Source organism: Lissotriton vulgaris, chromosome 10, assembly GCF_964263255.1.
Source record: "Lissotriton vulgaris chromosome 10, aLisVul1.2, whole genome shotgun sequence".
In the NCBI taxonomy this organism is placed as follows: domain Eukaryota; kingdom Metazoa; phylum Chordata; class Amphibia; order Caudata; family Salamandridae; genus Lissotriton; species Lissotriton vulgaris.
The window spans coordinates 520231087-520303175 of record NC_141698.1 but is presented as its reverse complement, the minus strand read 5'-3'; the positions used below and the strand labels follow the sequence as shown (position 1 = coordinate 520303175).

Here is a 72089-nt window from a genome sequence, read left to right as displayed (position 1 = left end):
AGAGAAAGAACTAACCTGCAGGGGATTGTGGTCATTGGAATCTCAAGAAATGCAGGGGATGCCAAAGCCAGTGCAAACGGGGAGCCCATCACTGCATTGTCTGCCTGACATGGGGACTTCATCCCCCAGCCAACCACATGGCAGGAGCTGCGCCACTGTTCCACCGCACCAGGAGGTGCTTTAAAAGTTGCTTAGGGCTGGGGCGGAACCGTCCACGCCCGTATGAGCCGGGAAGAGGCTCGGCCTGAGACACTTGGAGGCACGCTGCACCTCGTTGCGGAGTCCCTAATCCCTGCCAAGTAAGTTTGACTGTGTCCTTGGCCTAAGTTAAACTTTACACCTTGTAGGGCTGTGATTGCTCATTAAATGGCCAAGCGAAAGCAAACAGGTGACAGGGAGGGTACACCCAAGAATCTCCTAAACTCCACCCTTGATTTTTTTCTGACTAAACAGCCAAAGTATTGGATAAATAAATCCTAGTCGTTGAACGTCGGTTTTCCATGGAGGGTGGCTCACTTACTTCTCTGAACCCAGATCATACTCCTAATAGGGTGCCTGGGGATTTAGAGTCTGGAAATCCTTCCGGCATACAAACAATAGCAGAATTAACCACCCCTGTAAAGTCATCATCTCCACCCTGTAGTATGAAATCCATGACAATTGAATTACCAGCTAAAGGGAAGCAGAAAAGGAAACCTCAGGAACTTCCACTGGGAACAAGTACTAGATTAAAAAACAAAACCAAGGTGTTATCACATGAGGGGATTAAGAGCACCCCAAGTACATTAACAGCACCTCCAAGATCTCACCCTAGGCCACCAGCCTCTACAGTTCTATCCATGCATTACAGATACTCTAATAAATCGTTTTGACAATATACTTCTAAATAATCTCTCACCAATTATGGATAGACTTGATACATATGAGGCTAATGTGGGTGATATCCAAAAAATGTTTAATAAACTCATGGTTGGGGCAGGGAAAAGTGGATTCAGAGGACCAGATTGGTTGAGCACTGCTGTTGATGAATTCCCCCCCCTTGACACTTAAGAACTCCTCGCTTCATCGACCTCCCGCACCCTGGTTTTCTGACGATTTAAAGCGTACGAGTTCCAACTGTAAGACCTTTGAAAGGAAATGGAGACATTCTTACTCCGCTTCCTGTAAATTGGCCTACAAGGAAGTCCTCAGAGACTATCATAACCAATGCAAAATGGCCAGAGCCGCCTATGTTGCTAATACGGTCACAAACTCCCAAAATTGTCCTCGTACTCTTTTCTCTGTTGTGAAAAAACTAACAGGAGCGGACTTGGTACCGGCTCCCCCTGCCCTAGACGCGGCTCAATGTAATTAAATTGCAGAATTTTTTATAGCAAAAGTTGCACGGACCTACGACTCATCGTGTCCCTCTAAATCTGATGATGCGTTGCTGCCAGAGCCAGCATTGACCCCAGATTATCTGCCTTCTCTGACGGCTAAACTTACAAATTGGTCAGCTTTCTTTTTTTCCTGCCTGAATAGCATCAAATCTGGCTCCCCACGCGGCCCGGTACCGGACAAAATTTTAAAACAACTTGATCTTGGTTCACGCCGCGTGCTAAAGCAACTTCTCAATTCCTCACTATCTGAGTCACATGTACCACAGGAGCGGAAGCATGCTATGGTTGTTCCATTACTGAAAAAGGCTGGAGCTGATGTTGCCAATTTATCTAACTTCAGGTCAATCTCATAGCTTCCCGTTCATTCAAAGATCCTGGAAAGACATATTAATACTCAACTAACCCATCTTGTTGAGAGCTCGGGATTTTTACATCCGTCTCAGTCAGGCTTTAGAGCACATCATTCCACTGAAACCACACTTCTAGGAGTTACTGAGAGTCTGCGACACAGTGTCAATCACGGAGAAACATCCGCTCACATTCTTCTTGATATGAGCGTGGCGTTCGACACGGTCTCATTCCATCCTTCTTGCGACTCTTCGGTCCCTTTGAGTTGAGGGCGCTGCTCTAGCCTGGATAGCCTCTTTTTTAACCCTTTCGCTGCTGATGACGAGCTCAGCTCGTCATCACCCACGGGTGTCGTGTGCGGATGACGAGCTGAGCTCGTCATGAATATATGGCATCAGTCATTTTCCAGCACAGGGCAAAAATCCCCGCAGCAGCCATGTGGTTAAGTGGCCGTACTGTTCAGGTCTTCTCTGTCTCTGCCTCCTCTATAATTTGTCCATCGGCATACGGCGTTCCCCAGGGGTCTATACTTAGTCCTTTACTATTTAATATTTATGTGAGACCCTTCGCCACCATTGTGGAGGAAGCCGGTCTCACTTTATACTCCTACGCCGACGACACACAAATTATCTTTTTTCTTTCTAACAAGGAGTGCAATGAAACCTCTGCTTTGAAAGGTCTGACCCGAGTCTCCAATTGTATGAAGAGCAATTTCTTGAAATTAAACAGTGACAAGACTGAGGGTGTGATACTGGGCAAGGGTAAGTATCTTTGGGGCCCCCACCATTGGCCCAAGGATATGGGATCTACCTCTCAGCCCGCCACTGTAGTACGCAATCTCTGGTTCCTCATTGATGATAAACTCACAATGAGGCAGCAGGCTGTGAAGGTGGCCTCTATTTGTTTTACCACTTTGAGATGGCTTCAAAAAATCTTGTGGATGTTGCCCCCCTCCACACAAAGAACCGAAGTCCAGGCGTTGGTTGTTTCACGCCTGGATTATGGTAACGTCCTCTATCTTGGAGCCGATCTGACAACTATAAAGAAACTCCAGGTTGTTCAGAATGCAGCTGCCCGGCTCCTTCGCAATGTCCCTAGGAGAACATCCGCCTCTCTTGCACTTCGTGACCTTCACTGGCTCAAAATCCCGAGCCGAATTAAATTCAAAGCCCTTTGTCTTGTTTTTAAAATCAAACAAGGCTCAGCCCCCAAATATCTTCAGGGCCTAGTTCAAGCCTACAAGCCAAGTCAAACCCTGCGATCCTCAGGGAATGGTGATTTTTCCGTTCCCAGATTTAGGCTAGCAAAAATGGGAGGCCGCTCTTTTTCCCATCTGGGTCCTAAATTCTGGAATGCTCTTTCTGTGACCCTGAAAACGGAAACCAATCTTCTTCATTTCCGCAAGGGACTCAAAACTTGGCTTTTTCAGCAGTGATTAGAAGCTACTTATCAGTAAAATCAGCATGTTAGTTCTTCTTCTTTAGTCTGTCCCCGAGCGCTGGGAAACCCACTGCGGGTAGCTGTGCGCATTATAAGTTTAAATAAATAAAATAAATAAAAAGATTACTCTGCCTGTGGGGGGGAAGAAATAGTAAGTAAGTCGAAGGTGGCAGGAAGACATTGTTGTCAAACCACACAATCTCCTCTTGCAGTTACCACTCAAAAATATTTAATCATGTATAAGGCACATCCAAAAATATAGTCCCAATACAAATTGATTATTCAACTGGGGGAGTACACATAGGGAGTAGTTCAAGAGCACGCCATGCTGTACAAAGTGTTAATGATACTGTACGTATTAGACAGCTAAACTCAAATACAGATGACACCCCTAACATGCATCTTTCCCCTTGTGGTACAAATCTGGATCTTCCACAAGAATGCTACCCTTGCCACATGGTAAAACTGAAGAAACCACAAGCCAACTGAAAAATAAAGTTTGCCACTGGTTGTCTCTTAACTCTGACTACACAAACTTTAGTTATGGTCACATCCGGTTTTTTGGAAGAGTAAGCTGGATTGCTGCTTTACATGTCTATCTATGAAGACTGCGTCGTGATTAACTACAAGTCTCCAGCTCTAGCAGGAAAACTGGTTAGAGGCAGGAGGGGACAAACTGGATGGGGTCTTGACCAAGGGATTGGCATTATGCCACTTTTTTTTCCTTTTTATAGACATCTTAAGCCCAATGATCCGGCCATTGCAACTAATCCTCGCACAGCCTACTATCCCCATGTACGAAAGGAACAATTCTCACTTGCACCTACTAATGGATACAAAGCTCTCTCCGAGTTGGATATCCCTGACTGACTAAAGTTGTGCCATGCTAAAACGATGTCGCACGATATGGCTTTATCCAGCCAACCATGGAGGGATTCTACCAATAACATCCCGAGAGAAACAGAGATTTGAAATCTGGTTAACCCCACTAGCTTTCATGTATCTTCCCCAGGCTGTGAGGGAGTAAATTCAATAGCAGGACTCAAGTTTCCAATAAGCATTGACGAGGTCCAGCAATTCAATATCCCATGAATATTGTGGGGATACAGTCTAAATTAAGTAACCTGGAGTGGGGCAAGCTAGTGGACAGCAGTCATATGTCTACTTCAAGAGACCTGGGCCACCAAGCAGTATTTTAGGGCGGGGTACACTCAGCAGCTGGTAGACCTGCTGAATGTCTGCTAATTTGGATTAAGACAACCATGCATTGTAAAATTAAGCTGCTAAAGATAGGTTCACAGGAGATCCTTGGCCTAGATTTATCATCACTAGAAGGGAACATTCATGTTAGGATAATTGAGCTATATAAAATCGGTTCAGCAGTCCCCACACGGACTCTGAAAGTATATCAACACTCACCAATTTCCTTGATAGTACCATCTTATTGTAGCCAGTGACTTCAACACGACCTATGAACCTATAGACTTTGTGCTGGAACTAGTTAGAGGTATAAAAAGGCTCCAGATACCCGCCTTGAAAACAAGTACTAAGGTCGGACAGCAAGTTCTGTCATTTACCCTTGCTTATGGGGTTCGCGCTTGCAATGGGCAGACACCCTCAGATGTTAAAGCCAGATTTACATTGAAAAGGGGGAGTTTTAAGAGCAGGATTGATTTTATTATGGTAGACCTTGACCTTTGGTCACAAATGAAAGTTATGATTATTTTAGATCGAGAGGATAGTGATCACAATGCATGGTTTCTTAAACTATCTGGCATTATCATTCTGCCGACCCAGAAAAATTTTGTGGCGGCCCCTGTTATTACAACCAATAATAATAGGAGAATAAAATTCCCTCAGGTAATTGTTGATGAGAAGCTGCACCAAACCTTCACAAAGAAGTAGCAGAGACTTTACATATATTAGGTAATCCAGACCTAAAGGTTAACATCATTAGGTCTATTTTTCAACACTTATCTAAGAGCATTAAGCCCTACTTTAGCTGACAGTGCAGCCCAAATATAGTCATTCGCAATGCTGCCCCCATGGTACAATGAAGATTGTAGGCATGCCAGAATTTATCTATCTTTGGCAGTAAAAAAAGGAATAAGGACTGACATAACCCTGTTCTATGCCCTCATTGCCAGTTGTGCATTGTGTAATTGTTTAGAAAGGGTAGTGCAAACAGTCACCAGAGGACTCAAATATAAGATTTATGAATAATTTAGATTGGTTAGATACATCCCAGGATGGAGGATGATCAGGAAAATCTTGTAGCAGAACTTTTTGCTCAAAGTAAACAGGGAGCATCAGATAGTAGAAATTAGAAAAACTCAAAAGAGTTATCCAAATGGTGGGATGGCATTACTCTGAAAAATTATTTTGACCAAAAGTGTGCCAATGGGCTTAAAAATATACATTTTTCCAACGTTTGGTGAGTACCTACTTCAGGAGTGGGAGAAGAATTTACATTCATCATCATTTTGCATCATGCATTTTCAGATTAAAAATTGTGAAAGAAAGGTTGAGAAATTAAATCATCAGATAGCGGAGTTGGAAAAAGAAATAAGGGACATGAAAAAAATTATGCGATCTTAAAGGAAGTTATCAATAGACACCGGTTGCAGATTAAAGAGAAAAAATTAGGTAAGATCCGAAGGGACGAACGGGACTTCAACCAAGGGCGAGAGTCCACCTTTAGTAAAGGTTTCGATGATATACAAAAGCCGAAACTCAGTGGGGGACCTCAAGCTCAGGATGATTTAAGCTCAGTAAATTACACTAGCTCGGACATTTCGTCCCGGGAGAAAGTGGGTGTAGAGAGCACTACAGGTCCTAAACCTAATAAAGGCTCTTCTTTTTCCAAGGAAATAGAGAGTAAGAAGTGGCAAGAAAAAAATGGCACCAGTACCAGGCGGTGCTATCGGAAGCACAGACAATACAAGGATAGGTACCAGCAGCCAGGACAAATTCAGAAAATAAGTACAGTTTCTATGGATAATGAATCAGTTGTTGCAGTGGGGGATTTGAAAGTGAAACATTTATCAGAATGGGAATTGAATGATAATGAGCTCGCAGTTCTACAAAGAGGTTTATCATTTTGTCCGATAAATTATTGTAATTTCACTGATGTAGAGATTGATTTATTCAAATTTGCAAGAAAATTGAAATTACAAAGTTTATTTTTAACCATCAATAGATCTGTGGAGTCTACTGTGAGGTTGGGTGCTTCAGAATTTTTATTGAACATCTTAGGAATGTACATACCTTGGTTTCTTTGATTGATGGGGATAAATTTACAATAAGAGATGTGGCAACAATCCTAGAAATACTTTGGGCAAAAGGGAGGGGTGCAGCCTTATATGGGGCCGGATTGTAGGGGCTGGAGCACCTAAACCAGTTAAAAGTAGCAGTAAATACATTTTAACATGCAATTTTAAACCTCCCAAGGAACATGCCATTAATACCACTCGGCATTGATCTCAGTCTAAGGTCTATTACCCATTCAGCTGTTTTAAAGGTGCTTATGATCTGTATAAGACATTGGACCAGTAATACTCAGATTCCAGATTAAGGAGAGTGTGCAGGAATTATTAATGCTCCAAAGGCAAACAGGGTGACTGGTCTGGTTTAAAAAAAACTAAGGCAATGGTTTTATAAATTAGGGTGTGGGTATGTGGGATGACCCACAGTCTATTATTAAAATAAAGGGTTCCCAGCTTAAAAAAAAAAAATACTGGGATTTTATTGATTCATCTTGCACTGAAACTAGGACACATAGCACTTAACAACCCGATTTTTAGACATTAAAATTTGTTTAAAGCTCAATCCCTATGTGGATGATGTTGAACCCCCTCAGGCATGAGCACTTTCTGTACAGTTTAGAACTGGGGTTCTCCTACTAAATGCTATGAAAATCAGTTGGACGAACAAAACTAACTTCACTGTACCTCTTGTTTAGCACTAGCCCTGAAACTTTAGAACACTTTATATTCCTCAGCCCGTTCTATGCCAATCTGAGGAAAACTTGGATTATCCAGGCCTGCCGGGTGCTGTCTTCTTCATGCCTCACAGATATGCGTTTTTAGATTAGACGAGACAAGTTGGCTTGTGTTTACTTTATTAAGATACTTGCTTTATGTCTTGTGGCAGAGGTCTAAGTCTAAACCTGGAATCAGACTTTGATGTAAAAGTATGGATATTACTGGGCAAGCAAGAATCAAGGCCTCTCAGAAGGACTGTAGTGTCAAACTATAGTTGTTGATTACCCTGACAGTACTGATGCTTTCTTCTTTTAACTCATTTTAAAGTACCTATTTTAGTTTTTAACTCCACTTCCATCTAGAATGATGTAAATGAGTATGAAGTTGATGTTTTCCTCTTAACGTTTGTTCCATGTTTTACATGAAATATGCATGTTTGTGATACATTTATATGTATATGATCATGCTTTTGATCGAATGAACATTTTACAACTGTGTGCAAACTCGGTCCACCAGGCCTAAAACAAACAGGCAAATATGGCTTATTAGGGATATAATACCATCAGAACCAGGAAAAATATAGGAAAGCACTCAAACTGCAGGTGGATTTCCACAATAGATGAATCTATCAAAGGCTGCAATTATATTAGAATACAAATGGGTAAAATGAGCTTTTGTTGAGTGGGGGAACAATTTGGGATTACATAAAACAGAACTTGAGGGAGGCAGGGATCCACTGAAGCAAAGTGAACTTGTGTGAAGTCTTACCTTGTAGGTGCCCTTACCTCAGGGTCCTTACTCTACAGTAGCTAGAAATTGAGATAAAGTTGATGTGCTCGGGAAGCCTGGGCATCTGGTGCTTGGTTTGCATCACCCAATGCTTCATACGTCGTGTAGAGATAAACACTTCCCTTCAGATATGAGATCCTCTGTACAATGGCTTATGACTATGCAGTACTGCAAAATGGGTGATCAAGAAAAAGCGTCCATGGACCAGAATGTTGATTAATGGTAGAAGGATGATCATCTCTGTAGGGCTGGTGTGAAGGCTTCATGTGCTGCTGGTACAGCTGCTGTCCTGATACGGCGTACAAGAGGTTGTCAAGGCATTGGCCACATGAGAATTCAAGAGCATCTGGAATTATATAGTCTCCATCCTCAGCATCGACAGACCCTGCTGGAAAATATGTGCGAGGAAGTGAAAAGCCAGTTTATCAACACAGCCACTACTCTGTCTTCACTGTCACAGCTTTTCATATCACCCACAGACACCCATTTTCCCCTCCAGCCCCCCAAACTCCCAGAAAATACTTACCCCCACTCCGATGTAAAGTGAACTATTAATAGCATAAGGTCCTTAAGAAAAAGATCTTAGGACTCTGACCAATTTCCTCTTTTCCCTCTACCATGGAAAACTTTTGCAATGAACTATAAACACTCCACAAAACCTTGGCGCAATTGCCATGATATATTCAATTCTGAGCATCCCTGTAATTAAAAACGGAATCACGATATGCAGACACGCACATGGTCAGATTCAGTTCCTAATTTCATAGGAAAATTAAGCAGACGTGCCTGTTTGCAGCAAATTGCAATTTGTGCAATAACGGTAATTTAAGCCACACCCCACAATGCCTATTAATGCCAACTCCATAGGTGTATGCAATTTAAGTTGAGAAAAAACTGCTTAAGGAGTTGTTCAGTGCATGGGCAAGGAGTTTAATGTTCACCAGCAGGTGTAGGCTGGAACATAAGATCTGGCCCTTCTGATTGGCTGTGTCCTGGTGCAAGAGCCTTATTGCTAATGGAACAGTAATAAGTCCTCAATCAAACTGCCAAGAAACCCTTGTCTAACGGGGCATTCCCCACATCATCTTTAACCCAGAGAATGGCTTGCCCTGGTGTATTGCTTCTGCCCACTGCTAGCTCAAATATAAACTTGGGCATATGAGCTGCTCAGAAGTGAGAGAATATATATATATATATATATATATATATATATATATACACACATATATAATTGAGATATAGGTACTTCATAATTAGGAAATAGAAATTTAATAAATGGTACACATTCACTGAATAACCAAAAGGTTAAAAGGAAGTTCTAGTTAAGTTCAGATTTCATACACAAAACCATAGAAATTCAGCAGTTATAGTTGCTTGAGATAACTATAACTTACGCCCCCTGCAATGCACTGCTTATGACCTTACATATTGCATCAATCATGACATGGTCGGTGATATTACTAATGACATCATCCAGCGAGCATATATTTGAACTATAATTGAGCCTTCACTCTTCAATGATGACTGAGTATAGTTGTGGTTTACCACATACTAATCACTTTGCTTAGACCTCTCTCCTTTGTGATGAAAAAGTGTAGTAGTAATTTGCAATAAAATAATCTGTTTTCCAAGACCGCTCTCTAGGGTGATGGCTCCATATAGTAATGGTTTGTAACAGACTGACCTCTACCATACCTTTTTTAAGGATGAAGAAACATTTTACTAGTAGTTTGGAGACAGTGGGCTGTTCACTAGGACCTCTCTACTGGATGTGTGTTGTTGTGGTTTGCGTAAATCTGACATCTGCACTAAAATCTCTTTCCAGGTTGATGAATGGTGGTGTGGTTTGCAATAGATTAACCTGTATGGTTAAACGTCTTACTTTGGTCATTAATGTGAAGAGTAGTGGTTTAGAAGAGACAGCACTATATGCGGAGAACCCTCTCCTGGGTGATAACAGAGAGCAGTAGTTAAGGTTACATAGACCGCTCTGCTGTAGGTCTCTCATCTGTCTCATTTCTTATTTAAAATATTGTTTTACAGTATATTGAAGTTTGCTTTGTTGGATGAGACGATCAGTGATGTCACGTACCATGTCATAGGTGATTTAATGTGAGAGGTCATAAGCAGTTCATCACGGGGTGTAAGTTATAGCTAGCTCAGGAAACTAACTGCTGAATTACTATAATTTTTGTGTGTATAAAATCTGAACACAACTAGAACGTCCCTGTAACCTTTGTTTTTTTTCCAGAGAATTAAAATAACCTTAGAAATTCGATTTCCCAACTTAATCCCTACAACCTTTGCTTTTTCAGTGAATTTCCATAGCTTTATTAGTGTTGTTTCCTAACATCCCTGTAACCTTTGGCTTTTTACTAAATTTCACAGTATTTTTATCATAAATTGTACTACAATTTAGTCTGTAAATTCAATTAACTAATAAACATGTTCATAAGTTTATAAATACAGTTATTCACACATTCATTCTTCTGTATTCTAAAACAAAAAAAATAAATGATGGCATGGTAACTATAGTTGTCTTCTATAAACACAAAATACCCAAGTCTTTTTTTTTTTAATGCATTTTATGGCTCTGTCAAATCTTTGGACAAATGAGGGGTCTGTCAGCTATACTGCACACATTCAATGCTACAAATAACACATTTAAAACACACATATGCTATTACAATTTATTTGGATGTATCACTGCATGTGTGAGTGGCTATATCGGTGTATAAGTGTGTCTGAGGTGTTGTGAGCGTAAGGTGTGCAGATGTGAGCGTAAGGTGTGCAGATGTGAGCGTAAGGTGTATGCTTTTTTTAATTGGAGTCTGGATCCTCGTGTACTCGAAAAAAGCATTGAGCAATATCATGCCCATGAGGAGACCCTAAAAGACACCTCCATCAGTCCCACAGGGTCAGGGTACCTCTACCCTAACTCCTATCACTTTGAAATTGTATTTCCCCCACCACGCCACCAAGGAACAAAGTCCCAATGTACAAAACGGCAGCCACAACTCCCCCCTCAGGTTGCAACAAGCTAATCACTGCATTGCTGTTGGTTCATGGATCCAGGTCTTTTGAGATCCATAAATCCTTTTACTTGAATAACTCCAAAACTAACTACTGAACAGATTAGCAATCTAGCTTTGAAATTTGTGAAAATTTGGCAAACAACCCCAAAGTTATTTGCAAAATAAAATATTTCCTCTGGAAACTAGGTCCTAACTATAGCTAGTTACTGCCGATAGCTGGTTAGGACCAAAGTTTACATAAGAAAAGTGTTTGTTTTGCCAATAACTTTGGCGCCGCTTGACGAATCTTCACGTGAAAAAAAAAAAAACTTCCCCTTTATGTACAGCTGCTGTGTTTAAAGTTTCAGGGTGGTAAACTGGGGGCGGGGAAAAAAGGAGGGGTCCCAAAACACATTTTCCCCATGTTACGTTGATGAGGATTTTTCATTTTGTTAACACAACTACAACTAGAACTGCTGAACGAAATTACAGGAAATTTGGCAGAATGCTTGATGTTGGTCCAGCAAGCCTGCTTTTTGTAATTTGGTGTAAACCCATTCAGTAGTTTAAGAGATATTTAAATTTAAAACATATAGATATCTGGGAGCCCAAAATCCGACTGAAATGTAAATTGCTGTGAACACTTCAACTCGAAGTGTTGGCAGCAATCCTGGGACTCTGTTGAACCAAGTCCCACAAAAAATGTTTAATAAAAATTTTTTTTTTTTTTAAAAAGAGGCAGGGTAGAAACGCCTGACCACCCAAACGTCTTGGTGGGGGGTGTCGCACCAGGACCCGCCTATTTTTTACATTTTCAGCAGGATCCACTGATCCAGCCGCACATTTTTTTTTTAAATCTCCAAAAAAGAAAAAAAACGAATACAACGGGTACTAAATATTACAATTTGTGCTGATAGTGCTATATCACCGATTGACGACACAAAACCAACGAAATTTGGTATTCTAGAGCAATAATTGACTATGGAGTAATCGAAAGAAGCCCAGCATTAGGGCACCCAGCTCTCGGTTTTACACAAGCCCAGGTGCCCAAGTAAGCACTAATTTATTGATAAATATTTATAGGTCCGACATCTTTTCTAGCAGAAACGGTGACGTGTTTATTTGATTTCTGTTTGCAGATAGAGTGTGCGAGTGATCAAGGTTCTAATAAGGTAAGGAGGTTAGAGCTGTAGGCCTATTCCATGGAGTTGACAGATGGAATAGTCTTTTAGTAAGAACTTGTTTATTCTATTCTTTCAGATAAATCGGTCCCGAGGAGAATCCCTTTGAGAAGGGGACTCGAAACGTGTCGACCAAGGCATTCTAGGCCAAATCAAATTTAAAATCTTGCTTTCAAAGTTTTTACTTTGATGAATTATGGATGGCCTGGTGTGATTTTTTCAAAATTTGAAATTAGGAATGTATTTGTTTATTGATATTTTTCAAAAAATTGAATATGGTTTTGTATTGCCCAAAGGTGGGCTTTGGTGTGAAAGACGAAAGAATGTGTGTGTGAATGTGGGAATGAGTCAAACACAAGTATGGATGCAAACATGACACGTGAGCTTGAGAGGGAGAGTGTAGAAGAAAGTTTGCATTGAATCGAATGTGCATATTAAAAAAAATAATAATGAATTTATGGCGAAAGTTTTTTTGTTTGTGACAATTTAAGAATTTTGTAAAGAATGTTTGAAAAAATGTCATAAAATTGAAAAATTAAAAAGATTGATTCTAAACTAGAAAGGTGGTTTAAGAGGAACTTGTTTGAGTCAGGTCCCTTCTTGAAAGGTATAAGACAGTGGCAGCATTGGCGCCTGCATTTGTTTATTCAAGGATAGGAAAGGCTTCAACCACCTTGAATCCAGCACCTATACTGCCTGTTAGGAGTCCTATCCCCCTAGTGGTGCCACTACAGTCCTGGACCCTTGGAAGTGAGCCTGAAGGTGTTCTGCCAATCCAGCTGTGCTCCAGGAAAAATTACGCAATGCATTTCTTCACATCCACATTACAGTCTCCTCTGAGGTGCTTCTGAGTGGGATATCCTCAGTTACTGAGGCACTTATGGCATCAAATTGCATTCCAAAGCAAAGTTAACAGCCATCTTGGAATGGTACACTATATTTGTATGTAATCGACGAAACTGAATTTCAAGATGGCTATCACATTGCATGATGTCCCCCTTTTTTTTTAACCAAATCTGATGCCATTCTCGGTTTGTGTTTAGTTTAAATATACAATAGTTGTCCCTGTTGCAGCCAGACTCCCATTTTGGGACGCATTTAACTAAGAACAATACAAGAAAATAGATTTATATAACAGCGGCCAATGAAGTCATGTTGTGCAGTGTCACTGCTCTGTGAAATACGCCAGCCATCTTGTATTTCTATTATGTAACATTATTTATTAGAGTTAGCGTTTCAAGATAGCAGTGACGTTGCACCTAAATTCAGTGTTAATGACATCTTAAAACTAGATTACAGAATACAACAAAATAGAATTCCGAGAAGGCCACCATTATCAGTTCTGGTTTTATATTTCTTTTTAAAAGTACCAACAGTGACTTCAGTGTGCTGATGTTTACATTGTCCAGGCTACAAAAAAAAAAAAAAACGTGGTCCAGAAAAGAAAAAGAAAATCCCAGATAAGGTAACAACCAAAACATGAAGAGAAAATGTTCCTACGAAGGGGTCGCAGAAACAGAACAAATAAAACAAGCATTGGCATAGCCAATAGCTTTCTCCCTTGGGACATTATACGTTTTTAGCCATGCAACAGTGGAGGTTGTTGCACCAAGGATATTAGGATATTGTGCTGGTAAACTAAAAACTTATAAAGGTCACAAAACGAGACCTATTAGCTATGCCAATGCTTGTTATCCTCGGGGTGGGGTAAACAAAAAAATGAACTCTGCAATAGTAGCACCCGTCGCTGCTTTTGATGTCACTTCAATCACTTTGAGGTGACATCAACAGCAGGTTTTATATAATGCAAACAATAGCACCAGTTGCAAATGTACGTGTAATGTTAATTGTTGTATTACATATCTAGATGAATGAACAGAAACAGCAAAATACCTGTCGGTCCCCTATGATCAGCACAGATTTTTAGCGTGTGTTTTAAGCCTCGCCCTTCATTACATAGGCCACGTCCCTATGGGAGAGCCTCTTTCCCTTATGGTGAAATTAGATATTTTGGAGAGTCGGCGGTAATGAGGATGATTTGTCAACCTACCACGCCCAGGAGAGTGTTTATTGGGCTACACTCGCTTCAGTTACATTCAGGTCTCCACATATTTCCAGCAATTGAACACTCCTGCAGAAAAAAGCTGTAGAAAGCTCATACATCACCAGAGTGCAGCGGGTTCAGGAATCTCCAAGCAAGCTGTAGAAGGCTTCTCTAGCTCTAGCCTGCACATGTCTTCTGTACCCACAGTCTTGAGCAGGCAGATGTGCCATTCTGCAGTCGTTTCTTGTACTTTCATGCTGTTGAAGATTAATGTAGCTCTACCAACCACTCGAAGAACGGTCGCTTTTTTTTCTTTGAGCTTTTAAATCCTCGCACAGCACCCTGACCAAAGCAAATAGTGGAGGGCATCTTGTGCTTATAGAGGAGTGCTGTGCCACTGCTAACACTTGGAATGCATGGGCCATCGACTGTAGTTTCTGGGGGGCAGACATCTACCCTATCTGCTGACTCTTCCGGGGTTCTATCCATGGAGATAACCAGGTCCTTCTGCTGAGGGCTCCGACTTAATTTGCCTGGACTCTTATCCTTCTTTGGTTTATCAAATCTAAAATCGGAAGGGTACAGGTGAGCCTACATCAAATGCTCTTATCGATCTCTGCTGGTTTTGAACTTCTGCTGGCAGCCTTCAACTAAGCACTGGTACATATCTTGCTTCTGCGACAGTATCTGGAAAAGAGAGTCATGCCACTCAAGGATGTGAACATCCAGCAGGTGTCCAGATGGGAATGACCGCTTGCAGAAGGAGCAGACCTTCTGGTGAAGCGCATTGTAGTGGTGTTCAAACCCTTCCAGGGTGTCGAAGAGCTGACAGCAGCCAGCCACATGGCAACCCAACTCGGGCACCTTGGGCCTTTCTACCACTCTGTGACACCCATTAGAACTTCTTGGAGGTATAAGTGTTGTTGAATATCTCCATCCTGACTTTGGCTGTGCTGTCTTCGGGCTGTTAAGGGACTGGCGGTTAAAAGTTGAACCCTGACGATTTGAGGTAGAACACACACGTCTTTCTCCAGCACCGGAGATCCCTTCCTTCCTCTCAGTGCAATAAACAATGACACTGCCTGTAATTCCCCATTTACTGACTGAAACTAAAAAATGAGGCGTTTACCATAGCCACTAAATAGTACTGAATGGTAGAGTTTTGAAACCTATTGTGTGTGGTGAATACTGCATCGCTTACCAGCGTGCAGTAAATACTGCATTGTGTACCAGTGTGCGGTAAATACTAACGCGCCAAAGCATGATGAGCTACATTGTGGTGTAAGGATGAGCGAGATAACACACCAAGGCATGATGAGTGACCCTGTGGTGTAAGGATGAGTGAGATATCGCACCAAGTCATGATGAGTGACCCTGTGGTAAGGATGAGCGAGATAGTGCACCGAGAAGTGGGACTCCCACCAGATGAGTGACACTGTGGTGTAAGAATAGATGAGATTGTGTTCCACGACATAAGACCCAGGCTCAGTGACTGCCACTGTGCTCCAAGAAGTGGGACTTTTGATCAGTGAGAGACAATGTGTACCAGCGTATGAGTGTACGACCTAGTGAGTGTGTCAGAACCCCTTTAACTATTGGGTGTGGGATTTGCACCAAATGAGTGAGACAGTGGTGTCAACACGAGTGAGATAATGCACCAAGGCGTGGGACTCGCACCAAATGAGAGACATTGTGGAAAAAGAATGAGTGACACTATGTTCAAAGACATATGTCTCAACCCTGTGACATCCTCGGAGCTTCAAGACGCGTGACTTGTGCACAGTAAGAGAGACGAGTACCTGGGTATGAGTAGCCGACCTAGTGAGCGTCAGAACCCCTTTAACTTTTAGGTGTGGGATTCTGGCCAAAAGAGTGAGCCAATGGCATAAGAATGATTTTGGCTATGATTGATGGCGTGGGACTGCACCAACTGACTAAGGTCGCAGTTCATAAATTGAGACTGACAATCTGTGCACTCAGAGCAGCCATGCCAATAAGTACACTGCGCCGGTGTGCTTCACTCCCACCGACGCGCTGCTTGGAGGCGCTATAAATAGCAGGACCGGAAAGACATGGCAATCAAATAAAGTACGTAAACAACAAAGGTTCCCTTAGGGTGTAGTTACTATTCAAATACTGAAATGCTCAACACTTTCCTCACACATACTTCACACGACACCAGTGGTAACAACTATAATGAAACTTTTGCAAAAGTAAACATAAGCTCAACAACATAAAATTACATAAAAAGCGACTGTTTTATTATTGAAAAAGAACAAAATCACACTAATTTAGTGCATGATGTACATCACATATATATAAAAAAACAGTTAAGAAACCCCTGTGCATAAAATTTGTGAACAAAGGTATGGGAGAAATATATAAACAAAGACATCTCCCTATGTCTTTTGAATAGTCAATTCATAAACATTTGGATCAACTGGGAGTTAGAGTATCCTATTTCTCTAAAGGGGTTGACCAATCAGAATTTGACTTGACGAAAAGAGCGTCTTTCGTCAAGTCAAATTTCGATTGGTGTTGTGTGAAGTATGTGTGAGGAAAGTGTTGAGCATTTCAGTATTTGAATAGTAAGTACACCCTAAGGGAACCTTTGTTGTTTACGTGTAGTATTTGAGCTCTATTCCCTTTGGGTCTATAAGGCGCCACTCTCTTTAATTTGGTAATCAAATAAAGTAAACATTGAATATGTATGGAAAACAAACAAAGACACCAGTCATTATGTACATGCTGTGACCAATCCCAACAATTAAAAGTGAAAAAGTTTCACTTGCGAGAGTGAGCAGCGCCAGGAGTGATAAGTGCTATCATATGGCGATGCGCGCTCCCGCTAGTGAATCGCCACACGTGCATGCATTGCCATTGAAGGCAATGGAACGTGTGCACGTTTGCAAAAGGTTTTTTTGCCTATGCAGCGCGCATCCGCTGCAAAGGCGAGACCTAAAAGGGGGGGGGACATATCTTTACTGAAGGGAGTGGGGATTGACAAGCTTTTACATCATGAATATGATCCAGACTCAAAGCCACCTTAGGCTTGTTAATTTATTCAAAACAGATCTGCAGAGAGGGAGAGCAGGCTAGCAGAACAAAAAGTTAGGACAATTTTATTTATTTATTTTATTTATTTATTTATTTATGTATTTAATTTGTATAGCGCGTTATAACCACCGGGGTCTCTAAGCGCTGTTTGTCCAGATTACGTAGTGGGGGTTTGGCATTTACTTGATCTTAACAGTACGCCTAGAGGCTGCTCCATGCTTGCTTTAACAGTACAGTTTTTAACTTTTTTCTAAAGGATAACAGATTGCATTCCTTCCTTAGTTCTGGGGACAGTTTGTTCCACAAAGCTGGGAGTGTGTTGGAGAAAGCGCGTCCCCCCACCGTAGCCAGTTTGAAGCGGGATTGGGACAAGAGGGTAGCGTCCGACGAGCGCAAAGTCCTGCTCGGTGTATATGGGGATAGGCGGGATTTCAAGTATCTTGGTGCATTACCATACAGCGCCTTATGTACGATACACAATCCTTTAAATACAACCCTCTGCCGAATCGGGAGCCAATGTAGCTCCTACATCAGAGGGAAAGAGTGGGCAGTCCTGGGTCACAACTGGGTAAAGAAGACCAGGCCAGAGGTACAATACAATACTCAGAGATCAAGTGAAGCTACGGAAATACCACCACAATTTACATCTCATGTATAAAGTCCGAATATTGAAGGGCGCCGCTGTGCTGTGGATTACGGTATCTTAGTTGAAGCATCCTTCACATGAATCTACGCTGGACCACATGGTCACAGATCAAAGTCAAGTCAACCTTTCCCAGGGTCAATGCAATAAGGGCTATTGATCCTGATAACACCCACTATTCAGTGCCAAGACTTCCCCTGGAGTCAGTGTGGGCGCTATATACATACAGATGTCAGTTTAAGTTCTCTCAGTGGAGTGGGGTAGTTGTGCTTCTTGCCAGGCAAAGGTGATGCACGTGCCGAGGTGAAGTGGTTTCTGGGAAGGCGAGGATGCTTCACATAGCAAGGCACTGTGGATTACGTCACAGCGAAGCTGTTTTGACATAGTACCGCCCTGTGACAGTTCGGCCAATCATTCTCTGCGAGAGGGGCGCGAGAGACGACGACAGTGAGAGCTACTCAGAGGGGCGCGAGCGCCTTTTGTCTTTGTGAAGGCTGCGGCTGCGAGTGCAGGCCGCGTGTGCGTGTTGTCTGCAACTTCTCACCTCAACGACCTTCTCTGTATTTTCCTTTTTGCCATCGCGTGATTTTTTTCAAGAGAAAGTGAAGCATAACCAGACAAAAAAAAAAAACAGGTAGAATGTACAGCAAAACAGTTCCACAAATACTGTGTGCTTTTCTAGAAACAAAGACAAGTAGTTTGAATACGAGAAGAATAAATGCTGTCCAGGGTGTGTTGCGGGCGGGCAACTAGAGCCAAATTGGGAAGGGGGGGGGGGAGGAGGAGTGGCTATAAGAAGGGGTGAGCACACAACAAAAGCCTCATTTACACGCAAATGGTCTTTTAAAGACCTGTTAAGTACTCGTCGGAGGGGAGGGGGGCTGAAGCCCCGTGCGCCCAATGGGTGTTGCGCGCCTGGTATCCACCCACAAGTTCCCAATGAATGGGGCGGCGGTGCAATGCTTGGGAGACAGGGGACTTTTGAAAAGGATGCCTTAGGACGTCACTTCTCACCGCCCGGGCCCCTCGGTGCGCGCGCGCGGAGAGATGCCCGCCCCGCACATCAATTAGCAAGGAGACATTTTCATCAAACGCTGGCGAAGTTCTAACCGTTCATTGCAAAAATCTAGATAGTTCTTGTAGGAGGTGCTTAGCACCCAAAATATGGGCATAGTAAGGAGGGCCATGGTGCAAACAAGAAGACAGTTTCTGGCTCATTTTGGGTAGTACAATACAAGAATGGCCACGGTTCAGAGGGCCCCGGTGTCACTGCACAGGCTGCACCATTGGAAGGTTCGAGCCTATGGTCTGAATCAGGGTCCCAGAGGGCCACTGTGTGCGCGACGCCATCCTTAGCTTTGGTAAACAGCACTTTGAGCCAGTGGCTCTACAATTACGTGAACCAGAGGCCGTTGAAATATACCTAGAGGCCGGATGGCCGCCGAGCCACTCTGCTCTCTTTAAAACGCGGCTTGTAGGTCCCTTTTTATTAAACACCGCAGTGCAAACAGCTTTTAACCTCTGGTTTGATTTATTTTGCAACTCGTACGGTCACACCGGACAAAGGCCGGTATGAAGTTGCTTTAAAACCAGGTGCTGTGGCTTTATTCAAGGGCAGTGCGTTAAACGGACAGGGGTTGCTCGGTGCCGAGTTACTGCACTTCTTAGACTTGACAGAGGGTGTACCGGCACTTCTCAGCTGGGTCCCTTGCGAGAGAAGTGGCGGTGACATGGGGAAACTAAGGGGCTTATTTGCAAGCCCCTTGCGCCACAAGTGCGTTACTTTTAATATGGGGAAAAGTGACGCAGCAGCGGCGAAAGGGGCTTGTAAATAAGCCCCTTCGTTTTTACCCACTGTCTACAGCAAACACCCTTAACCGTACTCCGAGAATTGGCAACAAATGGAAATTAATTACCCAAAGTTTGCTCCTTCGCCGCTTTCGAGTCACGGTCGCCTCAGCTCCGGCTTCTACATGAGGGCGCGGGAGTCCGCCCGCGTGCCCAGCTCGGCTGATTGCACTCCCCGACAACCTCTCACCCAATCAGAGCCCACAATCAGCCGATGATCCGCACCTGCCCAACCACCAGCCAATCGGGAGCCTTGGTCAGCTCGCGAGCCTCTGCACAGCTCCACGCGCTACTGCAGGTGCAAGGTAATTTAGTTCAATGCAAGCGAGGCTAGGGTCGACCTCGACGCAAAATGCATTCCGGGAAGCGCAGTCCAATTAGAGAGTTGAGCTGAATTACCTACAAGACACTATGTAATGCTGGCAATGCGCCCAAATCACCCCTGTAAAGTCTCTTATAAGGTCAGTCCCCACCCGGCTCTGCCGACGCACATCAGTCAGACTTGCAGCTCTGAGCTCTGAGCTCACAAGTGACCTCACGCTTCACCCGAGGTAACGTCCGCTAATTGGGGCAAGAGAATAACCAGCGGGTCTTCTCACACGTTCCTTTTCGCCCCCGCTTTCTTTTTGGTCACCGTTTCCCTATATTTCTCTCCCTCTGTTTACTGTCTTCTTTTCTTTTCTCTGAGCTGAAGGCCGAAGATGAGGAAATATGCCCTGGATCAAAAAAGAGTGCCAGCGCTAAGCGCCCACCACCACTGGTACAAATTAGGCGCTATAGATCACCCATTCTAGTTTGAGCTGTGCTGTCTCGTAACTACTTTTTATGCGGTAGGTTCAGGACCTGTGAGCTGCTAAATGACGACGTCACGCGAGGCGCCTTCCTACTTAGTAAACCACCCCAGGTACTTCAGTACTTGTACTGACGGCTCCATCAATGCACCTCCGTCCTGTCCCGCAGAGCCCCTTCCATTGCAGCCCCGGGGCCCGTAAAGAGCCCGGCACGCCAGTCTCGTCCCATTACAGTGCTTGAAGCCGCAGTGTGGTCTACCAGAGTCTCTGCTCCTTCATGCAGCACTGACGGATATCCGAGCACTGTGTACCTCAGCCCTTTGGCCTACACCTCCCATGCAGCGTATCTGCCCCTACTCACAGCAATCCCGACACCCCTTGAATCTGACCTGTAGCACCCTCTGACACCCGAGAACTGGACGCCCCATCTCTACCCCTGCACCTGTCTGGCCTGCAGCCCCTATGGCACCGGGGCCAAGAGGCCCACACCCAGGATAGGCTCGTAGCCAGAAGTATATTTTTAGGGGGAAGAGGCCCTAAGCTATGACTTAACATTAAAGCTGCACTCTATGACTGCATTTTCCCCCAACTATTGATTGTATACTAAACAAAGACCCCCAGAATATCATTATACTGTTCCTGCCGCTCTGCCCTCTGATAGAGCGCGCAGGGCACCCAGCTGGGATATTTTACTCATACTCACCTGGGCCCATAATCTCAAACTTCACACCTTAACATCAATCCAGTTAACCTACACACTACTATCAGTATATCTTGTGATTCATATACTTCTAATTCCTATAACTACAGATTGGCCTCCTTAACTGCCGCTCCCTCCCTAAGCATGCGCACGAAATCAACTTGTTGATACAGGATCATGGCCTGGACGCGCTGTTTCTCACAGAAACTTGGCTCTCTGCTAGTACGGACTCGGATATTGTCGTTGCCCTTCCCCCAGGCTACCTCATTCAAACTTTACATAGACCCAAAGGGAGAGGAGGGGGGCTGGCAATTATCCACAGAGAACATCTCGCCTGTAGGACTAGCAACGCCAACATTGCAGACTGCGAAAGCTGCCATTTCGCCCTTCAAATCTCCCCGACACACTCCATCTCAGGACTGTTGATTTATCGCCCTCCGGGGACAACAGGGAATTTCCTCAACGCCCTCATTGACATGGTATCACAATCAGCCTCCTCTGCCTCGAACTTCCTCCTCGTGGGCGATCTCAACCTTCACCTTAACGACCCCACCGATCCCTTAGCTTTGGATCTCCTGCAGGACCTTAGGTCATTTAACATCCGACTTGTCAACAACGAACCCACCCACGACAAAGGACACCTTCTGGACCCCGTCCTGACCAATATTGGGGATATCACCTCAGATCCCCCCATCCCCCTTCCGTGGTCAGACCACTTTCTTGTTCCCTTCTCCTGGGACCTTGCCACAGCACTCCCCCAACCCACCAAAATCCGAGTGACGGACCGACGTTGGCACAAGCTTGAACCGGCAGAGTGGGCCAGCTTACTCTCAGATTCGACACCTGCCCTCTCCATGGATCCGGTCACGGCCGACAAACAATTCAATTCCTGGCTCACATCTTCACTAGACCAACTCCTCCCGAAAACCACCACTCTTAAACACATAAAAAGAGTGGCTCCCGCTCCCTGGTATACTCCGGCGCTCAAATTCTTGAGACAGGAATGCAAGAGATCAGAACGCTTTTGGAGGAAGGACAAATCTAACAAAAATAAGGAAGCCTATCACACCGCCTCACAAATTTACAAAACCGCCCTCCGCAAAACCAAAAGTCTATTCTTCCAAGAGAGAATAGAACACTCCGCTAGCTCCAGTAAAGAATCTTTTACCATTTTAAAAGAACTCCTCAAAGTCCCTGACTCGGGACCGAGAGACCCACCAGACCCCAAAGCTGATGAGGAAAAGTGCCACAAGCTGGCTAATTTCTTCAAGGAGAAAATCCAAAAAATCCTCGACTCTATTCCACCTACTAGTTCGAGCGAGGAGAGAGAAGCCAGCAACTCTCCTATCCTCCCATGCATCACTTCCTGGGGACAAGTGACAGTAGAAGAAGTCGAAGATACGCTGCAAGTTATTAAAAGCGGATCTCCCAGGGAACCTGCCCCTTTACGTATTCTCAAAAAGGTAGCACCCTCGATCGCCCCTTCTCTCACCCACCTCATCAACGCCTCCCTTCAACAAGGAGTCGTCCCCCCTAGCTGGAAGGCGGCAGTCGTCAAGGCACTTCTAAAAAAACCCTCCCTTGACCCTGTCGACCTGGCAAACTATAGACCAATCTCCCTCCTCCCGGGAACCAGCAAGATCGCGGAAAAAATGGTGAACAGAAAGCTGTCACAATTTTTGGAGAACAACAACCGTCTAAAAAACTCGCAGACGGGTTTCCGCCCCGGGCAGGGCACCGACATTGCCCTTCTCATGGCGGTGGAGGAGGCCAGAGCACTCTTAGACGAAGGAGGATCAGTGGCAGTGATCCTCCTCGACCTCAGTGCGGCCTTCGACACCGTCAACCATCAGCTCCTCATCCAACGACTCATGAGCGTCGGTGTGGAAGGAACTGCTCTGTCCTGGATATCGTCCTTTTTGAGTCAACGCTCCTTTCAAATCTGGGAGAACAACACCTGCTCCTCCGACACTCCCCTCCAATGTGGCGTGCCTCAGGGCTCCTCCCTGAGCCCCACATTATTTAACATCTACATGTCCCCATTGGAGGAGGTTGTTATCCCATTCGGAGTGAGCATCGTCAGCTATGCCGACGACACTCAGTTAGTGGTGTCCCTTTCTCATCCGAAACAACAAGCTGCGGACCTTTACAACTGTCTGACGCAGATACAAGGATGGCTGAATAGATCGTCTCTGAAACTCAACGGCTCAAAGACTGACATTCTCCTCCTTGGCCAGAAGGGACCCACTTCACTTCATAACATCTGGCCACCCTGTTTAGGCCCGATCCCAGATCCGAAACCAGAGGTAAAAAGCCTGGGTGTCTGGCTCGATAAGGAATTATCTTTTGCAACACAGGCAAAAAAGGTAGCCGGTACGTGTTTTGGACTGCTCAGGTCAATTCGAAAGATCCGGCCCCTACTCCCCCACAACTCTCAAAAACTGCTGATCCAAGGACTGATTCTTTCTAGGCTCGACTTTAGTAATTCCATCTACTTAGGGGCCCCAGAGGCAACCCTGAATAAACTACAAAGGGTCCAAAATGCAGCTGCCCGGATCCTTACTAACACCCCGGCCAGAGCCTCAGCCAAACCAGCGCTGAAGTGTCTCCATTGGCTTCCGGTTAGAGAACGTGTGATGTTCAAGGCCCTCTGCCTAGCACACAGACTGCTCCAAAACAATGGTCCCCCAAGCCTAAAAAAATTTATCAAACCATACAAAGCCCCTAGATCCCTCCGCTCCGACCAGGAACACCTCATTGTCACCCCCAGAATTAAGAAGGCCCGAACAGGAGGAATACGTTTCTCGGTTCACACCGCACGTCTCTGGAACGCCTTACCGCACTACCTGAGAACCGAATCCAACTACCTACGGTTCAGGAAGCAATTGAAAACCCACCTCTTCCCTTAAACTGTCTCTCCCCTTCCCTTGCTGACTCCTAGTTGTACTGATTTTAGCGCTGGGATACTTAAGGGTGACTACGCGCTCTATAAAATTAAATAATAATAATAATAATATAACCTAGCAATGTAGATACTAGGAACTTTAAACACATTGGATCAGGGAGTTGAGTTTGAAGTTAGGTGCTCAAGAACATTTTATAACATTTGTAAAATATGAAATAACCACAGACTCTGGGTAGGTTCAAAGTTTTATCTAATCATCTTCATCATCATATGTCATGAGCATAAGGTTAAAACAAATAAGACTATCTATAATCAAAATTATAAACAGCGTATCGCTATGCAAGAGATAGAGTATGCTAAGCATTTAAGAACTTTAAACTAAAGGGAAGGTAAGAACAAGGAACATGCCATATTTAGATAACACCTTTCGCAACTTGATTAAAGGAAGGTAAAGAAAAGGAACATGCTAAACCCAAGACTTTTGCAATGTACTAACAGTCAAAAGAGAAATGCAACCATATAGTTTAAGAATTTGGTTTCAGCACAGTTAAACTATAGGGAAGGTAAGATTTGGAACATACTATGAATTCAATTTATTTCCTAAAGGGAGGGTGAGATAAGGAACATATACTATATAGAAATGATTTAGCATTTACTATAGGTAGGGGAAAAATTAGGACATGCTAATAGTCAATAATGCATGAAAAATCGCATTTACCAAGGGACGGGAAAGAGAAGGAACATATGCAATTAAGTAAGCTTTGAAATAATTGAGAATTTAAGAAAAAGGAAAATGATAAATATTTTATATTCACCCAAACAGACTTATATTTACCTAGGATAAAGTGAAGACCAACCCTGGCCACGGGTCAGTTGGAAAAGACAGGAAAAAACTCCAACGACTTAGGTGCCAGTAAGCGAGCAGATGCAGCTCATGGACAATCAGGACAGGATAACCCCAGAATTTGGATCAAGACCGGGTTCACCAAAGGTTACGACCAGCACCTGCAGCTTCGGTGCAAAAGCCTGCGCTACTCCCTCTCTGCAAGGAATCTGCCAATAACTCCGACTGGGTTATGAATTCTATCAACAAAATGCTTCGCCGGCACTTTTACTTCCCAAAACCCCGAATGGGTTTCTCGAACCTACCGACAGAGTGCTCCGCATCTCTCTGTTTCAGTCACCTATAGAGTGCGTTGAGTCAGTGACAGGTCAGCTATTCGGACAAGTCGGACAATTTCTCTAGCTAAACCTATGCTAGTTATACTGTTTTTTGGGTCAGTGTACCACCCCCCAATGTTGCAAGTATAAGGATCCCCAATTTTGATTGGACAAAGGAGGTGGTTAGGTCATCACACCACCTAAAATTTAGACTTTCCCAGACACTGTATGTAAATTCCATATACGCCCATTGAATTTCAGGTTCTCATGACATATGCCTTCGGTTAACAATGGTGAATATATCAGTGAATACAAATGTATCAAATCCTAGCACAGTTCAGCTTCTTCTCGCTAGGTCGCAGGTCAGGTTCCCAGGAGCATCTTGGCTGTGGCTGCCGGCTTGCTGGGTTCCACTGCTGCAGAATTCGTTTCCCTCTGCAACATGTCTTGCGTAGTAAAGACTTGCAAAATGGAGTAGTAAGCACCTCCCAGGCCCAAAGAATACGATACATGAAAAGTAAGAGAAAACAATTTAGAACACAGTACTAAATGATTACACTGTATACCATGAATTTCTATACTACTCCCATTACTTCAATATAAACTATAGCATTAGGATTAAGCAGAACGAACAGCTTAGTGAAAGCAGCAATGCAAGCTTCAGGCATGTGAGAACACAGAGCAGCCATATTAGCTTTATTGCAGATGTGCAAACAGTTTCCCACCAGAACTGCCAGTACGTCACGTCATATGGTTATGACCGACGCATGCGCAGTCTAAATTCTCGCGTAGCAGCGGCCATTTTAGGTTGCAAGCGTATTAATATTAATTGACACATAAGCAAGCTTCACTCGGTTGCCCCGTATAATGGAAAATATGCAAAATTAGTAAAACGAACATGTTGGTTACTTTTTAAATAATTATTCGAGGTTCATGAATAAAAGCAAGTCGCTTAACGTGCGAATCCTTGCTCCATCAATCCCCTCTTTGATGATATTTACTATCATCACTATTAATGGAACCAGATGCCAACTTTTCACATTTCACCCATTTCAATCTCTTCAAACTTTCTCTTTAGCTTTTTCTCAGCACCTTTATTAGGAAGAGAATTTTTCATTTTTTTGTATATCTGATTATTCATTTCTTCTAATTCGAGCTCTTCGACATTTCTTTTTATTCCTCTCCTATTCACAGTATATTTCTTTTTGTGCTTTCGACATTTGCGGCAAATTATTATGATGAACACTAATAATCCTATTCCCACTATTGGCATCAGTATTTTACTCACAAGACTTTTACCTAGATTAGAAAACAAACTACCTACGGAAGAGAGACCATTAGTCAGTCTCTTCCAGGCACTACCAACCTCCAGTGGTTTAAGCTCCAAATTAGTTATATTTTTCACATACTTCTTAATTCCAACACTTTTGTCTTGAATATATGTGCAACAATGTTGTGCTTTCAACATTCTACAGACTCCGCCCTCTTTTGCCAATAGAGTGTCAAGAGTAAGTCGATTTTGTAAAACTATAGATCTGATCGCAACTAATTCGGTATTGACCATCAGGAAACCTCCAGCAGTGTCAGTTGATAACCGATCAACTACTGTTGACAATTTGCAGAATCTGTGTGTATTCAGAGAAACTCCCACTGTAGGTATCAATGCACTGAATATTTCACCTATTATTTCTCCAACACTTTCTCGTTTACTACATATTAATCCATTAGTTTCTTCATTGTTTCCTGCGACTTCATTTACATGGTATATCTTTGGAAAGACAATATCAAAATAACAGCTTCCATACCAATGGTCTGGTAATTTGACATACGCCTTGTTCCAACATATATAATAAATTCCGGAAAACACAGGTTCTGACCCATTTTTGAAACCCCAACCTCCAATTACCTTGTAATTGTGTTCGCATTCACTGGAACCAATGAATATATTATTATAGTAACTTGTCTTCTCTCTGTGAAGACAAAGTTTCCCCTTTTTTTCGAAATCCAGCAACATAGCAGCGTTAGCTCTTCACCTATATCTATTGTACCTATAGTTCGAAAGTATTCACCCATATAACGTGTTACATCACTCTTAATATGTACAGGATTTAGGTTGCCACGTATAGCAAGTTCAGAAAATATCACATCTGAATTGGAATAATAATACTGTAAAGGTACTCTCTTATAAAACAAACTAGCTAAAATACTACAGAAAATTCCATAGGTTAGTGGCAAATGGTGGTATGTCACACCCTGAGCCACTGAAATGGGTAGCTTCATGCAGACATAAGTCTTCAATCTTCATTGCTTCTACATAGTGCACTAAAATATTTGCAAATACATTTAAATGAGTTCTGTTCTTGATTCTATTATAGTGTAGTCCTTCCTCATCTGATGCATCTAAGTCCATTTTAGGTCGTCTAAGACTAAGTGCTTTCTCCTGTGTATCTACTCTTTGTGGTGCATCTTTCATTTGCAGCTTTTCTGTGTCCGTTGTTACTATCTCGGTAGGGTATAGATTAGTATCTTTATTCATCATATAAGGAATAGTTATTGTTTGTCCTAGCCATAGTATAAGTACTAATGCTACACCACATAAACATACTTTGCAGCATGTTTTACAACAATTTTGTCTCGGTCTTCCATTCACAGAGGAATCAGACATTTTGGTCCAAAAGAAGCTTCAACTCCTCTTTGTAACTTCGCACAGGTTGCTTACTCAGGGCAACTTTCAGGTTGGTTTCACTTCTTTGTCAGTCTGGTCAGTAATCACTTCTTCTTCACTTTCGTCACTTATTTCCAAGTTTTCAAAGTCTTCCAACACAAGATAAGTCCACTCAGGACTCTGATACTTGTTATTCAGTCTCTTTATTCGGGCACTTCTTCTCTTGGGTTTTATCACATCCGGATCAGTTTTACTGGAGTCTTGATTTTCTTGCTCAAGTTTCTCGTCGATAGTCTTTAATCTTAGTCTCAGTCTTTTGACAAATCTTGGTACTTTGTCTCCTTTTCTGAGTCTTTTAACTTGTACTTTGCTTTGGTCTTCTTTAATTGCTCTTTTATTTTCATTCAGTTGTGGCACATTTTCAAGATTGTTTTCTATTTCCCTTCCTGTCTGACTAGTTCCAGGTCTTATTTCAATTTCTTCTGCCTGGTTACTATACTGGCCTTGTTCAGGTGTATGCTGGTTCTGGCTTTGGTTTGTTTCAATTTCTTCTTCCTGAACACATTTATCTGGTCCTATCTGATCCTGTTCAAGCACTTCAAACTTTTGATTTTCTTCCGCTCTGATTTCTATCTGTCCCTTTTCAGGCTCAGGAGTTCTTGGAGGAGTGTCAATAATCTGTTCTTTCCCCATCTGGTCTTCCTCATCGTCAGATTTGATTTGGATTTCGATGATCTGATTATCTCCTTCTATTCCTGTCTCATTCTCTCTATCCCACTCTCTATCTCAATAGGTTTGTCTTCTTATCCTTATTGGACCTAGAGTCAGGTTGATTATTGGGACCCAATCATCTGGACTGGAGCTCGGTTGTTCATCTACAGCTACTTCAGGGCCAATTTCTTGAGACCCCTCAGCTGCACAACCTTCAGCCTCAGTTTCTTTCGGTTCTTTCACTTTCGTTGTATGGCTGGCATGTATCCACCGTGGCACACCTGCACACTTCACATCTGTGGTGGTAACCAGAATTACTAGTCGTGGTTTTCCCTACTTCGGTGCAAGGCAACTCTTCCGAGTATGTTTCTTTATTCTGACCCAATCACCTGGGTTCAGGTCATGTGCTGGATTTGTTGGTCTGGCGACAGCATCTTCCCCAATCTGGTGAGAGATAGAACACACTTGGTCAGCCAGTTCTTTGCAGTATTCTAGTACCAAATCATCAGATATGCTTATCAGTTTCTATCCTGGTACCCATGCTTGCCGCATTGCTCCTACCATCAGTATCTCATGTGGACTCAAGCCTGTGTTCCGGTCTGGAATACTTCTGAGTCCCATCAAAACAAGTGGCAACGCATCTGGCCATTCCATTTGAGTAGATTCACACATTTTTCCCAATCTTTACTTGATAGTGCCATTCAGTTGTTCTACCACTCCAGAAGCCTCTGGGCGATATGCACAGTATAGTTTTTGCATAATTTTGAAGGCTTCACAAATTTGTCTTATTACTTCGCTATGGAAATGCCCACCTCTGTCTGACTCAATTGTGACTGGAAACCTGTACCTAGGTATTAGCTCCCTAAGTAACAGTTTGGCTACACTGATGCTATCATTTCTGCGAGCAGGGTAAGCTTCCACCCACTTTGAAAATAAACAGACAATGACAAGGACGTACTTCATTCCTCGACATGGGGGTAACTGAATAAAGTCAAGTTGTAATCGTATGAAAGGGCCTTCTGCCTTTCCAATCTTTCCTGGCAAAACTACAGTTTTCTTTCCGGGATTAAATTGTTGACAAAATAGGCACCTCTGGCAGAGTGCTTCTGCTATGTTTCTGAATCTTGAGTTGAACCATGTCTGCCTAAAGATGCGTATCATAGCATCTCTTACCAAATGTGTGTATCCATGTATCAACCTAGCCATAGGAGCAAGCAGACAGTCTGGCAACACAGGCATGCCATCAAGGTAAACAATTACACCATCTCCATCCCTTCTCCGACAGCCAAACTTTCTCCAAATTTCCCTTTCTTTTAGGTCTGCTGCATCCAGTAGATCTCTCACTTCTTCCCATGTTTTTATTCCTTCAAGCATCAGAAGTTGGCAGCTGTTTCCGTTTACTCCCATCTTTTTATTAATAGCCATTTTGTATTTTGCACAATGTTGGGCCAATTAGTCAGCATATCGATTACCTGCTGTCACTTTGTCATTGCCAGATTTGTGAGCAGCACACTTAACCACAGCCAACTCTTTTGGTAACTGGATTGCTTCCAGTAAGTCTTGCACATAATTTCCATTTCTGATAGGAATACCTGAAGAAGTTAGAAACTCCCTTTGCAACCATAGTTGGCCAAAGTCATGCACAAAACCACAAATATACTGGATATCCGTGTATATGGTTATTTTCATGTTCCTTCTAAATTTACAGGCTTTTGCCAATGCAACCAATTCAGCTATTTGTGCAGACTTGACTCCATGCAAATAAGATGCTTCCACTGGACCGCCTAACGTACTTACTGCATAAGCAGCGCTTAGACCTCCCTCCTCATGTCTCATGCATGAGCCATCTACAAACAGCTCCTAATCTTCGTCAGGTAAGGGCTCTTCTTTTATATCTGGGCATGGTTTTGTACTGTACTCAGTCAGATCTAGGCAGTCATGCTCAACTTCTCCTTTCACCTCTGCTGTGAGTGAATTTGGCAGCAGGGTAGCTGGATTCAAAATATTACATCAGGCAATGGTTACATTTCCTGCACCTACAAGAATTCTCTCACACGTAGTCAGCCGACTAGGTGTGAAATACTGAGTTTTGGTTCTGGTCAATAAAATTACAACTGCATGTGGAACATACACAGTTACAGGATGTCCCATAATAATGGATTCACTCTGTTCAAGACTCATGCAGGTTACAGCTACTGCTTTCAGGCATCCAGGTAATTCAGCAGCCACTGGATCCAAAGTAGAGGAAAAATATGCTACTGGACGTCTAGTTAACCCATGAATTTGGGTCAGGACTGAAAGTGCACAATTGTCTCGTGTGTCACAAAACAGTGCAAACTCCTTTGAGTAGTCAGGCATTCCTAATGCGGGAGCTGTACATAGACATTCCCATAATTTCACAAAAGCTGACATGCTTTCGCTATCCCACTCCACTGGGTCTTTTGCTCCTTTCTTTGTCATTTTTATTAATGGTCTTGCTAGGACTGCAAATCCCATAATCCACTGCCTGCAGTATCCTACAACTCCAAGAAACATTCTGATTTCTTTCTGGGTATTGGGCAGTTCCATGTTTCGAATTATTCTAATCCTTTCTGTGGTAACCTTCCTGATATCTCTATCTATCTGGTGCCCCAGATATTTTACGGAGGAGGTACAGAACTGTAGTTTGTCTGGCAACACTTTATGTCCTCCTTCACCTAAATGGTTCAATAACGCAATGGTGTTAACAACACAGTCTCTTCTGCTTTTAGACGCCACCAAGAGGTCGTCTATATATTGCACTACAACTGATTCTCCAGACAATATCGGAGATTCAAGGCATTTTTTCAGAATTTGATAAAAAATCGAAGGACTCTCTGTGTACCCCTGAGGGACACGATTCCAGACGTAAATATGACTGTCAAATTCAAATGAGAAAATACATTTGCTGTCTGAATGCAATGGGATTGAAAACAATGCATGGCATAAATCAATAACAGTAAACCATCCAGCATTCCATGGTATTTGAAAAAGATCACTGCAGGGTTTGGCACAACAGGACAGCAAGGAACAACGATTTTATTAACCTTGTGCAGGTCCTGTACGACCCTGTACTTACCACTTGGTTTCTTTATCCCAATTATGGGCGATTTACAAGGACTGCTCATTACTTCTTCTAAAATGCCTGCTTCCAGTAACCTTTTTATTTCAATAGCAACACCTGCTTTTACTTCTGCACTCATTTTATACTGGCGAGTATTTGGGTAAACTGCATCTTCTTTTATACTTATTTTGATTGGGTCAACGTTTGCCATTAATCCTACATCTTTTCCAGTAAAATCCCATACCTCTGGTTTCACTGTCTGTTGGAGCTCTTCAGGTAAGTCTTGTATTGTCAAATTTTTAATTTTAATTAGCATCAATTTATATATTCCATCTTCATCTGGGGTCTGAATTTCGACGCCATTTGGAGTGCAAAGGATGGTACAATTCATTTTCATCTCGTCCTAGTAAGTTCACGGGACTTGAATCACAACCAACGAATCTATGCATCTCTTTGAAATTCCCTATTTTAATTTCCATGAGTTCTGTAACTGGGGTACTAATTAATTTATTAGAAACGCCCACTACTTGGAACGCTTCTCCCGAGAGGGTTAGGTTTAGAACATCTGCTGTTCTCACAGTAGAACGGGTTGCACCAGTGTCCAACAGAAAGGTGTAATCCTTTCCTTCAACCTTTCCTTCAATGTATGGCCCTGACTGGTCCACCGGCAAGGAGGCGCCAAGCACGCACTCCTCATCCTCCCCCCCCCCTCAGGCACCGTCAGTAAGGTTCGTCACAGAGGAATGTATCATTTAACAGGAATTGCGAAGTTGCTGCATTTCTGTCCTCCCTTCCTCCCAAAATTTCGGTATCTTCACCCTGTTGTGCTTTGCTCCTATATTTTGGCTTAGGTGCATGAGGCAACTGATTCTATTTTACCTGCTGCTGAGTCTTCTGTGGTACCTCATTCAGCATCTGTGGATTTAAATCATTAATTTGCACATTATCGTTCTGCACAGCCTTACACTCTTCCCTCCAGTGCCCCATCTTTCTGCACCCATGGCAGGGGAACTTTTTCCTGGCCTCTACTCTTCTTATTTTTACCCTTGGCTTTCCCCCGCCCCCAGGGCCCTGATTCTGAGTATTTGTCATTTTACTTAACTGCTGTTCCTGGTGCTCAGCTAATTTTACCTGTGCCCACCTGACTTTTTCTTTTAATTCAATTTTTCTTATTTTCTAACTAATCTTCACAGTATTTAGCATATTTAAGGACTTCATCAATTGGTTTAGCCTGCCAACAGATTTTATTGTCTTTGATCCACTGTGAGATCTCAGGCCTTAACCCTAACACAAAACGAGAAATGAAGTGGGTCATGTCTTTCATTTCGATATTGTCCAGGCCACTATATATTTTGAACACTTGCAACAGACACTCTTAACATGAATGTACAGTTTCATCCCGATTCTGAGTGGTTCTATCTATTCGGGTCCAGTCTGTCTCATTTGCAAGTACCTTTCCTTTCAGGTACAACATCACCTGATTGTACTTCCTCATGACATCTTCGGAAGGAGCCCCTGTCTTTGGGTCTCTAGGGTACTCCTCATTTGGCCAATCAACAGCAATTTTACATTCTGTCCACAGATCTACGGGAACTACAATGTCAAAGAACCCATCTAGATCTTTCAGGAGGCATTTTGAAACATTCACAAATCTCTCAACCTGTCTATACCACTCTACAGGTTTTTCTCGCAATTTTGGGAAGCCATTTGTAAATGATACAATATCTTGTCGGGACCATGGCACATGTACATATCCTCCACTAGGTACTTCTCGCATGGCACATAATTTTTCTACCCTGTCTGCCTCTTTTAAGACATATTCTGAAGTCATTTGCCTTGACCGCACTTCCTCCTTTTTCTTTGCCCATCTTGCTTTCCATTTCTCTAGTTCACCCCATCTTTGCATTAAATTCATCCGCTCTCTAATCTGGACTTTTTTCCCTGACACTTTCATGTTTTCTAAATCTTTGTCAGAAAATTCTACTCAATAAGGTTTCTGTAATACTTTAGATTTACCAATGTCAATTCCCATGCTAGCTGCCAAGTCCATTAATTTTTCATGAAACACCTTTGTATTTCTAGTGATGCTTTTACAGACGAACAGCAGTTTGTCTTTACTAAGAGTATTTAGTCTTTCCAATCCCACATTCCCATTCATCAATTCTTCTATTTTAATTCTTAATTTAGAAATATCTAACAGCTTGGGCTGTGTTTTTGGTCTCTCTATTTCTCAGGTCCATCTATTTATCTCTTCAGGAGTTACTACAGTGGCACTTCTCGTACCTGATGAAGTTTCTATCTGCACTTCCCTTGCAGGTACAGGAGTAGGTTTCCTCATGGAACCACTTTCAGGCTCTCGTATTGGTAAATCCATTAAGGAAATCACGGATTCACATTCACTTGCCTGATCATCTACTATCAGGGGTTCTTTTCTTAGCTGTACTACTGATGTAGTTATAACTGGAGTTTTTGGACTAGCTTGTTTATCTCTGTACAAAGGAACAACTGGGGCAATAGTTACTGGAATTGTCAAAGCCTCAGGACTTCTCTGTTTATTTATCGCTTCTCTTTCTCTTTCTTGTAACACTCTTTCGATGGAGGACTCATGTACCACTTGCGGAATTAAAGGTGGCTTTAAAAACGGGGCAGTCGGATTAAAAATGATTGACCCCTCATGACAGGGTGGCCTAAAGAACGGGATATTTGGATTTAACTATTCTCGTTTCTTCATTATAGGGAGGTGGATTTTTCATTAATAAATACTCCATGTACTCGTCATCGGAATCACCTCTAGTCATTAAATGTCTAGTTTTCTCAGTCCTTTTACCTCCCACCGGCTCCTCTACCGTTAGTACTGGGTAAAGTCCTTCCACTAGCATATTCTGTCTCCGTTCTTTCATTCTTTTTTCTTTGGTTTCTCTTTTAACCTTTGGGTAAAATTTACTTAATCCTTTGTCAATTCTTGGTCTGTCCCACTCAAATGCTTCTATCTCCCATTCCTCTAACGCCTCATACTGCGTCAATCTAGGTCTTGGATGTAAATCATTCATTCGGGTCCTTAGGTTGAACAAAATTCTTCCATTAAAGGTACCATCCAAAGGGAATGCTAAAATTCCATCATCTTTGGTATATTCCACCCAATTCTCTAACCATACACAAGAATGGTAACCTCTGTCAAACATCATAAACGATGCAGGAGTGTTTGGTGGGGGAATAATAACTCCTTCTCTACTTTTAATGGGTTTGTCTTTCTTGAAGTAATTCTTAACTTTGTCTACGAAAGTCATTTTTCTCTTGCTTCCGTACATTTTGCGAGGTCTACCTCGAATCGCCTGTTCCCTAGCAAACCCCTGGTATGTGGGATCAGGTCTAATCTCTGGAAAAGTTGGATACCACATATACTTTCTACGAATTTTTTTTTGTTTACAAAATCACTTCCAATACTAGCACGTCTTATTTTCTTGACAACCAATAAACACTATGGTTGCAAATAATTTTCAACCAATGGATGCGCGGCCTTTCCCGTGAGTCAAGTTTTCACGCTCCTGCGCTCACCCCTCCCACAGAGCTCCCCGGACACAGAAACCTGCCAGCCCCACAAACCTCCCCAAGCACAGAAACTGCAAGCCCCACAGACCTCCCCAAGCACAGAGGCCTGCCAGTCCCACAGACCTCCCCAAGCACTGAAATCTGCCATCCCCACAGACCTCCCCGGGCACAGAAACCTGGCCAGCCCCAGAGACCTACACAGGCACAATATCAGCCATCCCCACAGACCTCTTCAAGAACACAAACCTGACAATGCCACAGACCTCCACAAGCACAGAATCTGCCAGCCCCACAGACCTCCCCAGGCAGAGAAATCTGCCCATCCCACAGACCTCCCCAGGCAGAGAAACCTGCTGGACCCACAGACCTCCTCAGGCAGAGAAACCTGCCAGTCCCACAGACCTCCCTGAGCACAGAAACCTGTCAGTCCTACAGACGTCCCCGGGCACAAAAACCTTCCAGTCCCACAGACCTCACCGCTTGTCTTATGTCTTATGGTACAACGTTGTAGGTCTGTTGTTTTTCTAATAAGATAGCTCCATAACTGAAATAAGTGGCATTTCTAGCATCTTCACAGTGGTGTAAGATAAACCCCACCGCCCCCTCAGTGCAGAGTGGGCCCTCAGGCTCCAGGGGGCCTTCTCTGCAAAAATGGTAGGTGGTGGCCCGGGGAGGGGGCCCCCTCCGTGTACTTTGCAGGGGGCGCCCTCAACTTTCGTTACGCCACTGCCTGGAATATTTCCTCACTGATGATGGGGGAGGCTAAGAATCGTTTCCAGAAACTTCAGCTAAATAGTCCGCTAAAGCCGTCTCAATTTCGTTCATGTGATACGTATTAGGTTGCTTATAATATGCAGTGAACTTAGCAAGTATGGAGGTGTTGTCATTGGCCATGGTGTTGTCTTCCTGCAACAAGCCAATTACATAGGATGCTTGGTATGGTGGATGCAATAATTGCGCCAATGTATATAAACGTACTTGCATGCTCCAGTGTATTTGCCTAAGAAGGACACACAAACATATACACATATACACATATATATATATATATATATATATATATATATATATATATATATATATATATATATAATACCGTCCACAAACACACCAGCGTGGAGCACTCGCCGACGGGTGCTTTCAGATGCGGGGGTGCGCCCGCGTAATCTATTACGCTCCAGTCTCCCTCATATCCTCATTTCATGAACGAAGGAAAGCACTCCAGGGATTAGTTCTGTTGTTTATTCACAGAATAGCACAACTCCAAAAACAGACGCGTTTCGGTATCCAACCTTCGTCAATGTTTACCGAAGCGCCTGACCACCATGTTATTTAACGTACATTTCCAGTGTCAACATAGTGAAAGGACTCATCGCGCTGCAATAATCGCGCGCCATCTTAGACTGCCTAATGGCAAAGCATCGCGCATAGGATATACAGATGTAGAACATTTAACAAATATATCATGCATGATTATTGCACTAGTTCAACCTATCCCGCCCACAGATGGGCAAAATCGATCAGCAGTGATCTCAATCCAGCCCTGTATGGGCATTGTCCTCTCACAAAAAAGTCAATCACTGGAACCAAAATAAACTAAGGTCCGATATACACCCTCAAATTGAGATGATAATGGGTGGCGACAATCTTACCATTATCAACCTGACTGATAAGGAGCTCACTGGCACGGAAGAGTCGGTCCTGAAGCTAGGGCTCACATTTTGTCCGCAGAGAACTATAGAATTTACCCAGACACGTATTGACTTGTTCAAATTTACTCGTAAGCTGAAATTACATAAGTATTTTAAGATGAAACCTGCATCCATGAAGATGAAAGAGAGGGTCAGCAGTCGCTGTGAAACCGACAATTTACAAGACATTGATCTGACTGCCATCATGGTTTTGGAAGAATTGAGAACTGGGGCTCCAGATAATTCTCTCACCACCATTAGCAGATCTCAGCAATTGGAGTTGACGGGGATCAAACAATATGGAAGAAATACACACTTCAAACCTGTCTCACAGTTTCTGCCACAGACAATGCCAGATGCTATTGATACATTCACTGATGCGGTAGTTAAAGACCTGGGCATCTTGAGACGTAAAAAGAAAATCATTGCATTTTAATATGAGTGAGTGAGCATCGCATCCACTTGGATAAAACGAACTACAAACACCATGAGGCATTTGGAGTGTCACGCCCATATGGGCATGTGTTGCAAATTGGAATCTGAACGCGACGCCTTCACTACCGTCCATGCCACTGATGAAGGGAGTGTATTTCCTGAAACGCGTCTGGCAAAGCATTTTACACGGAGAAGCATGTTGCCTTTGTTTGGATTGCTGGCAAGTTTTCGAGTGCAAAATAAATGAACTTTTTATGAAGCTTCCAGAGGCCTTTCTCAATTGTGCTTTCCTGTTTGTTTGGATTTGTGGGGCCTTGCACGCCTAACGAGGAAGGCTCACCGTTCTCATGCGGGTCTGCTCAAGTTGGAATCAGGAGCTTGAAATTATCGGAAGGAAGCATTGTGGGCTGCAATTCAGGACTGGAGCCTACAACGAGTTCGCACTTGAAAACTGTAAAGCAGGGCAGCCCAAGCACGGAACACAGTGCATCTACCCACTGGGGTTTAACATTTGCATTTTAATATGAGCGAGTGAGCATCGCATCCACTTGGATAAAACGAACTACAAACACCATGAGGCATTTGGAGTGTCACGCCCATATGGGCAGGTGTTGTAAATTGGAATCTGAACGCGACGCCTTCACTACCGTCCATGCCACTGATGAAAGGAGTATTTCCTGAAACGCGTCTGGCAAAGCATTTTACACGGAGAAGCCCGTTTCCTTTGTTTGGATTGCTGGCAAGTTTTCGAGTGCAATATAAATCAACTTTTTTGAAGCTTCCAGAGGCCTTTCTCAATTGTGCTTTCCTTTTTGTTTGTATTTGTGGGGCCTTGCACGCCTAGCGAGGAAGGCTCACCGTTCTCATGCGGGTCTGCTCAAGCTGGAATCAGGAGCTTGAAATTATCAGAAGGAAGCATTGTGGGCTGCAATTCAGGACTGGAGCCTGCAACGACTTCGCACTTGAAAACTGTAAAGCAGGGCAGCCCAAGCACGGAACACAGTGCATCTACACACTGGGGTTTAACATTTGCATTTTAATATGAGTGAGTGAGCATCGCATCCACTTGGATAAAACGAACTACAAACACCATGAGGCATTTGGAGTGTCACGCCCATATGGGCAGGTGTTATAAATTGGAATCTGAACGCGACGCCTTCACTACCGTCCATGCCACTGATGAAAGGAGTATTTCCTGAAACGCGTCTGGCAAAGCATTTTACACGGAGAAGCCCGTTGCCTTTGTTTGGATTGCTGGCAAGTTTTCGAGTGCAATATGAATCAACTTTTTTGAAGCTTCCAGAGGCCTTTCTCAATTGTGCTTTCCTTTTTGTTTGTATTTGTGGGGCCTTGCACGCCTAGCGAGGAAGGCTCACCGTTCTCATGCGGGTCTGCTCAAGCTGGAATCAGGAGCTTGAAATTATCAGAAGGAAGCATTGTGGGCTGCAATTCAGGACTGGAGCCTGCAACGAGTTCGCACTTGAAAACTGTAAAGCAGGGCAGCCCAAGCACGGAACACAGTGCATCTACCCACTGGGGTTTAACATTTGCATTTTAATATGAGTGAGTGAGCATCGCATCCACTTGGATAAAACGAACTACAAACACCATGAGGCATTTGGAGTGTCACGCCCATATGGGCAGGTGTTATAAATTGGAATCTGAACGCGACGCCTTCACTACCGTCCATGCCACTGATGAAAGGAGTGTATTTTCTGAAACGTGTCTGGCAAAGCATTTTACACGGAGAAGCCTGTTGCCTTTTTTGGATTGCTGGCAAGTTTTCGAGTGCAAAATAAATGAACTTTTTATGAAGCTTCCAGAGGCCTTTCTCAATTGTGCTTTCCTGTTTGTTTGGATATATATATATATATTTTTTCACAAAAGCATCCTCGATTTAAAAGCTCGCTCAGCACCAGTCAATCCTTCTTGGCAGAGCTGTCTTTATAATGTTCAAGGCAATATTCCTAGCCTTACGCGTTTCGGGGCTCCTGTCCCCTTGTTCACAGGCAGATGGACATGCAAAGGAGCCGATTTCATTTAAATGAGCATTTTGCACACGTGATTTTTCTAAGCTCTTTAATTGGCTGCAGTCATTAGTAGCACAATGCTGCATGCTGGTCAACGATGTGCACAATGTTATAGTAACATCCATTAGTTTATTTCGCTCGCTGTATTCACCTGTAGTAGGCTCAGTTCCTTTGCATCATTCTGTCCCCTCGACATTATTCACAGTCTTTTTCCATCGCCGGCTGGCATTCCATAAGTGGAGACTTCGAAGAAGTTTCTGTGTCTCCAGATGGCCCTCAGTCATCAGAGGCGGCGCGCTTTTGCGGCTGGCAGGCTGCCGCTAGCAAAACATTTTTTCACAAAAGCATCCTCGATTTAAAAGCGCGCTCAGCACCAGTCAATCCTTCTTGGCAGAGCTGTCTTTATAATGTTCAAGGCAATATTCCTAGCCTTACGCGTTTCGGGGCTCCTGTCCCCTTGTTCACAGGCAGATGGACACGCAAAGGAGCCGATTTCATTTAAATGAGCATTTTGCACACGTGACTTTTCTAAGCTCTTTAATTGGCTGCAGTCATTAGTAGCACAATGCTGCATGCTGGTCAACGATGTGCACAATGTTATAGTAACATCCATTAGTTTATTTCGCTCGCTGTATTCACCTGTAGTAGGCTCAGTTCCTTTGCATCATTCTGTCCCCTCGACATTATTCACAGTCTTTTTCCATCGCCGGCTGGCATTCCATAAGTGGAGACTTCGAAGAAGTTTCTGTGTCTCCAGATGGCCCTCAGTCATCAGAGGCGGCGCGCTTTTGCGGCTGGCAGGCTGCCGCTAGCAAAACATTTTTTCACAAAAGCATCCTCGATTTAAAAGCGCGCTCAGCACCAGTCAATCCTTCTTGGCAGAGCTGTCTTTATAATGTTCAAGGCAATATTCCTAGCCTTACGCGTTTCGGGGCTCCTGTCCCCTTGTTCACAGGCAGATGGACATGCAAAGGAGCCGATTTCATTTAAATGAGCATTTTGCACACGTGACTTTTCTAAGCTCTTTAATTGGCTGCAGTCATTAGTAGCACAATGCTGCATGCTGGTCAACGATGTGCACAATGTTATAGTAACATCCATTAGTTTATTTCGCTCGCTGTATTCACCTGTAGTAGGCTCAGTTCCTTTGCATCATTCTGTCCCCTCGACATTATTCACAGTCTTTTTCCATCGCCGGCTGGCATTCCATAAGTGGAGACTTCGAAGAAGTTTCTGTGTCTCCAGATGGCCCTCAGTCATCAGAGGCGGCGCGCTTTTGCGGCTGGCAGGCTGCCGCTAGCAAAACATTTTTTCACAAAAGCATCCTCGATTTAAAAGCGCGCTCAGCACCAGTCAATCCTTCTTGGCAGAGCTGTCTTTATAATGTTCAAGGCAATATTCCTAGCCTTACGCGTTTCGGGGCTCCTGTCCCCTTGTTCACAGGCAGATGGACATGCAAAGGAGCCGATTTCATTTAAATGAGCATTTTGCACACGTGACTTTTCTAAGCTCTTTAATTGGCTGCAGTCATTAGTAGCACAATGCTGCATGCTGGTCAACGATGTGCACAATGTTATAGTAACATCCATTAGTTTATTTCGCTCGCTGTATTCACCTGTAGTAGGCTCAGTTCCTTTGCATCATTCTGTCCCCTCGACATTATTCACAGTCTTTTTCCATCGCCGGCTGGCATTCCATAAGTGGAGACTTCGAAGAAGTTTCTGTGTCTCCAGATGGCCCTCAGTCATCAGAGGCGGCGCGCTTTTGCGGCTGGCAGGCTGCCGCTAGCAAAACATTTTTTCACAAAAGCATCCTCGATTTAAAAGCGCGCTCAGCACCAGTCAATCCTTCTTGGCAGAGCTGTCTTTATAATGTTCAAGGCAATATTCCTAGCCTTACGCGTTTCGGGGCTCCTGTCCCCTTGTTCACAGGCAGATGGACATGCAAAGGAGCCGATTTCATTTAAATGAGCATTTTGCACACGTGACTTTTCTAAGCTCTTTAATTGGCTGCAGTCATTAGTAGCACAATGCTGCATGCTGGTCAACGATGTGCACAATGTTATAGTAACATCCATTAGTTTATTTCGCTCGCTGTATTCACCTGTAGTAGGCTCAGTTCCTTTGCATCATTCTGTCCCCTCGACATTATTCACAGTCTTTTTCCATCGCCGGCTGGCATTCCATAAGTGGAGACTTCGAAGAAGTTTCTGTGTCTCCAGATGGCCCTCAGTCATCAGAGGCGGCGCGCTTTTGCGGCTGGCAGGCTGCCGCTAGCAAAACATTTTTTCACAAAAGCATCCTCGATTTAAAAGCGCGCTCAGCACCAGTCAATCCTTCTTGGCAGAGCTGTCTTTATAATGTTCAAGGCAATATTCCTAGCCTTACGCGTTTCGGGGCTCCTGTCCCCTTGTTCACAGGCAGATGGACATGCAAAGGAGCCGATTTCATTTAAATGAGCATTTTGCACACGTGACTTTTCTAAGCTCTTTAATTGGCTGCAGTCATTAGTAGCACAATGCTGCATGCTGGTCAACGATGTGCACAATGTTATAGTAACATCCATTAGTTTATTTCGCTCGCTGTATTCACCTGTAGTAGGCTCAGTTCCTTTGCATCATTCTGTCCCCTCGACATTATTCACAGTCTTTTTCCATCGCCGGCTGGCATTCCATAAGTGGAGACTTCGAAGAAGTTTCTGTGTCTCCAGATGGCCCTCAGTCATCAGAGGCGGCGCGCTTTTGCGGCTGGCAGGCTGCCGCTAGCAAAACATTTTTTCACAAAAGCATCCTCGATTTAAAAGCGCGCTCAGCACCAGTCAATCCTTCTTGGCAGAGCTGTCTTTATAATGTTCAAGGCAATATTCCTAGCCTTACGCGTTTCGGGGCTCCTGTCCCCTTGTTCACAGGCAGATGGACATGCAAAGGAGCCGATTTCATTTAAATGAGCATTTTGCACACGTGACTTTTCTAAGCTCTTTAATTGGCTGCAGTCATTAGTAGCACAATGCTGCATGCTGGTCAACGATGTGCACAATGTTATAGTAACATCCATTAGTTTATTTCGCTCGCTGTATTCACCTGTAGTAGGCTCAGTTCCTTTGCATCATTCTGTCCCCTCGACATTATTCACAGTCTTTTTCCATCGCCGGCTGGCATTCCATAAGTGGAGACTTCGAAGAAGTTTCTGTGTCTCCAGATGGCCCTCAGTCATCAGCGGCGGCGCGCTTTTGCGGCTGGCAGGCTGCCGCTAGCAAAACATTTTTTCACGAAAGCATCCTCGATTTAAAAGCGCGCTCAGCACCAGTCAATCCTTCTTGGCAGAGCTGTCTTTATAATGTTCAAGGCAATATTCCTAGCCTTACGCGTTTCGGGGCTCCTGTCCAGGAGCCCCGAAACGCGTAAGGCTAGGAATATTGCCTTGAACATTATAAAGACAGCTCTGCCAAGAAGGATTGACTGGTGCTGAGCGCGCTTTTAAATCGAGGATGCTTTCGTGAAAAAATGTTTTGCTAGCGGCAGCCTGCCAGCCGCAAAAGCGCGCCGCCTCTGATGACTGAGGGCCATCTGGAGACACAGAAACTTCTTCGAAGTCTCCACTTATGGAATGCCAGCCGGCGATGGAAAAAGACTGTGAATAATGTCGAGGGGACAGAATGATGCAAAGGAACTGAGCCTACTACAGGTGAATACAGCGAGCGAAATAAACTAATGGATGTTACTATAACATTGTGCACATCGTTGACCAGCATGCAGCATTGTGCTACTAATGACTGCAGCCAATTAAAGAGCTTAGAAAAGTCACGTGTGCAAAATGCTCATTTAAATGAAATCGGCTCCTTTGCATGTCCATCTGCCTGTGAACAAGGGGACAGGAGCCCGGAAACGCGTAAGGCTAGGAATATTGCCTTGAACATTATAAAGACAGCTCTGCCAAGAAGGATTGACTGGTGCTGAGTGCGCTTTTAAATCGAGGATGCTTTTGTGAAAAAAAAAAAATATATATATATATATATATATTCACTGAAAAAACCATAGGTTATAGACCATATATAGTTAGGAATGAGCATTTACAAAACCTTGAAAATTCACTGAAAAAACCATAGGTTATAGACCATATATAGTTAGGAATTCGCATTTACAAAACCTTATTTTACTCACACAAAACCATTGAAATTCCATATATAGTTAGTTGCACTAACTATATATCGCGCACCCGCAATCCACTGCTGATGATGTCACATATTACATCATTCATGACATGGTCAGTGACATCACTGATGACATCACTGATGACATCTCAAATGACATCACTGATGACATCTCAAATGACATCACTGATGACATCTCATTTGACATTACTGATCACATCACTGATGATATCATTCATGTGATAATACGATGAACCTCTTCAGACTCTAATATAACCTTAGATACAATCAGTGTAAACAGACACTCACAGACTGTCACTCATCCATGGATTTACTCACACACCTAGTCAGTCATGCAAAGAATCAATCACACCTCCATTTCCTCAACTATACAGTTATACAAACTTTACTTATTCAAACATATACTAACACATATTTACTCTCTTATACAATCCCTGATACAAGTTCACAATGATCCATACAGCCACTCACACATTCACTGGCTCTTATGCACAGTTATTTATATATGTCAACTCTCACATGTACTGTGTTTTACATATGTACTTACTTTGACATGTAGCACTGAGATATCCATTCACTCACCAATACACTCATGCACACAGTCAACCGCCCATACAGCTGTTTCCACATGCACTTTTGAAACCATACATCTAGTGAATCAACTGCTCACTAGGCATGGGCGGAAAATCCGTTCCGCTCGCGGATTTTGCGGATTTTCGGGAAATCCGCAATCCGCGAGATTTGCGAATTTCCTGAAAAATCCGCAAATCCGCGAGCAGCGGATTTTGCTCGCACTGCTCGCACTGTTCGCGTGAGTTCGCGCCCCGCGAATAAGTGCGAAATTGCAGAAATACGATTTTAGCAAAACTGAAAGTAACTACTTACCAGGTTCAAAAGTTCAGGCTCATCATTAGTAGCCATTTCCTGTAGTGCTTCCTGAGGGGCCCCTCCAGAGTTCAGTTGCCAGTTGCAACTATTATGTGACCCTGCTCTGAACCTCAGAATAGTTACACATATGCCACAAAGGTCCTGAATTACAGCTAAGGGAGACAAGCAGGAGCCAGGCTGGAAGTTAAAATCCATTAATCAGCCCCTAATTCATTATTGTCAGTTGGGGCAGGGCAGGTGTTGTAACTAATTTTGCAACAATGAAAGCACTTAGCAAGTGCAAAAGATCACTAATCAGGGCGCACTAAGGAAGCAGGTGCCAGCTAAAAAAATATTCTGTGACACATTAATCAGCCCCAAATTAATTCAGGTCACTTGAGGCAGGGAAGGTGTGCTTTGCTTTGCCAAAAATAATGTACACTGGACAACCAGAGGGTGTGGTGATGAAACAGAGGGTGGCATGGGTGGGCCAGAGGGTGGCATGAGTAGTCAGAGAGTGGCAGTGGTGACAGAGAGTGGCAGTGATGAAGAAGAGTGTCCCAAACAGGTTGGACACGTAGAAACAACAAGTTCGCAAAACTTGCGACCCGACAGGTAAGTTCGCAAATTGCGAAATTGTAAAAACCCTCGCGAACTGGCAGAAACACGGGCGAACACAAAAAAAAAAAAAAATCCGCAAATTCGCGGGAATTCGCGGATTTTGCGGATTGCGAGTTTGCAAATCCGCAAATTCGCGGATTGCCAATCCGCAAAATCCGCTCATGCTTACTGCTCACACATCTATGCACAGAGTCATACACCTCCCAGCCACCCACACACACACACAGTCTCCCATACAAATACTTGGGCAACCAATCAATAACCCATATAGTTACTCATATAGCTACTTATCAACACATGCAACAGTTTACAGAACAACAGACATAATGATGCACAAATTAAGACAGTTTAGTCACTAACCCATGCACTCAGTGAGACACATTTAATCACTCACTCATACAGTCAGTCATGCACCTACTAAATCCTTCATCCAGACACTTATACATCCACTCATTCTTCAATATGTAAGACATATTTTAACTTTACAGAAACATACAGTCACTGGATGTTGTCATCAGTGATGTCATCAGTGATGTCATCAGTGATGTCACTGACCATGTCATGAATGATGTAATATGTGACATCATCAGCAGTGGATTGCGGGTGCGCGATATATAGTTAGTGCAACTAACTATATATGGAATTTCAATGGTTTTGTGTGAGTAAAATAAGGTTTTGTAAATGTGAATTCCTAACTATATATGGTCTATAACCTATGTTTTTTTCAGTGAATTTTCAAGGTTTTGTAAATGCTAATTCCTAACTATATATGGTCTATTACCTATGGTTTTTGCAGTGAATTTTCAAGGTTTTGTAAATGCTAATTCCTAACTATACATGGTCTATAACCTATGGTTTTTTCAGCGAATATATATATATATATACATACATATATAAACATATATCATCTGTATATCTATATAAATACAAACATAAATGCATGCATACATATACTTATATGCATACAGATGCATGTTATTTACATGAAAGTTGAAAAAACACTAATAAAAGCAAAGCTAAAAAGCCACCTCATTACAAGCAGAATGGCTTTAACTTAAACGAGGGCGAGATCTATTGCATTTTCAATGCTTGTTTACTTTGGTTCCATCAAGAAGGCATTCAGATGTGTCACACATTTGCCATAAATTCTGAATGTTAGCACTCTAGTTGCACATTAGATCACTGTAGTAAAGCTACTGCTCACCAGGGACGTCTGCTGCTGGTATTCAAAGTGCATGTTTCAGTCTGCATGTCAGAATTTTAATGAAATAGAAGAGGATTTGAGAAGTCACTCAAAATGATCCCTAATTTTTCTTTCTGAAGCACTAATCATACTTTCTATGGCAAAATTAACCCCCTCATGTTGTTCCTTTTTAAATTGAGTGTTTTCAGACTTACCACTTCATTCCAATCAAGATGGCTTCTGGTGTGCCATACCTTTGTCATAAGTAAGACTGTTAGCGCTCTAGTTGTTCTTTAGAACACTCTGGGACATTCTGTCATTGGGCTATACTTGGGGTACATCTGGGTGATATTTGGGCTACATTTAGGCTCTTTTGTCTCTGGTGGCCATCTTGGGAGACTGTATGTCAGAATTTCTTAATGAAATTGAAGAGGGTTTGAGAAGTCACTCAAAATGTGCCCTAATTTTTCTTTCTGCAGCACTAATCATAATTCATATGGCAAAATATACCCCCTCATTTTGTTCCTTTTTAAATTAAATGTTTTAAGAGTTACCACTTTATTCCAATCAAGATGGCTTCAGGTGTGCCATACCTTTGTAATAAGTAGGACTGTTAGCGCTCTAGTTGTTCTTTAGAACACTCTGGGACATTCTGTCATTGGGCTATACTTGGGCTACATCTGGGTGATATTTGGGCTACATTTGGGCTCTTTTGTCTCTGGTGGCCATTTTGGGAGACTGCATGTCAGAATTTTTTTAATGAAATAGAAGAGGATTTGAAAAGTCACTCAAAATGTACCCTAATTTTTCTTTCTGCAGCACTAATAATACTTCCTATTGCATAATATACCCCCTCATTTTGTTCCTTTTTAAATTAAATGTTTTAAGAGTTACCACTTTATTCCCATCACGATGGCACCAGGTGTGCTATACCTTTGTAATAAGTAGGACTGTTAGCGCTCTAGTTGTTCTTTAGAACACTCTGGGACATTCTGTCATTGGGCTATACTTGGGCTACATCTGGGTGATATTTGGGCTACATTTGGGCTCTTTTGTCTCTGGTGGCCATTTTGGGAGACTGCATGTCAGAATGTTTTAATGAAATAGAAAAGGATTTGAGAAGTCACTCAAAATGTGCCCTAATTATTCATTCTGCAGCACTAATCATACTTTCTATGGCAAAATATGCCCCCTCATGTTGTTTCTTTTTAAATTAAATGTTTTAAGAGTTACCACTTTATTCCAATCAAGATGGCTTCAGGTGTGCCATACCTTTGTAATAAGTAGGACTGTTAGCGCTCTAGTTGTTCTTTAGAACACTCTGGGACATTCTGTCATTGGGCTATACTTGGGCTACATCTGGGTGATATTTGAGCTACATTTGGGCTCTTTTGTCTCTGGTGGCCATTTTGGGAGACTGCATGTCAGAATATTTTAATGAAATAGAAAAGGATTTGAGAAGTCACTCAAAATGTGCCCTAATTTTTCATTCTGCAGCACTAATCATACTTTCTATGGCAAAATATACCCCCTCATGTTGTTTCTTTTTAAATTAAATGTTTTAAGAGTTACCACTTTATTCCAATCAAGATGGCTTCAGGTGTGCCATACCTTTGTAATAAGTAGGACTGTTAGCGCTCTAGTTGTTCTTTAGAACACTCTAGGAGGCTGCAGTAGAACACAAAGGAATCAACTGACAGTCTCTGTCCTTGTTGGATGTACATGTTTTACTGAGAATGTCAGACTTCATTTTCACATGACTGAGAAAGATAATGTGAATTTACAGAAGATATGCTTTCAGTTTAGCTTATAGATCCCCTTCCAAACCACTGTGGGAAAATCATGAGATATTAGTTTTCTTTCAAACAATATTCATGATATCACAGCAGAAGGTTTTTTCACATGGTAAAATCACCTTAGAACCCACCACAATTCCTAAAACGAGTATGGTACCATCACCAAATGATTTATAATGTAACTAAAGTCCTAAAACCCTCTATTAACTACAATGCTTTTTAATGAGGTGCTATCATGTATATTGGTCCCAAGATGGCTGCCAACACTTCTTGGATGAAGTGCTGACAGCCAATCAGATCAGATGTGTGGTTAGGCTCCGCCCAGATATATATCTTTTTTTTAACCTAAATTACTCAAAATCCACTGGAGCACATATATTGAGACCTAGCAAAGGCACATCGGGCTAACAGTCCCTACAATTTTGCCAAGTTTCGTGCAAATCCATTCAGCCGTTCGAGCTAAAAGTGAGGCCAACCGCCCTATGGAAATTAACATGGGAAAAACGCGTTTTGGGACCCCCCTTTTTTCTCGGCCCCCCCTTGATGAAACCCCCCCCCAAATTGTCAGGGGCTGCTCAGAAACAAAATGTTCCATTTTCCTGAAAATTTCAGCCAATTCCGTCCACAAACGCCAAAGTTATTAGACATAGAATTTTCAAAAATCCCATAGAGAAAAAATCCTAACTATATATACCTACTGGCGACCGCCAGCAGGTAATATATATATATATATACACATATATATATAGGGTTTATACTTACCTGGAAAATTCTTCCATTTCCATTTTAAAGGCATACTTGGTAAAGGCATACTGGTGCCAAACATGTTGTAATGATGCTGTTGTGGTTACAGTGCCATTGTAAAAGCATTCGTGAAAAACGCTGCTGTTCTTCATACATCCTTAAGGAAACGGGAAAGGCACTTCTCTGTACGTTTCATAGGATGGTATAGGAACTTCTGTACATTTAACAGGACAGTACATAGACTTTCCTGTACTTTTGCAGAACAGCACAGGGACTTCTCTGTAGGGTTAATGGTACAGTAAAAACCTCCTCTCTTCATTAGTTGTACCCTTCTAGTGGGACTGGCATGTTCTTAAAGGGACAGCACCAATACTTCTTGGGCAAGATGCTACATTACACAGAGCCCATGTGTTACTCATTTTCTTGATATTGATGGCGAGTCTACACTCAAGGTAAGTACCTAGGAAAATTGCAAATTATTTTCCTAAAATCTTTTTACTTTCATCATATTTAAATATTACCATGAAAATACATGCTACGCATTGACCTGTAAAGCTATCCAGCTACAGCCAGATCTTGTGCATAGAATATATAGCCATCTTTCTATGTGATCAACATGGAAATGAGATGTTGTGGTACATAGGAGAAAAGTTTCAACTTTTTTTCATTTAATTACACACACAAGTGTACAAACCCCTGGTGCTGGACGCCCACTCTTGTATTCCCACATGATGCACAATGAGCGGTACAGTGTCATCCCCTCCTTTTTTTGTGTGATTTATAATCCACAACTTTATTAGTTTGTCAATTACATACCAACCAACACCTTCAATCAGATAGCACTAACATTCAGTAATGGCATATAAAACATGTATAATTATTCTAAAATTCCCCATATATAGGAATGCACACCACACTTCTATAGTTTTTCAATATAAGTAAAGTCACAAAAATGCTGGGATCACACATACACTGGTTTTCTATTGCCACTGAAAATCTCTAAGCTGGGTTATGCTCCAGAGTAGTTGATAATAGATTGTTCTATCTCTGTGACTAACTTACAGTTAAGATAATTCTTAATGTTTTATATTAGGATGTTTTTTCATTATATCAGAAAAGAAAAGATTTATCATGACTACAGCATCCCTTTCAATGTTAACTGAAACTGTTTACAGAGTTTTGAGCAATCTTTCTTCTAAAAGACAAAGTTAAGTTGAGGTCAGCCTTTCAAGCATTCTGTGCATTTCTTTTCATATTTTATTCAAACCACTTCATAGCAAGTTGCTTGAAGCAAGTTTCAAGTGTCATCCCCTCCTAAGGAGGAAAATAGAAGTTGTCTGAAGAGAAAGTCTAGAAGGCAGAGGATGCCTCCTCATGTGAGCAAAAAGAGCAAGAATCACTGGAATCCAGGAATACGTAAAGGGTTTGCGTGGAGCGGTGCGGTCAGAAAGGTAACAGGGAGAGTTGATTCATTATTGTTCCGTTGGGGCAGCGACTTACCAAGAGCTTTTCTCCGCGGGGTCCCAGTCTACCCAGGATTAAGCTGTGACCCAACCGGGGCTTGCCTGGATGGTGCTCGAGAGGACATTGAGCGCCTTCAGGTGCTTGAGAAGATCTTGGGGCATGAACCCCTGCTCACACTTTTGGGCTCCTTCAGCCATACCCGGAGTAGGTGGGTCTGGGTCATTTGAAGAGCATGTTGTTTCTTCTCAAGTTGCCAACATAGGTTGCTCTTCCACTCCCTCATTGGCCGTGACGTGTATCCCTACAGTAGTAGGAAGTATCTGTGCTTTTGCACAGCTAATGCTCAGGTCACCAACTCCTTTCTTGCCCATTGGTCATGACTGTACTCATTTGACAGCATCTCTGCCTTTGCGCCTCTCTCATAGGAATTACTAGGTCTCCTCTGGTGACCCATGTTGTAGGTCTCTGCTCCAGAGGCGGGCCCATTGTTTTCAATACATAAAGTGCATTCAGAGTCCACTTGGATCTGCCCTGTGATCAGGATTGGATGCCTACTGTCTATCGATGACTTTTTTTTCTATTTTGCTTCGAGCACTCGATTTGAGTGCATGCGTTTCTTTACTCACCTTTTTTTCCTCTTCTTTCCTCCTTGATTACTCTCAGCCTCTCACCCCCTTTACCTGTGTACGGATTGTTTCATGTATTTTTTACGAGGACCAGGTGGCTGCAAAGTGATGCTAGGCTGCTCACTTTTATTGTGCTTTACACATACTTTTTCACTTTGTTTCGGTAAATAAAAACACGGGGATGTTCATCACAGACCAGCTGGGATTGGCTTTTCTTTATTATAACATCATTTATTTAATGACTGCCAGCCATGCGGATGCACGTGTCTTGACACATGGGCACCTGTGCCATAGGCAAAAAGAAAACACCGATAGCTCTGCCTTTTAGGGCCTAGACATCGCTCACCTTAATAAATAAAAATATGTTTTTCTAAACGCAAAGACTTTGTTCTGACAGCCTGATGGCACTACAAACTTCAAGATCCTGCTGTGTAAGACGTGATTGGACTTTATCACTTCTATATAATAGGTGAAATACCGGTTTGACAAGGGACTGGACTCCCACAGGGTCACTCTCTCTTCTGCCGGCCTCTGAGGAACTGGGGCATCGCCTCCTTCTTAGAGTTTGGACCGGACTTTGTACAAAGTTCTCATAAATCAGCCTGAATAAGTAGTAGTTTTTCTATAACATGCATTTTCCTACATCTAATTCCTGTTGAAAATTGATTCTAGCTTTTGCAAATATTCACACTTGTATTCCACTGTCATTAACTTGTGAAATGCTGCCCCTGCCGGTGAAAAGCGGTAGCCAATTCACAACTTCCATCACCTGTACACTAAACCCGAGCGACCTGTCTCTGGCCATCTAAATAAAATAATCACAATGCATAGTCTGCCCTTCTATACCCGATGCCTCCCAGCCTCTTATCACTCACCTCTGCCGCTGCTCCAGTCTTCTCGGGTCTCCGGTCCAAGGCTGGGTGACTATTAATAGCTCCACTGGCTCTACCCTCCCCCCCCCCCATTTGTAAAAGAGTAAGTGCCAGGGCCCACATTTTTTCTCCCTAGGCTGCGTCGGGTACTATCGAAGCTTGGGTGGGAATACCAAGAGAACCTCATCTTGATTCCACCTCTTGACTCTTCAATCCACCACCAGACACTCCCCGACTCTGTAGTATCCCACTGAAAGGTTCTTTTTCATCCCAGCTTTCTCCCTTTGTCACTGTTTTCCAGTCTCTCTCGCACTGCTTTCCCCTTTTGTGTTTTTGTCTCTGTATTTAATTCATAAAGAAATACAAAAAGAATTAACATTTTAATGATAAGTTTGGAGGTTTCCAAAATTCCGTTATATTTCTGAAGGACAAAGTTGGATTCTCTTCTAAGGCATGCTCTGTCTCTTATGCCCACATGCATCAAGCATTTTTGGAGTCGCAAACGGTGCGATTCCTTAAAATCGGCCGTTTGCGACTCCAAAAATGCTTTTTCAGATGCATCATTATTTTTTAATGAAATTCGCTGATTTTGCGACTTTCCAGAATGCGATTGCATTTAAGGAATCGCAAATTTGCGATTCCTTAAATGCAATGCATCATTCTGAAATCAAATTGCGAGAACAAGGTTTGGAAGTGCAAATTACCACGAGGTTGAACCTCGTGGTAAATTGCGAATTTTTTTTAAAATGTACTAATTTACATTTTAAACAATGTCATGTTACAGACACACATGTCCTTAGGACATGTGTGTGTGAAACATCCATTTAAAAATACATTTCAGGGGTGCAGGGGGGGGTCCTTTGGACCCTCCCCTGCACCCATGAAATTTTCTAAGTGCCACTCGCAATTTCCATTGATTCCTATGGGCCTTTTGGCCCATAGGAATCAATGGGAATAGCGAATTCGCAATTTTGAAGTCACATAATATTTGCGATTCGGTAAAAATTGCGATTTTTACCGAATCGGAAATATTTTGCACTTTCTATGATGCATCCCGTTTTGCGAATCCATATTTGCGATTCGGTAAAATTCGCAAATTTGGAAACGCAAAACGGGAGTTTGATGCATGTGGGCATTAGTTCTTTCATCAAGGCCACCATTTGCGCATATTAGAAGATCCTGTTTGCTCTACTTGTGCTGCTCCCTCGATTCAAACTAAGGATATTAACTTAATTTTTAGCCTCTTTCACTTTTAGGGAACACATTACATTTTCCAATTTAGCTTTTTATATACATACACTGAAATCATTTTCTAATAATATTTAATTTTCTTAACAGTAGCAAAATGACTATCAATTTCAATATAATTGAAAATCCCCGATATGTCATGGCCATCCACCCTCTAACCAGCGATCTCCAACCCTTTCTGAACTTAGAGCTACTTATGTGTCTTGAGCTCAAATGTCCATGGACTCGATAATTCTCGCTTCGGTGCCTGACCTAATCATGGGTTCACACTCTGCAACTCTGGGCATTAAGCTTGCTTAATCTCCACAACGGACCCCCGCGGCGGGATGCCTGGCTTTCACCTTGGGGATACCCTGTAGGGGCTATCTGACAGGGAAAAGCCAGGACGGGTTCCCAAGGCAAGCGCGGAGATACCCCTTCGGGGGTCGATTCAGGCGCTATATAAGAAACATAATAATAATAATATGTTCATTAAAATGCATATGCAACTAATATTATTAGTGTGGTGTTGGACTTGGCCCTTTTTGCCGGGTCATCCCAGAACGTTTTGCTTCCTCCTATATTTTAACTGACCTGTTGGTGGTTTTATGACTCAGGGCACTTTACCACTGCTGATCAGTGCTAAAGTGCATATGCTCAACCTAATAATTGTGCTTATGGATTGGTGAATTCATGATTGGCTGATTTGATTCAATAGTCAGTCCCAAGTACAGTGGACTGTGCGTGCCCAGCGCCTGTAAATCAAATGCTGCTAGTTGGCTGCAGCACTGATTTTGCCACTCACATAAGCAGCCTGTAAATGTAACTCAGGCCTGCCATTGCTGTGCCTGTGTAAAGTCTAATACTGCCATTTCAACTTGGCAAGTGCACCCACTTGCCAGGCCCTAACCTTCCCTTTTCTTACATGTTTGTAGCCCCTAAGGCAGGCCCAAGGTACCCCTGTGGGCAGGGTGCAATGTATGTGAAAGACAGGACACGTCCTGGTGTGTCTGGCATGTCCGAATAGTAAAATACTGAACATTTCATTTTTCACTATTGCAAGGCTACCTGTTCCCTTAGTTTAGAATGGAGAGTCTCTTTATAACATCTTATAAACATAACTACCCCTGGGAACAATGAAGCAAAAGAAAGTTTGATATCCCTAAACTCAGAATGTTAAAATGCATCTTTTAATGAGGGTGATTTTTACATTGTGTTGAAAATACCACTTTTTAGAAAGTAGGTATTTTCTTGCTTATCCATCCAGTATGCCTCTGCCTGGTTTGTGTATTGCATGCCTCGCTCTTGGATGACAGGGGCTGGCGAGGAGCAGCGACTCCAGAGAACCTAATGAGTCAGGGCTGGGTTGAATAGACAAGGGGGAGGAGATTTCCTTTCACCTGAATGGGCCTAGTCTGCGAAGGAGTTTGTAGTATACATATTGGGGCCCCATCTCAACAACCTGAAACCCCAAGGCCCAAATTCTCTCTCCACAATCTACCTCTCAACCAACGCCACCTAAATCTTTAAGCACAGACTACTCAAACACCACCCGAAACATTTATAGCAGAACTCTACCACAACACCTCCAAAGGACAAAAGAAAACAGATCTAACTTTCTTTAACTACTCACCAGGCTAAATGGAGAAATAGCCTAGAAGCCACTTATGAGTTACTTATGCTCACCCGCCTTCAAATGCGATTCCACAATAACAATATACAAAAATGGCAACGTCATGGTTCAAGCCAACAACATCAACCTGTGCCAATTTGAACACATCTTCTCTAGGCAACACAACTCCATTTCTAGTCCCTCCAACAATCTAACCACTACTCAACCTGCTCATCAGACCACGACCCAAGGAATATCACTCACATAACTTACCAGAACCATGCACTCACTACACACCTCAAACCTACACTCAGCCCTTATGCCATGTTCCCCCAAACCCCTTACCCCTATCCTTCATGACTCCACCTCCTCCCTCAGGCCACCACTCCCCATTTCCCCCCTCACACTGCAAAATACACTAACCCAGAATTACCCACCCTCCAGTAGTCCCGAAATTCGCCTATTCATCACCCAAACTATAGCTAAGAAAGCACAAGGATACAGAGTAAACGCACACCCCGTAGTCCGCTCAATGGAAGATACTTGTGCCACAACTACCAGCAGTCCAACTATCTGAAAACACCCCACCCCCTACCAACACCCACAAGCTATCTGGCTCCTCACCTCCAGCGCTCTGTCTACTCTGAACCTAGTGTCCACGGCCAAATTAACTGAATGACTAAAATGCTTGGATAAACTAGAGTTCTTGCCACAGAACATCACATACCAGCTGGGAATGGCTCTTCTTTAATATACAATCATTTAATGATTACCAGCCATGCAGATGCATGTGTCATGACACATGGGCACGTGTGTCATAGGCAAAACAAACACTGATAGCTTTGCCTTTTAGAGCCTAGACATCACTCATCTTAAGAAAATAAAATATATTTTTGTGAACTCAAAGGCTTCATTCTAACAGTCTGATAAGAGCAGTGACTTAACTTCCAAAACTGAAGGCTAACCAGCCTTCAAAGCCAGCTCAAAATAGTTACTCATAGCATAAACAAAATCCTTATCAACACCAAACCTTCCTCTATCCCCGACCAAAACTCGCAACACCCTTCTAAAAACAAAACATCAATGAACCCTCTCGGCTACCCAAATTCTAACCGAAAAGTTGGTGCACCACCCCTCTCAACAACCAACATCACAGGACAAAAAGAGCGAGCCCTGAACTGTCCATAAGAGAGGAAATGAATCTTGATGAAACATACGACCTTAGGACAGCCCGACCTCCCCATCCAGGGGTAGCCACCGGCATTTGCTCCTGCTTTGCTTGCCTCCGGGGCACTTTGGTCTTACAGAAGGGACAGCAGACCCTTGAGCAGCCCCTTCTCTATTACCAATAGCACCGGCACACATAAAGCGTCAAGGGGGCGTTCCCCCATTGCCTCTGCATCCGTGCCGTATTACTGACACATGGCGCAGAGGCAAAGATGCCCTCAGGAGGTGCCCTGTCATTGCACTTCCCGAGAGCAGCCCTACAGGGGGTCCCATGGACCACCCAGTCATCCCCTTGCACATGCATGCAGGTACTGACTGCACCCGCCTGCGAGGGGATCTCTATTCCCCTTTATAAGTGCAGACGATTTGCCGCCTGCACAGTGAAACCATCGAGCGGCTGTAAAGCAGCCGCTCCTTATTTCACATGAATGCACTGCCCCCAGGGCAGAACGAGTTCAGGGCTGCCCTGGGGGCAATGCATAACGCATAATAATGCTCACTTTTCTTTATTGAACCGGGTGCACCTTTTCAAAGGTGGAGGAAAGTGTTTTGCATGTGCAATGCGGCCCCAAGTGATCACCAGAATTGGCAGGGACATCAACCTACCTTGGACTATAAGACCACCATCAAGATGCACCAAAATACCTTTGCCCCCCCCCCTCCCAACATCTCACAACCAGCTGCGAGGTAAACTGTATGCTAGTAAACTGTAGATCAGCAATCATACTCATAACAGTTGGTTGAAGCTATTCTGAACTATGACATTGTGTTCGTCACTGAAACCTGGCTCAATAAATCATCCTATCCGATCCTTGACCTCCTAGTCAACCCAGGTTTGTCCATCATCAAGAGGTCAGATGAGATTATCGCAGCAATGGCATAGCCATCGTGCATAAGAATAGTATCAGAATGGCTGAAACTAAAACCTCCTTTATAACTTTTGAATACCTCAGCACCAACATAATGCGAACAGAAAATAAAGTACCAAAAAGCCATCTCATTTTCCACCCACCAGGTAACACACCCACATTCGGGGAACAACTCCTTGACCTACTAACACACTGCATTCTCTCTAACTCTGACAACATTATCCTAGGTGATTTGAATCTCCACGGCAATATGGAGAAGGACAAAATAATACAGTAATTAAATGAACTCCTCAGCAAAAATATTGCCGAACACTGCAAGGGACAAATCCACAACAAAGGCTCTACCTTAAATGCTATCATAACTAAAAACAAATTAATAAGCATTAACATTCTCCTAATCGACTGGTCAGACAATCTGATGATTCTGTTTGATATTAACCAAGCTACAAAGCAGCTTAACCGAGTTTAGAATACCCATTAATAGCTCAGAAACCTCAATCCAATCCCTCTTTCTCTACTTTCCTCTACCACAGACAGCCTCATTATAGATGAGTTCATTATCCTCTACAACTCGACGATGAAAACTGCCCTGGACAAACTAGCCCCCCCTGAAACACAAAAGGGTTAGAGAAATTCTGTCAAGACCCTGGTTAAACAAATACCGCAACTCTGAAAGAAGACAAGTAAGAGTCCCTTAAAGACTACGGAGAGCAAACACATCCACAACCAACCTTACCAGCTCAGAAGAGATCACGGAAATTACAAAAAGCACATGCTCAAAAAGAAAGCTTCCTTCTTCCGGAGTGCCCTAGACAAAGGTAAAAACCCCCCAAAGGACTTTTCAACATCATCCGACAACAAACCTCAAAACTTACCAAATAAAATCCCCCTGCCTCAAAACTGCAGTGTGACAACCTGGACAAATTCTTCAATGGGAAAATAACCAAAATCAAGCTCTCCCTGGATTATCTCCCACAGACTCAACCAAGCAATTCTTCACCCAAAACATAGATCAACCCAACCCTAGATTACTCCGCGAGCCCCAAAACTAAAGATCCTCCCCCAGTAACCACCAAAATAAAACAATACCCCAAATCCTCCTCAATACAAATGAAGTGGAAGGCTTTTAAACCTCACAGAAGAGGATATCTCAATGGTGATTGCCGAATCCAAACCCTCCCGCCACTATGCATCCCCACTCCCTGCTTCCCTGGCTAAAAGCCTCAACCTCCCCTTAACCCCTCTATGGACCAAGATCATTACCAGCTCTTTGAACAATGTAATGTAAATGTAAATTGATACTTGTATAGCACACTACTCACCCGCAAGGGTCTGAAGGCGCTTGTACGAATACCGCTGTGGAACCCATCCTGGCTTTCCCTGTGAGGCGTCCACTCCTGGGCACCCCCAAGTGGGAGGCCAGGCATCCTTAGCGTTGTGGGGGCCGTTGTGGAGATTAAGCAAGCAATTGCCCAGAGCTGCAGAGTGGGACTCCACGATTGGAACAGGCACCGAGGCGAGAATGATCAGGTCCGTGGAATTTTGAGCCCAAGACCCGCCGAGGCGGGGAATTGAACACTGGTTCAATTCTCTTGTACGAGAGGAGGCGACTTTGATGGGGAGAGTATTCGGGATTGCCTTGGGGCTGTCTTTCATTGGTTCCATCTAAACAGCCTTAAGTGCAATTCCGACAAGTCCGAAGTACTTTTCTTTGGGTGTGACACCGAGCCTGACTGGCAGACTTGGTGGCCACGGGATATGTTCCCTCCATCCTGCTCCTCTCAGGTTGCAAAGAATCTAGGGGTGAAGTTGGATAACAAGTTAACCCTGAAATCTCAGATCCTGGGGGTGTCGGGCATGTGCTTTGGCATCCTTAGGATGCTGCGGAGGTTCCTTCCTTTGTTATCCGTGGAACATAGGACGCTGACAGTTCAGGCTCTGATTGGGTCCAGGTTGGATTATTCCAACATTCTCTACCTGGGCCTTCCAGAGTACTTGCTGCAGCGCCTTCAAGTGGTGCAGAACGCCGCGGCCAGGGCAATCTTCGGCCTTAGTAGGCGCTCCAGTGCCTCGGGCTTGCTGGTAACGTTACATTGGTTGCCCATCCGCAAGAGGATCGCCTTTAAGGCTCTGACCTTGGTCTATAAAGCTCTTCACAAGGGGGGAGCTAAGTACCTCCAAAAGAGACTGGTCTTTTATCATCCGACCAGGTCTCTGAGGTCGGAATCCCTGCACCTTGCTGTTGTCCCTCGGGTAAAGAAAGCGCGCCTTGGCGGGCGCTCTTTTGGATTGCTGGCATCTCAGCTATGGAACTCTTTGCCGCTGGCCCTGCGGGGAGCCACTAGCTTGCTGGTTTTTAGGAAAGGCCTTAAAACGTGGCTTTTTACTCAGTACCCGTTCTCTCTTGAATTCCTGGCTCACTGCTCTTTTAGTCTTTCATTTGGTGTTATGTTATTATGTTGCAGCTTTTTTGCCTTCTCCAATAAAAGCGCCGGGACACTCTTTTTGAGTAGCCGTGCGCTATAAAAATGAACTAATAACATAACATAACATAACATAACATAACTGGTCCCGGGCTAGACCTCTGCATCAGGGTCTGCCGCTCTAATCATTGAGCCACATTTCTCCACAATGGGCTGATGCCTGACTGCCTCAAACAAGGCCAAGTCACCCCCCTGCCAGAAAACACCTGATGCAGACCCAAACGATCCGAAGAATTTTAGACCCATCACCAACATTCAATTCCTAGCATAAATCCTCAAGAAATGTGTTCGCTCTAGGCATGAGCGAATTTTGCGGATCTCGCGTTCGCGAATTTTGCGGATTTGCGGATTCGCAATCCGCAAAATCCACGAATTCCCGCGAATTTGCGGATTTTTTTTTTTTTGTGTTCGCCCGTGTTTCTGCCAGTTCGCGAGGGTTTTGTACACTTTCGCAAATTGCGAACTTACCTGTCGGGTCGCAAGTTTCGCGAACTTGTTGTTTCTACGTGTCCAGCCTGTTTGGGACACTCTTCTTCATCACTGCCACTCTCTGTCACCACTGCCACTCTCTGACTACTCATGCCACCCTCTGGCCCACCCATGCCACCCTCTGTTTCATCACCACACCCTCTGGTTGTCCAGTGTACATTATTTTCGGCAAAGCAAAGCACACCTTCCCTGCCTCAAGTGACCTGAATTAATTTGGGGCTGATTAATGTGTCACAGAATATTTTTTTAGCTGGCACCTGCTTCCTTAGTGCGCCCTGATTAGTGATCTTTTGCACTTGCTAAGTGCTTTCATTGTTGCAAAATTAGTTACAACACCTGCCCTGCCCCAACTGACAATAATGAATTAGGGGCTGATTAATGGATTTTAACTTCCAGCCTGGCTCCTGCTTGTCTCCCTTAGCTGTAATTCAGGACCTTTGTGGCATATGTGTAACTATTCTGAGGTTCAGAGCAGGGTCACATAATAGTTTCAACTGGCAACTGAACTCTGGAGGGGCCCCTCAGGAAGCACTACAGGAAATGGCTACTAATGATGAGCCTGAACTTTTGAACCTGGTAAGTAGTTACTTTCAGTTTTGCTAAGATCGTATTTCTGCAATTTTGCACTTATTCGCGGGGCGCGAACTCACGCGAACAGTGCGAGCAGTGCGAGCAAAATCCGCTGCTCGCGGATTTGCGGATTTTGCGGGAGATTCGCAAATCTCGCGGATTGCGGATTTCCCGAAAATCCGCAAAATCCGCGAGCGGAACGGATTTTCCGCCCACCCCTAGTTCGCTCCCAACTCAACCAACACACTTGACTCCAACAACCTACTTGACTCACACCAGTCAGGTTTCACACAAGTTTGTCCTTAAGATTACTTGCCCATTTAAAAGCAAATCTCGGGGTGGCATTTTAAAATCAGTCATGGACAATAGGACCCAATGTTTCGGCATCAACTGATGAATCTGAGTATACAGTGGATCAAAGGTCATAACTGGAAGGCAGTCATCCCTAGCCCTTGCATTCTTTTCCATCGAGGTAGGCACCGCCATGATCGCAATAGGAAAATGTTGTTGTTTGAATACATTTTGTGCGTTCATTGTTTCTAGACCTTGTACTACAGTAAAGTACACGCCCACAAAAGGGACTCACGGCTGGAGTCATCCTCAGTGTGACAAAGTGGAGAGCTGGCACGAGTGACTTGGGCTCCCATATGGTAACGATATTGTGTATATTAAGTAATGATGCATGTTTAATTCAAGAGAGTGAGAAACTTGGTTCAGTAACCAGGTTATATTTCTTTTTGCATTTGACAGTCATTTTACAGAACAACACCAGTGTCCAAGATTGGTGATTGATGACCCTACTGCCCTGATGAAATTGCCTTTAAGCAGTTTTGGTAATGAAACATGTCGGCCTAGTACGAAGTGGTCTGCATAAATGCAGACTATTTTAGTTTTGAATAGGTGCACAAGTGAATAATAAAGTGGGTAATTTTGCTACTTATTTCAATTTTATTTTCACTGGGTCTTTTTTGTAGTAGTCGTGATACACACCAAACTTTTATTTTTTGCACAAATGTTTGAGACACATCTTTATTATTTAAGGCAAGGTGGCTGCCAATGATGAGATACGTGAGCATAGCTGGTGAGTACCAATCAGCAAGGTCGACTGGTGGTGTGCACGTGAGGTGCCATCTTGTCCTTTCACATTTTTTCTTAAGGTTCACACATAGATCGATGTAACCTTATTTGATTTAGTATCAAAGGTACATCCATATATATATATATATATTCACGGAAAAAACCATAGGTTTTAGGCCATATATAGTTAGGAATTTGCATTTACAAAACCTTGAAAATTCACTGAAAAAACCATTGGTTATAGACCATATATAGTTAGGGATTAGCCTTTTCAAAACCTTATTTTACTCACACAAAACCATTGAAATTTCATATATAGTTAGTTGCACTAACTATATATCGCGCACCCGCAATCCACTGCTGATGATGTCACATATTACACCATTCATGACATGGTTAGTGACATCACTGATGACATCACTGATGACATCTCAAATGACATCACTGATGACATCACTGATGACAACATCTAGTGACTGTATGTTTCTGTAAAGTTAAAATATGTCTTACATATTGAAGAATGAGTGGATGTATAAGTGTCTGGATGAAGGATTTAGTAGGTGCATGACTGACTGTATGAGTGAGTGATTAAATGTGTCTCACTGAGTGCATGGGTTAGTGACTAAACTGTTTTAATTTGTGCATCATTATATCTGTTGTTCTACAAACTGCTGCATATGTTGATCAGTAGCTATATGAGTAACTGTGTGGGTTATTCATTGGTTGTCCAAGTATTTGTATGGGAAACTGAGTGTGTGTGTATGGGTGGCTGAGAGGTGTGTGACTCTGTACATAGATGTGTGAGTAGTTGATTCACTATATGTATGGGTTCAAAAGTGCATGTGGAAACAGCTGTATGTGCGGTTGACTGTGCATGAGTGTATTAGTGAGTGAATGGATATCTCAGTGCTACATGTCAAAGTAAGTACATATGTAAAACACAGTACATGTGAGAGTTGACATATATAAATAACTGTGCATAAGAGCCAGTGAATGTGTGAGTGGCTGTATGGATCATTGTGAACATGTATCAGGGATTGTATAAGAGAGTAAATATGTGTTAGTATATGTTTGAATAAGTAAGGTGTGTATAACTGTATAATTGAGAAAATGGAGGTGTGATTGATTTTTTGCATAACTGACTAGGTGTGTGAGTAACTCCATGGATGAGTGACAGTCTGTGACTGTCTGTTTACACTGATTGTATCTAAGGTTATATTAGAGTCTGAAGAGGTTCATGGTATTATCACTTGAATGATATCATCAGTGATGTGATCAGTCATGTCAAATGAGATGTTATCAGTGATTTTATCAGTGATGTCATTTGAGATGTCATCAGTGATGTCATTTGAGATGTCATCAGTGATGTCATTTGAGATGTCATCAGTGATGTCACTAACCATGTCATGAATGATGTAATATGTGACATCATCAGCAGTGGATTGCGGGTGCGCGATATATAGTTAGTGCAACTAACTATATATGAAATTTCAATGGTTTTGTGTGAGTAAAATAAGGTTTTGAAAAGGCTAGTCCCTAACTATATATGGTCTATAACCAATGGTTTTTTCAGTGAATTTTCAAGGTTTTGTAAATGCAAATTCCTAACTATATATGGCCTAAAACCTATGTTTTTTTCTGTGAATTTCAATGGTTTTTTAATAGCAAATATCAAAAGCTGTCAAATGTCAAGTACGTGAAAGGTAAAAACTTTTTCGTGTTTATGCACGCTGATGTGCTTTGAACGCTGCCCCCCCCTCTTTTCTCTTAGTATTACTCTCTCTTTGCAGATAGTGAAGAGTAGTTAACGCAGGCCGTTACCCCCGTTGTAATCCGTCGTGCCTGCTTGTCTCTCCATTTGATTGATTGTTATCCAAGCATTTACTGTTTTACAATTGATTCTCTTTGGTTCATTCTCTATTTACAAACAAGCACAAAGTCGCAATACTCTGTTTAGTCTTTGCAGATAGTGAAAAATCGTGAAAAATCGTGTAAAAAAATAAAATTAATCGAGCAAAATCAGTAGGCCACTAATTGGATCTCTTTTTGACCTCGCTAAAATAGAAATATTAGGAACAACCCTTCATGAGAAATACGAAAATAGTGAGATGAACTGAGCTCCACACCATGAGGGCTGCAAGACAGCTCGGCTCCGTCACCCACCCCGCCCAAAATAACGACAAACCCTATGCAAATATTAAAAATATATACAACACACCAGCAAAGAAACAGGGTAAAACATTTTATTAAATAACTATTTACATAACTATTTTATACTTTTTATTGCCCGATCCGGCTAGCTCAATCGATCGAGCATGAAACTCATGCACTCTGATAGCAAGTGTTGCTACTGATGCTATGCAGACCAAAACTGGTTTTCAGTTTGTACATTTTTCTAGATTTTTCCATCCAAGGTTGGTTGAGTTTTTAGAACGATGGCTTCAGATTTTTAACATACGGTGTGGTGGCGCGGACTGGGAGGGGGCGGTTCGCTCCTGCCCCCTCCCCAAGTAAGATTTTCATACGTGAAAGTACGTTAATGGTTTTGGTCCCTGAGTTGCTTCGATGTCACTGCCATTCTCAAATGGCATAAGTTCTGGATGTTGGGTGCCATAGTTCAGAGTTCTGAGCAGCACTTGTAACACTGTCTGAAGCTTATTTCCACCTACTGCAGCTTCACTATTCTCAAAGTAAGTGAGGGTCGTTTGTGGACCTGACTGCATTTGAAAACAATGTGATATGGTACCTCCCTAAACCGCTTGACGGAGGCCCCCGAGGGGCGGTGTGATGGCACGGACTCGGAGAAGACGCTTGGCTCCGACCCCCTCCCCAAGTCTTATAGCACCGGTTTAGCCTGAGATCGCCCCCGACATAGGCGGCCGGCTCCCGGGGACCGGCGGAAATTTTTGCCTTTTGATGACTCTTCTATTCTGGACCTTGTCCCACAATCCATTTGACCTGAAGACACGCTGTAGTGGGGCGCCCCTTTACCGTTTTAGTTGCCATTCCGCCCGCTTTTGCTACACTGTGCCTCTTCCGCCATTCAGCTGTTTACCGCCCGCTCTTGCGACTACAGCGTCTCGCTCACCATGTAGTTGAGTTGCTCCCGCTCTTGTGATGCAACGATAAGCGACTGCCACAGGACTCTCAAAATGGCGGCCGGCTCTTCAGATTTGGGCGTGGTCCACTAAAATGGCCCTGGGACACCTTGGAACTCGGACGCTTCCCTGATAGGGCTTGGGTCCCATTCTCGAAAGCGTCCCCTCAGCCGTGAAGATTCTACAAAAGTCTTGGGGGCCCCCGACTCCCGCAGGCTTCTGGTGGGGAGCGGCTGCCATGTTTGCTCGTGGAATGGCCACGACGGACCTACGAGATGGTAGTGCTCTCATGCTGACGCCAGCTTTAGTCTGAAACATCCAGAAACACTGTAGACTACCAATTCGATCAGTTCCGGTATAGCCCCAACATGACTCGGTAGAGAAGAACTTGCCCTCCCCTCTTTGACTGATGGTTCTTGTTGCCTGTCCCCTCTGTTGTCATTTAACAGAACTTTTTGGACTGCTGAAAGGGGTTGTGTTCCGAACGCTGGTTGGTGGAGACATTTTGACTATATTCTTGACCTACATTGTCGCGTAATGCGTTATATGACACGCCGCGTTAGCGCACCCGGAAGTGATCCGGGGCGCGGCGCGCAGCGCGTAACGTAAGCATAACAGGTCATGTGACTTGTTAATAAAACTTTTTATTGGTTCATTTTACTTTTGTTATTTTAATAATGAAAAGCTTGGTCATATGACCTAAAAAATACGCTTTTTATTGATTTCGAACTTTTTTTTTTTAAACATATATGTTATAATATTCCAGGCTAATGTACTTTCCCGGAAAATTTACAACTGTCCTGCAAGTAAAATATATTCCTTTTTCGAGAAAAAGGGCGTTTCTTCGTTCCATGACGGAGCCGTTGAGTAAAAGAGACTCGGCCTGCTGTCTTAGTCGCCGATACGCCTGATTATCAGATTCTTATCGATCACTTTATGTTGCAGGAGTGGAAAACACAACTGCCCTTGACCATTTATCTTTACTGCGTTCCTACGTATTATACCTTTTATCCGTCATGTAATTGGACTGCTTTATTTCACTTGCTTTTTACTGATTCGAAAACGGTGACTAAAAGTAAAAACTTTACCAATGTAAATACTACTACCATGTTTTGTTTTAAAAACCTTTATTGTGAAAATGTCAGTATACAAATACGGGCCTATAACCACGTGGGCCGGCCACGGAGCAAACTGAAATCGTATATGATGAGGAGACATTTACATTATAGAGGAACGTAACGAGCGGGCCATTAGGTTGCAAGAACTAAGGTGTCTAACAGTTGCGGAATCGGTGGACGTACATTTTGTAATTAAATTACGACAGGGCCACTTACAAAAAAATCATCTAGATATACATTTGCGGGCAAGTACCATGGGTGACGTTAATTCGAACTTTCAATACTACAGTAATCAATAACACATCAGAACTTAATATCAATAGGGATGTCAAAATATTCAATCAATTCTCGTCCCCGCCCGCCATGAGCATCAAAACTGCATTCATATCTCGTGATATCAAAGTTGTTCAACCAGTACACAACAAGGAGTTACGAGTCCCATTTATACCGGCGCCATTTTGGGCGAGGCCGGGCAGGTCCAAGATATAGTCAAAATGTCTCCACCAACCATCGGCCAGACCAGAACCCATTTTGGCCCTTTATGCTACAAGATGGTGTCTTCCATTCAGAAAATATTGTTGGCAGCATTTTGAAAGGAAAGATAAACAGCCGTTCTCCTAGTGAGTCTCACATTGTTACATTTAGGAAGAATGTTGAAGAGTAGTATGTGGAAAATCTGAAGCCATTTTTCTACAAACTCTCAATCAGCCTTGGATGGAAAAAAAAATCCTGAAGAATGTACAAACTGAAAACCAATTTTTGTCTGTATAGCATCAACAGCAACGCTTGAGTCAGCTTTGTGTGAAGCCGCCATTTTGATTCAATCAATAACGTCCCCCTGCACACATTCAGGGACCTGGTCGTGTCTTCAGTTGAAACGGATTGTGGGACAAGAAGCAAAAAGGAAAAGGAAAAAAGTTCCGCCGGACCTCGGGAGCCGGCCGCCTATGTCATGTGCGATCTTTGGCCACACCAGGGCAATAGTGAAGCTGCAGCAGGTGCAAATAAGCTTCAGACAGTCTTACAAGCACTGCTCAGAACTCTCAACTATGGCACTCAACATCCAGGACTTGCCATTCGGATCTTGGCGCCTTGTGCTGGTTCCGACCTATTCACACATCGGTCCACTACTGACATCACCTCATAAGCCAACGGGGCACCCCACGCCGACTTTCGGCGCAGCATTGTAGGATGGCCACACCAGTGCGGCAACTTGCTGGACACCACCTCGGTGCCATCCGGATCTCGGCGCGTTCGAGTCACTGTACCGCAAGAGCGGGAGAAACTCAGCTGGACACGCCGTCTTTCGGCGCAGCATTGTAGGATGGCCACACCAGTGCGGCAATTTGCTGGACACCACCTCGGTGCCATCCGGATCTCTGCGCGTTCGAGTCACTGTACCGCAAGAGTGACCGCAACTCAGCTGGACACGCCGTCTTTCGGCGCAGCATTGTAGGATGGCCACACCAGTGCGGCAACTTGCTGGACACCACCTCGGTGCCATCCGGATCTCGGCGCGTTGTGCTGCCTTCGGCCTACTGTAGCCGCAAGTGCGGACGCAACTCAGTTGGACGGCGAGTGAAACGCTAAGGGGCGCTCCACTGCAGCCGAGGAGCCTCCATCTTGGGGGAGACGCACAGCCCCCACTGACTGACGCGACCTCACAGGCCAATGGGGCGCCCCACGCCGACTTTCGGCGCAGCATTGTAGGATAGCCACACCAGTGCAGCAACTTGCTGGACACTAACTCGGTGCCATCCGGATCTCGGCGCGTTGTGCTGCCTTCGGCCTATTCGCACATCGGTCCGCTACTGACGCCGCCTCACGTGCCAACGGATTTTCTACGCTTTTTGTAGCCCTATGCCGTATAACAGGTCATGTGACTTGTTTATAAAACTTTTCATTGGTTCATTTTACTTTTGGTTTCCTAAAGATGGAAGGCTTGGTCATATGACCTCAAAATAACACTTTTCATTGGTTTAGAACATTTTTTTTTCCCAAACGATGAAAGCCCCACCTTGTTTCTGGATGATTCAGACTGAAGCTGGCGTCAGCATGAGAGCACCACCATCTCGTGGCTCCGTCGTAGTCATTCCGCGAGCAATCATGGCAGCCGCTCCCCACCGGAAGCCTGCCGGAGTCGAGGGCCCCCAAGACTTTTGTAGAATGTTCACGGCTGAGGGGACGCTTTCGAGAATGGAGCCCAAGCCCTAGCAGGCAAGCGTCTGAGTTCCAAGGTGTCCCAGGGCCATTTTAGTGGACCAGGCCCAAAACCGAAGAGCCGTCCGCCATTTTAAGAGTCCTGTGGCAGCCGCCTATCGCTGCACTGCAAGAGTGGGCGGAAGTCAACTACATGGTGAGCGAGACGCTGTAGCCGCAAGAGCGGGCGCAACTCAGCTGGATGGCCGCCACCTGGGGAGGCCCGTTCACGCCACCTCCCCCATGCCCCACGCCAATTTTCGGAGCAGCATTGTAGGATACCAAAACCAGTGCGGCAGTTTACTGGACATCACCTGGGTGCCATCCACATCTCAGCGCGTTCTGCTGCCTTGGGACTATTCGCACAACAGACCGCTACTGACGAGGCCTCCCCCGCACCACCCGGGACGCCCCACGCTGTTTTTCTGAGCTGCATTGTAGGAAACCAAAAACCAGTGCGGCACCCAGGTGACATCACCTGGGTGCCGTTCAGAACTCAGCACGTTGTGCTGCCTTGGGACTATTCGCACAAAAGACAGCTTCTGACCATTGTTGCTTTTTTTTGTCAAAAAATGTTTAAATGTATTTACAGTTTTTGTTGCGTTCGTTATATTTAAAAGTTAATAAAGTTTTATAATCCTACTTTGTTGGAGTGCTATATATTTTTAAAAAATCGGGTGAATGGGGCCTTGAATCGGGTTATTGTCATGTGTGGGCTTTGCAAGTGTACTGCTACAGGATCGGACATTTCAAACTCAAATGCACGTTCTTTTTCTTACCTTTCCGAAGCATGGAGCGCAATAGCAGGCAGAGAAAGGGTGATGCAAGTGTTGAACTGTAGCGATCGCTACCATCGACAAGGTACAAGGTAAAGGAATTCGTATATCCAGTCCATGGCGGAAACACTACAAGTCCCAGAAGGCCATCCGGTGCTGGGGGTTGGCTCAGTGGGAGGACATTATATAAGCTCCACCTCCGGAACACAACGGGGCTTGTCAATCGTGTTCTGTAATCGCTCATGGTGGATGAGCCTTCCTTCGCTTCAAGTCAAGATCCTGGAGAACAGCGCCGATCAAAAGCCAGCGTGGTCAATTATCCTAGACTGCACGACGCCGATCAACAGCCAGCGTGGTCAGATATCCTAGACTGCACGACGCCGATCAACAGCCAGCGTGGTCAGATATCCTGTTGGAGAACCTCTGGTCCACCGCCATTTCCAGTCGTGCAAGTACAAAGAGGAGTGCGGGCTCGCCTCCCCTTTTTTGTGTATTGTTTCTATTTAAAACGGCGTCTCGGCCGCCGCCATTTCTTGTTTACATTCCGGGGAAAACCTTGGTGTTTATTGTCAGTGGCTACTGACAATTTCTGATACTGTTGTATTTGTAACCACAAGAAAGAAGTCGGTTTATTACGTGGTGGTTCCACGTTTCGGAAGTAAGTACTTCAAAGGTTCATTTGAGATTACGAACTGAGCGGAGTGGCGTTAACTCCTCTGTACTTCTGGTCAACTATTACTAGGGTTCTTTTGTTGAGGATTCCTTTGAGGATACATGGAGTGGAGAAACTGGTGAGTAGAGAGAAGAGGGAAGGGCTGTTGGTTGCCTGTAAGTCTTACTACGGAAATAATCCTTTGTTCTCTGTCTCCCCTGCATGCAGTGTCCCTGTACCAGTCACCTCATGGTAACAAGACCAGACGATACTTGACGTGCCATTCCCCGATGACAATCTACCTCCCGGCCCCTATTCGTACAGGCTCAAACAGTGGGTATATTCCATTGTAGGGGTTTGTGCGGAGCGGAGTTGGAAGGACTATCGTCTATCGTCTCTGCTGGCCATCAGAGTAAGGTTAGTGGCGCTTGCGTACTCTTGCGCTACTCTCAATCCTGACAGATTGACAAGCCCAAGAATACCGCCCAGCCTAGACGATGGATACGAATGCCACTCTCACCGCCCTGTTGGAGAGCTTTACAGGCCTTCAACAGGAGGTCCAGAATTCCCGGTTAGAGAACCAGGCCTTATATAAAGAGATCTCTGAGTTACGTAAAGACGTATCAGATCTGGCCATAAGAGAGCCGGTGGCGAAACCATTGATTCGGCCGGCCACTCTGCAGCCTCCCCCTTCCTTCCAAACTGGGGGGTCACTAGCAGCCCCTTCCACTTCGGCTGAAGCCACACCGACGGTACATATCATCCAAAATCACGGTATACCCCTGGCTCCTCCTGAAAGGTTTTATGGGGACCCACGAAAATTTGAAACCTTTTTGAACCAATGCCGTCTACATTTTTTATGCAAACCTATGGTCTTCCAGGACGAAGCATCCAAAACGGCTTTTCTGATGTCCTATATGGGGGGGAACGCGTCCAGCTGGACTATCCCTTTATTGGAAAAAGACGATCCTGTTTTACATGATTTTGCGGCCTTTTGCGTAGAACTCAGGAAATTGTTTGACAGGAAGTCTCACATGTTGTCCTTGGATCATGAATTAATGACCTTGAGACAAGGGTCCCAAGATCTGTTGTCGTACATCACGACCTTTAACCGTCTCATCGTAGAAACGGACTGGCCGGCCCAGAAACGGATCTCCTTGTTCTACCAAGGACTCCGGGGTGAACTAAAAGATGTCTTAGCTCAGGTGGTACAATTACCTACTACCTGTGAGGAGTTAATAGACCTGACAGTCCAACTAGATCACCGGCTGTTGGAACGAAAGGGGGATAGAAGAGGGGGGGATTACCGCTACTCCTATCCTTTATTTAAATCCCGACAGGGGGTAGATGACAAGGCTAAAACACCAGAAGGACCGGAACCCATGCAAATAGGGGGAATACGTGGGCCCCTTTCCCGGGAGGAAAGAGACAGGAGAAGGAGGTTGAAACTTTGCCTCTACTGTGGTAAAGGGGGGCATTTCATCAATGACTGTAGGGCAAGGAATTATGTCCCTGGAAAAAATCCCCTTCCCCGAGGGCAGGCTGTTCTTAGTTCTGATGAACCGGCGGAAAACTGTTGGTCTTGAATCAGGTAGAGACCCCTGGTTTGAGACGACCTCATGATCCGGTCTCTCCTTTTGTAGCCAATACTTTACACCCTGCAGTCGCCCATATGAATGTGAATGTCGCTCTATGGGTTGCCAACCAGAAACCTGTAAAGGTAGATGCCTTGTTGGATTCGGGGGCGACAGGAAATTACATCGACCAGACCTATGCCTTTCGTATGGGTATCCCCTGTGAGAAGAAGTCGATACCTGAAACCGTTAAGACAGTGGATGGTACCGTACTAACGTCAGGCCCAGTTACTTACCATACGTTGGCCCTCTTGATGAGATTCGGTGAAGATCACTGTGAATATATTCAGTTTGACTTGATCGATGCCCCTCAGTTCCGGCTCATTCTAGGCATGCCCTGGTTGACACTACATGATCCGGTGGTGAGTTGGGCTTCCCGTACAGTGAGCATGACCTCCGAGTATTGTAAGGAACATTGTCGAGAAGGAATGCATCACGACTTTCCCCTTGTTCCTTCGATCGCGACCTTCTTGGCTCATGAATGTGTGGTGGATGCCTATTGTTGTGCCAGCACTCTTCCTGAGGAGTACATATCCTTTCAGGCCTTGTTCGATAAACAGACCGCTACCCAATTACCTCCACATCGTACATACGATTGTCGGATTGATCTTGTTCCAGGCGCAGATATCCCCTGTAGTAGGGTGTACGCCCTTATGGAAAAAGAAACATTGTACCTAAAAAAATATCTGGAGGACAATATCGCATCTGGGTTCATTAGACACTCTACCTCCCCGGCCTCGTCTCCCATGTTCTTCATACCAAAGAAGGATTGCGAGGAATTGAGACCATGTATAGACTACCGCGCCATTAACAGGGTGACCATCAAGAATCGCTATCCACTCCCCTTAATTCCGGTATTGATGGATCAGCTGAAAGGGGCGCGCTATTTTACAAAACTTGATCTCCGCGGGGCTTATCATCTGGTCCGCGTGATGAAAGGAGACGAGTGGAAGACTGCGTTTAGAACAAAGTTCTGTCTCTACGAATACCGCGTGATGCCCTTTGGCCTCTGCAACGCCCCTGCCGCCTTCCAGTTTTTTATGGATGAAGTGTTAAGGGGGTGTTTGGAAACATTTTGTGTGGTCTATATAGACGACATTTTGATCTATTCCGTGTCTCTAGCTGATCACATCACCCATGTGAAAATCGTACTGGAAAGGCTCCAACAGAACTCCTTGTACGCCAAACTGGAGAAATGCCTTTTTCATGTCCAACAAGTAGCCTTCTTGGGGTATGTTATTGATGCTCACGGATTTCGTATGGACATGA

The 72089-nt window shown here is 43.7% G+C and overlaps 1 pseudogene; it reads right to left on the bottom strand.

Moving 5' to 3' along the window:
* Positions 1-14445: 14445 nt before the first annotated feature.
* On the bottom strand, positions 14446-34791 carry LOC147685473 (zinc finger protein 511 pseudogene; annotated as a pseudogene).
* Positions 34792-72089: the final 37298 nt, after the last annotated feature.